At 46.7% G+C, this 72,089-nt stretch overlaps 1 protein-coding gene and 1 non-coding gene across 2 annotated transcripts; both read right to left on the bottom strand.

The window, feature by feature from the left end:
* Positions 1-26,248: 26,248 nt before the first annotated feature.
* On the bottom strand, positions 26,249-26,413 carry LOC148516684 (U1 spliceosomal RNA). Its single transcript, XR_015879397.1, has one exon. It is a non-coding gene; the product is annotated as a U1 spliceosomal RNA (small nuclear RNA).
* A 2,352-nt stretch (positions 26,414-28,765) lies between these two features.
* PSMD2 (proteasome 26S subunit ubiquitin receptor, non-ATPase 2) lies at positions 28,766-53,349 on the bottom strand. The gene is made up of 21 exons (XM_088479705.1): positions 53,140-53,349; positions 52,315-52,371; positions 51,887-52,051; positions 49,516-49,637; positions 47,500-47,724; positions 47,114-47,272; positions 44,742-44,886; positions 44,599-44,659; positions 44,363-44,509; positions 44,171-44,277; positions 43,755-43,882; positions 43,435-43,522; positions 43,054-43,216; positions 42,841-42,942; positions 31,074-31,207; positions 30,838-30,921; positions 30,060-30,228; positions 29,860-29,954; positions 29,444-29,570; positions 29,235-29,353; positions 28,766-29,038 (listed from the first exon to the last, which is right to left on the bottom strand). Exons 1-21 carry the CDS (start codon positions 53,245-53,247, stop codon positions 28,856-28,858), a joined length of 2,688 nt encoding a protein of 895 aa, XP_088335831.1. The 5' UTR covers positions 53,248-53,349; the 3' UTR covers positions 28,766-28,855.
* Between the last annotated feature and the right edge of the window lie 18,740 nt (positions 53,350-72,089).

Genomic DNA, 72,089 nt, shown 5'->3' with positions numbered 1-72,089 from the left:
GCTTAATACGTGGTTGCGACAAAAGAATGGAGTTTTCAAATGTCATGGTTGTGTGAACTGCCCGTTTCTTCAGACTGGAGCACAATTTATTAATCCAAGTACCAACATTTCATATGATATTGGATACCATCTGAACTGTGACAGCCGTTTCGTTATCTATCTCATCAGGTGCCCTTGTCTATTGCTCTATGTTGGTAAAACCATAAGGCTCCTTAAGGAGAGGATTGCCTTACACCGGTCGTCCATTAAGAAGGCTTTACGGGCTGTTGATGCTAATACACCTCCGGTAGCGAGACACTTTGCAGCATATGGTCACACTATGAAAGATTTTTTATTTTTTCCTATTGACCATGTTGCTCCATTAAGGAGAGGAGGAGATCGTAATAAATTGCTTTTACAACGTGAATGTTTCTGGATTAGTCGACTTAACACTGTGACCCCGCACGGACTTAATGAGGGGCTGTCATTGAGTTGTTTTTTATAGTTTTTTATAGTTTTTTGTATACTTTATTTAGTCTCTCTATATTGGTGGTTTCGCTGTTATGGAAATGTTGTTGTTGTTTTTTATTGTATTGTTATTGTTTTTGTATTATGGTTTTCTACTTTTTTTCTTTGGGTTTCTTTTGTAAATATCTTTTTGTCTATTATACACCCACCAATGATGTGGATCATGCTCGCTACGTTACATTACGTACCAATATGCTGGAGTAACCAACCTTTTGGAGTACATGGCGCTTTTATACTGGTGCTCTCTTTGTAGACAGTGTTTATTTGAGCTATTACCTAAGGAGTTATTTATTATTAATGTAGTTTACACTGTTCATTGAGTTGCGTTGCCCTGGTTACTGGTGACTCGATCCGTTTTTCGGATCGTCACTTCCGGTGCTCGCGTTGTTGTTAGGTTGTCTTGGTTACCTGTGACCAGTTCCGGTCCAGGAGCGTCACTTCCGGCATATCCGGCGTGTGTCTGAGCTATGGTCTCATGACCCGCCGCTGTGCGTTTATGTACAGGTGAGTATGCTTTACTTTGATTGTTGGGTGTATATGTAGGCAGGGGTTGTGGTTTGTATGATATGCCCTTGATGAAGGTGTCGGATTGACACCGAAACGGCTGTCGGGCGCTACTCTCTGGAGGGAGGACTTGTGATGAGTATTTTCATGATTGCCTGCTGTTTGTGCCATGATGAACTATTGCTATGACTTTGCTCACAAGCCCCTCAAATAACCTCGACATTTGTTCTCTACTGGATTAATACATTTTCTATGGATTGATATGGATGTGCTGACTCCTTCTTTCTTTATTACATATCATATTATGTGTTTGCACTCCTCATTGTTGCTGCTACCAAGAGTGTGCTGCTGGTCTCATTTGCACTACTATATATATATATATATATATATATATATATATAATTTAAACTAGATAGAGACACTACATTACAGTGTATACATTCTAACCAATAATTTCCTAAATTCCATAACCATCGAACGCAAGATGCGACTCCCTCGCTGATTCAGATATCTAGAAATAAACAGTGTGTCAGTTTAGTACCAAACATGCCATGTCTATCATGTTGTATACCATTAATATCAAATGCATACATTTTACATCATAATTAATAACTTTAGTATAAACCGTAATGTGCAGGAACCTTTTTATGAGTGCGTGTATAATTATGGTTATATGTAAGTATGCGTTGTGTGTCTACATGCAGTGTAAAAAGGTGCGCTGTATGTTTCTATTTACAATAGCAACTGTATATATGTGTGCACGCATTGTGGATACTCATGCAATCGTTTAAGTGTATATATATTAATATATATATACAGCTTCAAACAGTCACTGGCTACTATCAATATTACTTTGGTCTGAGCTAAAAAATGACAGACAGTGGAGTTTGTCCTGTTCATAGATGGAGCAAGCTTTGGCAAACAGTCTGATAATTGTAACAAAAGGCTTTCCTATGTTTATCCAGAATACAACTGTTAGTTCTACTTAACCACATCAGCATTTGACACAAGGCCTACAATTGTTAACGATAGCTAAACGTCTGCCCATTGTTTCCAAATCCACATTCAGAACTCTCCTTCTGGGCATATCAGTTTCTGTGTTATACTTCAATTGTCACAGACACACTATCTGTATGCGGAGCAAACACTCACAATATCTTTGTGTATAATTAATTAATTTGTCACAAACATGTCCACAAGACTTGTCTGTCATCACTGAATATATGAAGTCTTTAAAAATATATATTTGTATTTGTGCGCATTTGTTATATAAAGACTTTAACAGTGTGTAGTAACACGGCAGATGTACACATCGCTAAAATAGCGCCGTGCACAATGATATACCGACTACGCAAGATGGCGTCATGCAGACAATGCAAACATGGTGTCTTCAGATATTAATTTTACAATTTAGGTCTCAGCCAACCATCCGGCTTCGACATAGGTTACCCGTAATTCATGGCCAGGGGCATAGCGAGGGCAGAACCAATGGAGCTTGTGCTCCAGGTGCCTGCCCTGTCCTGGGCGCCGTAGCTGCAGTCACCCCATCAGTGTTGCTTCTGTGTGTAGTGCACTGGACTTTGGTGGGCAAAAGCCGCCAGGCACTAGGACCCCACGTGACCACCATGTGCCTTCTGTGCCTGTGCAGCACACCCACAGCCACGTCTCTATCCACTCTGCACCAAGGAGCATGAAGAGGGGCGTGCAGACTGAAGAGAAGGTAGGAAGGGATTGGCTGGAGTGATAGGGGGCTGAAGAGAAAGGGAGCTGGAGTGACGGCATTGGAGGCTGGAGAGACACTGGGCAGAAGGCTGTAGGGGACATGGGGCAGGTAGTGAAATGGGACACAAGTCTGGTTGAACCTCTGTTGTATTGCTTATATTCCTACATAAACCAGCTTCTTCCGGACCAAATGATCTCCTACATGAATAGTGGATACCGACTGAAGGCTGTCTGCCCACGGAGGATCAATTTCTTTAGAGGTTACCCACAGAGCCGTAACTAGACATTTTGGTGCCCTGTGCCAGAAAGAGCATTGGTGCCCCCCTCCCCATATTGTAAACAGGAATATATTGTAAACAGGAATAGTGCGCATTGCAGGCCACACTATAGTGCCTCCAATTCACATTTTGAGTTTCAGTAATGCCCCTTATTCACATTACACTACATAGCACCGTAGTGTCTTATACACATTACACTACAGAATAGTAATGAATACGATTACACATTAGTAATTCATCTTACAGATTATGCCACACAGTAGTAATGCCCCTTCAGATTATGACACACAGTAGTAATGCCCATTACACAGTATGACCGTAATGCTCCTTACAGATTACACCACAGTAGTAATGCTCCATACACATGCCTACAGTAAAAATGCTCCATACACTGGCATCACTAGGGGGGAGCAGGCCGCTCTGGGTGACACCATCCGAGCAGGTGACACCAAAATCGAGCTGCTCTGCTATTTTGGTGTCACCCCATCGGATGGTGTCACTGAGCAGCTGCAATGCAAAGAGAGGCTGTGGGCTGCTCCAGCAGCTGCTGGAACGCTAGATAAGCGAACTATGCCAAGAATGGGGGGGCGTGAAATGCAAAGATTGGCACATATTAGGGGATGTGGCTCCATGAAGCCACACCCCCTTGCACGAAAGAAGTATTACCAGCCGCACTGGGTGTCACCCAAGTAAGTAACACCGCTGGCTCCATACACATGCCACACAGTGTGAATAGCCCCCCATTACACGTCACACAGTACAATTACCCCCTTCCTCCCTCCCAAAAAATGATCGCGATCATCAAATCGGGGACATTTAACATGAATATTTCTGCAATCCTGTGACGGAACGCTGAATATCGATGCTGGTCAGCCGGCGTTTCCACCTGGCAGATCGGCATTTCCGATCGCGTCGCAGGATCGCGGAAATACCGGTCAGTTGTATGGGCACCTTAAGCTTTTAGTTATGAATCATCAATGTTGGAGGAAGTGCAGCTCTGTGTTATGGTTAACTGGTTATTTGTAGTAATTCACTGAGGAGTCAGGAGTAAGTGAATAATGTGATGTTTATTTCAGCACAAACACAGTGACAAGGAATAGTGGAGTCCTCGGGCTGGATGTGCAGTACAGCAAAACAATATAGTATTTAGTCCAGAATACACTAAAGCATTGCAGAAAATGTATTAAACTGTTTCTTCTACAAGTCTCTGTAAATACACAGAATACCACGCTAAATACAGAAGCAGAGAATTTACTAAGTCACAGGCTCTCAAACTCGGTCCTCAGGACCCCAAACAGTGCATGTTTTCCAGGTCTCACCGAATCGCAAGTGAAATAATTAGCGCCACCTGTGGATCTTTCAAAATGTGTCAGTGAGTAATGATTACACCTGTGCACCTGCCAGGTGACCTGCAAAATGTAAACTGTTTGGGGTCCTTGGGACTGAGTTTGAGAACCACTGTACTAAGCAAAGGTTTAGCAGACACAGGTTGTTTATGTAGAAAATCAATGCTGGGAGATGTCGACAAACTGTGAGCTTTGATAATGGTAACAGCCAAAACAGGAGCTGAAGACAATGGTTTGCAGGATTAGTTAGTATTAGTCATAGTTAGGATAAACTGGAACAGAAATACTGGTTTGCAGATTTAAATGAAAATCACAGCTAGCTCCAAGGCGAACAGGAATAGGGAGGGAATGATTAATTACTCATTGATGGTTTATGGCCGATATCGAATGCTTTCTACATCCATGCCTAAGCATAACCGAATGTTGTTTTTTACATGGTGTCGGGACACTGACCATAGCTAAGCCCCACCCCCATGTTCTGAATGGCCCATGAGCCAGTCAGTCACAAAAAAGGATGACCATTGGTTTGTGAAACCATTTATGGTCATCCATTGCATAGTTGGTAACCATTGATGGTTACTTGCTATTATGCCATCGATGGTAACCACACCGATTGCCATCCCTAAACAGGAATAGAAGTCAGGTTGTAGAATATCCACACATATGCAGGGGGGCATGTTGTGTGTGTCAAGTGGGTAGTGTGGGGGACTGGCACTACACTTTATTATCATGGCCCAGCCACCGCCAAGATTACTGGTATTGTAAAGTGCAGGGAGTGGGGTAATTCATGATGATGCAATTCAGCACTAATCCATACTTGCCTACTCTCCCAGGATGGTCGAGAGCCTCTCGAAATATGGGTGGCTCCCAGCCCCTCGGAAGAGTGAACAAGTCTCCCGGCCGACGCCATGTACCTGCACCCCCTTGCCGCTCGCTCCCCCTTGTAATTGACCAGTACTTAGGGAGCCGATGCATGATTCATGCTGAATCACATCACCGTGGCCCAGCCGCCGGCTGCACAATGCCTGTAATCTGCATTTGTGTAGTTGGAGCATGGCCCCCGTCCACTCCACAAATTTACATCATGCCCCCTGCTCTGACGATCTGGCTGCCTCCCAGAAGAGGCAGCCAGATTGTCGGCAACCCTGCGCTAATCGCACCCTCAAACCACTGCGGGCAGCCTCCGTGAGACTTGTTTTACGTGTGCCTAGGAGAGCCACCCTAGTATCCTGGATGTTACAGGAGAGTAGGCAAGTTGCTTTGCCAGAAATGATGTCCATGTTTAAGCTATCAATGACCAGTAAGGGGGATATATATAAAGTCAGTGAAGCAGGTGCAGGAAATCAAGGCTGGGAAGATCACAAGGTTTAATGACCAAGGTACACAAGAGCAACACCTCTGGTGAAACAGAGGTACAGCAGCTTAATTCAAATTTACAGAGTCCTGAAATTAAGAGAAGCTGGTAGAACAGTGATTTAACATTACACCTAGACTTGGATTACAGCATTGGCTGGCAGGTGAACAATATTCTGCTCCACAAAGTTTTCACCAATCCTCCACAGTTGAATCATCAGAGCCAGTGCCTCCACCATCGCTCCCCCATCTAAGCCTTTCTTTTGATCATCTCCACAGACTCCTTGGCAGCATCTGCCACCAAATTTTATTTTATGTATCCACTTTCAACCATACATGCCTACCCTCCCAGAAGTTGCGGGAGGCTCCCAATTTTTCAGGTAACCCCCTGTTCCCCCGGAAGGGTAGGCACTACTCCCACATAAGGAAAATTTCTTGCGGACTGGCGCATCCGCGAGTAGGGGGCGTGACCTAATGACGCGATTTTATGAGAATTGCATAATTTTCACCCCCACCCCTTATTTAAATATACACCGTTCGTGGCAAATTGCAGTGAGGGGTGGGGTTTAATGCATGACCCATCTGGCCCCGCCCCCAACACCTCCCATCTGCTTCTCCTTCCCGGGCTTCTCCCAGGGAGGAAAACTCCAATGTCGGCAAGTATGCTTTAAACCAGTGGTTCCCAAACTGCGCCATGGCTCCCTGGAGTGCCTCGGGACACTTGCAAGGGTGCCTCAGGTTGGTGGTCCAGCACTAAATGAAATTATTTAAGGTCAGTTTGATGTAAATATATGGGCAAACAAAAGTGGAAACCTGTCCACCACCACATAACTGAACCTAAGGATGACAGGTAAGCACAATTTAATTCACTTAATGAAAAAAAATTCTAAATCTCTCAATAACAAACTTAAACAAGGGGTGCCGTGACAACAATGCTGATACTCTAGGGTGCCGTGATTCTAAAAAGTTTGGGAATCACTGCTTTAAACTATTTCCTTATTCCAACCCCATGCATGCTATTATTCTATCAATTTTTGCATAATATTGTGTATTATTATCACTACTACTATTATTGCAACCTGTTTTCACTCATTTTGCAGTGTGCCAACATTGTTATTAATCTATTGTTACCATGTACTTCAACCTACAATAAGCTGACTGCTTTCCCTATCTCTGTAAACTGCCCACCTGTCCCCTTCTGGGTGTCTCCCTGTGTTCTGTGATACACCACTTTGGCTGCTATGACAGCCATAATTTTGGTAAAGACCCTTGGAGTCATGGATAGGCCAAAGGGCAGTGCCCGAAACTGGAAGTGTTGTTGCAGAATAGCAAACCATAGATAACACTGGAGAGAAGGCGCTTATGGGGACATGCAGGTAAGCATCCTGAATGTCCAGGGATACCATGTAAATCCCCAGGTTCCATAGCCAGTATGATGGATCGTAAAGTTTCCATCCTGAACCTGGGCACCCTGAGGAACTTGTTCAGATATTTGAGGTTGAGTATAGGCCGATGAGACTCATTCGGCTTCTGAACCGGAAACAGAGTAGAATAATAATCAGTCCCTCGTTGAGATAGTGGAACTGGTACAATTACCCCTGCTTTCAGCAAGGACTCGATGGCTTCTTGCATCTGCAAGGTCCTGTTCTTGTCTGAAGGAGGGCTTGTGCAGAAAAACTGGTAGGGAGGTCTTCGAAGGAATGAGAGCAAATACCCTTGAGAGACCACTTCTTTTACCCAAGCGTCCCTGGTGGTGTGACACCAGGACTGGGCGAACTGAAGAAGTCGGCTTCCCACTCTGGGATCCCCCAGAGGGAGGCCCATCCTATCAGGCTGATGGTTTATCCTCTGGCTTGGAAGTAGGCCGTCTGGCGCTCCAGGCCTGTTTCTTAGGCTTGGTGGTCGATTTGTCAGCTGACTGCCTAGGAAAACTGTCCTTTGGGCTTTCCTGGGAACGAAAGGAAGAATTTCTAGGTTTTGAAGGCACAGATGCTGATGTTAGAAACACAGATGTAGATTTTGCCAATGTGTCAATCTTATCCAGGTCCTGTCCAAACAATATGTCCTCATTGTAGAGTAAGGCCTCCAGGCCCTTCTTAGAATCAGCATCCGCCCTCCAGGAGCGCAGCCACAGAGAGCGGCAAGCAGACATGGCTGTGACTCTGGAGGTCAGTAAACTGGCATCCAACACAACCTCACCAATATACTGTAAGCAGCCGCATCTCTAATGTGGCCCACCATAAACCTCTGATCCTCGGGAGCCTCCACGGGGAAAGAGTGCTCCAGAACATTGGCCCAGCTCTCTATCGCTTTGTCCACTCATGAAATAGCCATGGACGGATGGGCAACAGCTCCTGAGTGAGTAAATCGATTTTAGGCATATCCGTAGAATCCTTTAACGAAGAAATGGAAGGCATTGGTAGTGTAGCACTTTTTATCAAGCGTGTAACATGAGAATCCACTGCAGGAGGTGATTCCCATTTCTTGCAATGAACCTCAGGGAATAGATAACATTAGGCCAAACGCTTTTGCGGCTGATACCTCTTACCAGGCGATTTCCAGGCCTCAGCCATGTGGTCTACCAGCTGGTCAGAGAGAGGTAAATCTGCGTGTTACCTTTACCTGTTTAAACTGAGGGCGTTTTGATTTAGGGGCAGGTTCATCATCCTCTATTACCAATATGGATCTGACCACCCGCACCAAAGCTAGGACATTAATACTTGATTTAGGCTCCACCTCTTGTAGAGGGGATCAGTTAGATGCCTCATCCAACTCCCCTTTGTCTGACAACGTATCAGACTCTGATAGTTGTGTAGACTGGGATGACAACACAGGGCGCTTAGATGCCTTCTTAGGCCTTTCACTCTGCAACATGGTTTGAAAGGTCGTAGAGGAAGCTGCCAAGCTGTGTACTGAATTAGATATAACATACACCCAGGGTGGCTGTATAGCCTGTGGTACCGGTGGGGATTGCATGTACTCCTGTAATCCCTAGGGGTAGACTGCAAAAATTGCTGGATACCCTGAGAGGAAAGGATGGCCTGCTGAGGTAACCACATATGGAGAAAAACGGCCGGGACCACCAAGCAACCAGCAAGATGCCAGTACCTGAGAGATCGCTCAAGGGGGATCCTGTCCCATTGTTGGGGGGTTTGAGGGGCCTGGTAACTGATAGCACCTCACACATAACCCATTCAGAGTTAAATCCTCCTTACTCACACCTGCAGCACATAACCTGCAGAATAGCAGAGTGGGTACAGCGCTGTGCTCGATAGCCTGGTCAGACATGTCAGACTGACATTATATATATATTCCATAGACAAAAAACCTTACGGTTTCACATGTCCCATTAAGGCTGCTTAGACATGATCTGAAAATTCACAAAACCTACTGATTTTCTGCCACTCAAACTTCAAAAAGCAATGAAATTACTATCATTAAAGCTGTCGTCATATGGTGCATATGAATATATAAATATTGTCTTTTGCAGTAGTACTAGAAGTCCCAGCAGGCATCCCCCGCATACTGGCACTTGGAGAACCACAAGTACCAGCAGGCGGGGTACTAAGGGCCTGCTGGTACCCCTGCAAAAGAGCTATTAAAATAAAACGGACACTGTTTTTTAAAAATATTTTATTTATCGGGACCTTCACCTGGGGGCGGCAGGCTTAAGCTCTTTTACATGGCTGTCGCTCTCCCAGGACTTCTATGGCGTCTTCACCTGGAGGGCTACTGTCTTCTGCCATCCTCTGTCTTCGGCAGCTCTTGACGTTGCAAGCCGTGATTGGCTCGCGGCGGCCATCTTTGAATTTCAAAAATAGCACCAGTTTTGAAAAGGACACGCTCGGTTCTCACCATTGAATTCAATGGTGAGAACCGCTCATTGGCTGAGAGGCGGAAGGCTCGCCTCTCAGTCAATGAGCACTCCGCACCGGGATTTCTGGACTGAAATCCCGCAGCAGAGCTGTCATTTGGGTAGTAGTGTCCTTAGAGGACACTACAAATGTCCGTGGGCTCAGGTAATTTGTGTTTTTTTTTTTGCCAAGACCCAGGATTTGCCTACTTTGGAACGAAGAGGACAGATCCACGCATAGGAGGAGGAAAGTATGACATTTTTTTATTACAGGTACACCATTGGATTACCTACTGGAGAAGAGGACAGATTGGCTTCAGGGATACATTGGTTAGTATGTGAGATATTGTGTATTCATGTGTGTGTGCATGTACGTTTTAATAAAATTAAACTTTTCTACGGTGTGTTTTTTTAATATTGCTTTTATTGTGGAACTACAGCTACCAGCACAACCGTAATGCCACGCATGCTGATACTTGAGGTTCTCCAAGTACCAGCCTGCGGGGAGGCTTGCTGGGAACTGTAGTTCCACAGCAAAAGACAATATTTTAAATGTAATTGCACCACACTTTACATAATCAACCCGGCACCCACCGCCCAGGGGTGCCGGGCTATCAGCCTGGGCCGCCCTGGAGAGGGGGACCCCTTTATTGGGGGGGTCCCCAACTCCCCAGGGATCCCCAGCCTGGGCTGACTAGCGGTCAGGGGTGATGCTGCGGCTGGGGTATCAACCCCCCGCTAGAAAGAGTCATGTGCTGGTTCTGGGAAATACAGTGGGGCCCTATGCATTTTTTGCCCCTGTATTTCAAGAACCAGCTCAGAGCCCAGTGCTGGTTGCGCTAAATACGGGGGACCTATACATCATTTGTCTCCCGTATTTTGGCAACCAGGACTGGTTCTGAAAAGCCTGGTGCTGGTTGTGCTTCATAAGGGGGACCCCTACGTCGTTTGTCCCCAAGCCCGGGGCTGGTTGGTTTTTTGGGGAGGGGGGCCACAACATTTTTTTTTACGGTTTTTATTTTTAAACACAGAAGCACAGATGGGTCACTGACCCGTCCGTGCTTCTGTGTTTGTTTGTTTTTTAAACACAGATGCAGGTATCACGGAATTTTTAGATCCGAGCCTGCATCTGTGTGCTATTACCTCCCCCGGATCCTAACACCTGCACCACCACCGCCACTAATGCCCGCTACTATCCCTGGTTCCCGGCCGCAGCTAATGCCCACTAGCGCCTACCCCCTCTCCCCCGCATCCCGGCCACAGCAAACACCGGCTTCCTGCCCCCTGCTACCGTCCGCAAACGACGGCGATCTTGCTGCACCCAAATGAAGCCACTATGACTACACCTGCTGGAGGCTCCTACTGAGGCTGCGCAACAAGTTGAAAACTCCTATCTCTACAATGGCGCATTCTTGAGGTAATAGTTTAAAAACTGTAACTTTCTAATTCACCTGAACCCCAAAAGCTCGTACCCTAGCACAATAGCAAACCCAAAGTCTAAATTCCACCCTTATCCTGAGTTATGCCTTCCCAAAAACCCTTCATAGACTATAGCAGAAAAGGGTTCCTAATTGAGAATGTCAGAAAAAAGTGACAGTTGGAGCTTTAAATTACTCCCATGTCCTAATTTTTTATGTTTTTGCCCTGAAATATGGCATGCAGCACCCAGTGACAGTTCTACCCGGCCATGCCATTTCCGTACCTCTAATAGCTTTTGAGGTGTAGCCCCTTGAACACCCTGCCCCCCTTCTATGGATAAATTTGTTTTTTTTTTAGATGCAGCCTTAATATAAGGGCACAACTGTGCCCTTATAATTTATATATATATATATACATACATACATACATACATACACACACACACACACACACACATATATATATTTTTTTTTTCTGCATTGTATGTGGATTATGCTAGTGCTGTCTTTTTACCCAACTGTCAGTTTATATCTATCCCTTTCCTATCCGCCCTGCTACAGGTGTAGGGTGGTTCTTGGACCTCACAGATAGGGGTGTGATTGAAATGTTTTGCCGACAGGTTTTTTTTTTTTTTTCTAAGCGCAACCTAAATAGAATTTTAGACGGGTTTATCCGTTTTACACGGCTAAACCTGGTCTCATAGGGGGCAAAGAGGGCAATAATTAATGAGCGCCCAGAACAATTGAATAGCAAAACTGGGCGCTCATTAATTATCACGGCTTACAAAAAAAACAACTGAACCGCCCTCATATAGTTGATATTTGTGAAATCTGTCGCATACAGTTCTGTGCTACACGGTACCATATTCTGTTTGGACCAGTGAGTTGCATACATTGACAGTGGGTTCCTGCTGCTAATCCTAGCATCAGTCCAGACCAAGGTAGCACTATCTGATATATATATATATATCAGTATATAACAATCTATCACACATATATACACACACAAATAAACAACAGCAGCAGCGGCCGACACTCCAATGTAAAAGAATGTATGGTCCAGGTGCAAACCCTGGCAGCCCAAACTGACCCCTCACACAAGGAATAGTATAGGCAGCACTCCAGGGACTTGAAGAAGAAATGATCACAGCACACGGCTGAATAGACGTTTACTATATCTTTTTTCAAAAAAACACACACGCTATACATACATTGTGTGTGTGTGTGTGTGTATATATATATATATATATATATATATATATATATATATATATATATATATACACACACACACACACACACTGCAAATTGGTACTACATTCAACTGCCCAGAATCAGTGTCTCGGAAGGCTATGGTGCTGCATACACTAACCCAAGGGAGAGGTATGCAGGGGGACTGGACCACGCGCTGTCCTGGGAGATCTGTGATGCACCATCCAAGAAAATGGCTGTCGGAGACCTCAGAGGGGCGTGGCCACAGGAGGAAACAGCTCATCAAAGCCAGACCTCAGAGGAAAGGCGCTCTGAGCTGAGAAGCCGCTAAAACCGGAAAGCCCTCTCCCCTGGCTGACGATTAACCCCTGGGAAGCTGGTTCCCACACCAATAATGTCCCTGGTGGACTAGTGGAGCGCAGGGTATGGAGGCTGCATCCACACTCAGCACCTCCGGTCTGTCCCGAGACCGGAGGTATGACTGCCAATACGTGGGTCACTGCAAGGAGGGACCAGGCTTACCTGTTCCTGTTCGTCGGGCGGCAGTCAGGGCTATCTCACTGGGCCCGGCTGGCACAGACCCCAGGGGCCCACCGACATCCCCAGATCAGGACTGGCGTTGTGGCGCCGGCAGTGTGAAGGAGCTGCAGCGCAGACGCCCTATGGACAGTCTGTTGCTGCGCGGCACGCTCTGAAGATAGTAAAAACAAAACTAATAAAATCATAAAATAAAAGTAGCCCGCTGCATTAACAGTGACCCGACTCTGGCCGGACACCAACTAAAACTGAAGTGTCTCTGGCTCGGGGTATAGGGAGGATGGGCCGGTGCATCCTGGGAGCTAAAAGCTTTAACTGCGTGATGCCCAGGATCCAGATCCATCACCTACACCCCAAGGTCTACCTGTGGAGCCTATGGATACTGAAGAAAGCAGTATTTACACAGCATATATGCAGGGAAAATATATAAATGTCTGAAAAGAAATAAGCAAACTCCACAGCAGTCAACTGATCATTCTTCAGTGTTGGATTGTACCATCTGGTACATCTACTCTGGGTTACTTGATGGTCACTCTTATCCAGTGACGTGCGGTGAGGTAAATGGCTGGGAAGGCACACATGTATATAAACAGTTTTTATATCAAAACTCTGGAGCATGACAGAGTATGATAGGGGAGGGAGTATAACAGAAGAGGCTCTGCCTCCCCTGACCACACGTCCCTGGTCGTACCTAAATGGACTAACCCACATGTTCTCAAACAGTGCATGTTTTCCTGATAAAGTGAAATAATTAGCTCCACCTGTTTTTTTTGTGTTTTGTTTTTTAAATGTGCCAGTGAGTGATTAATACACCTGTGCACCTGGCAGGAGACCTGGAAAATGTGAACTGTGTGGGGTCCTGAGGAGCAAGTTTGAGAACCACCGGACTAACCGTTTTGGTTAAGGGTAGGCCACGGGTACATCCGCTCACTACTATGACCCTTTCAGTAGGGTGAGAGAGGAGCCAATGCTACTGTAGATCCTGCCACCCCCCTATCACTAGCAGAGTTGCCTTGTCCGGATGAATTTCCTGCTGCCGTCCGAAAATCTGTTATGGCCAGTGCTGCTCTCTGCACGTCCTGAGAAGCAGGTGCAGGCGTGCACTGCCCCACCACTGAACGCAGCCTCTACCACCGGACCGCCATTACCCGGGCACCACGTCTCAGCCTGCTCTCGTTTTGGGAGACCTCAGCCCTGCCACAACCTCCTTCGCTGCAGTAACCAAATAGAACTGTTCCGCCCGGCGTCCACAGGTAAAGAGGCGAACAGGTGAGAGGAGCAAGGATGGGGGAAAAAAAAAGTGCAGGGAAAAGTTAAATTATACTAGCTAACCTACTCTTTCAGCACTAAATTTTAAGCTTTTTTCAGCTTTTTTTTTTACTAAAAAGTTAACCAGTACCCTGCTAGCTCCCTAACCCTCATAACACCATGGTGAAGTAGCGTCCGCCCCCAGACAGAGGAAGGAGATATTTTGCATATAATGGTGCTCCTCAGGTATGACCCAGAATATAGGGCCATTCTTAATCAGAAAATGCCCTGAAGTCCCACTCATATTTTTTCCATAGAAAGGCTGTTAAGACTTCTACTATTGCTCTCCAGGAATACAGATTTACCGAAACCCAGATACCTGCAAAACATTGTGTATAGGATCATCTATAAAAATGCTGTTCACAAAGTGGGCCCCAAAAGCATACTTTACCAGTCTCACTTATTTTACATCCAAGGGGAACATTTTATATTTTTTGGTTTTGCCTAGTAGCCCTTTTACATCACTTTTAAGTAGAGTGGTGAAATTTAAGTTGAAAAGCCCAAATGTTTTAAATGGGATGTAGTTATGAGACCGGTGGCCGCGATGACGCCGGTCTCAATACTGACAGTGAGATCCCAACAAGGGACTTAAGATAGGCGTCGGGTATTTCGAAGCCTATCTTAATCCTGACGCCTGAACTCCAAAGAAAGTCAGCCCTAACAAGGTAAGTGTAGGGGCGCCCTTAGCCGCAGGGGGGTGGAGGAGGGTTAGGTCTAGGGACCGTAGCAGGGTTAGGTTTTGGGGGAAGTTAGGCACCCCTAAGGGGGAGGATTAGGTTAAGGCACTAACGGGGAGGGTTAGGGTGCAGCTACAAGAAGGGAGGGGAGGGTAAGTATTCTTACCTGACCATCGGGATGCCGCTGTGAGTATTCTGACAGGAGGAATCCCTACAACCGGCATTACTTACCATTCCGTTTTAATTATGTTCCCTGCCTTTCACTAGCGTGTCTGGCATCTCTGATCCACGCTCTCTTATAGCTTAACTAAATCACACACCTGTGAATTTTTCTGCTATTTACAGAATATTTAATATTTGCAGATGAATGTGAAATAATTCTCAGGTATTTGTCACTTACAGTGCTAGCATTAAGCAGTACAAACACATGAGAAAGTACTGTTCACATTTTTAGCATAAAGCACCTTAGTTATTAGGAGGTCACCATATGATGTCCTCCACTCCTGCAGGTCAGGATCTGCCATACCATACCAAGACTCTTCTATTTAGAATTATAAGATGCCCAGGAAAAATAAAGTCCTCATTCCTATGTTTGCTCTGAAACTTTCCTGGATTTGCCTCATTTATAGATTTTGTATTGAGGGGACTGAGGTTTTGATGTAGCACTCTACTTCATCCGTCAACAATCTTAATAAACAATGGGGTAGATTTATTATAGCGGCACTTACCGTGCCGCTATAACGCTTCCCCTCTTTACCGAGGTGAAGCAGGAAGCACTACCGATGAGATGTATAAACATCTCATCGGCCAGAGAGGGGGAGCGTTAACTCCCGCCGCCGCGCGCTACCCGCTAGAGACAGCAGCGCATCAGCCTAGTGCTGATGCGCTGTCTCTCTCTCCCGGCCAGCTCCACTGAGCATGCGCGGGATCTCGCAAGTATCGCGAGATCCCCGCGTGCAGCCTGGAGCCGACAGCAGGGACAGCGCTGTCCCTGCTGTGGAGATAGGGCAGCGCCAGGTTGTAGCTGTCGATAACGACAGCTACAGCCGGCCAAACGGTCATACGTTATGACCGTTCATACATAGCCCTGCCGTCGGCGCTGCTATCTTGTAGATAGCGCCCCTGTCATTTACCGCCCAGACCCCCGATCATACATCGGGGAGAAGCGGTATCAGCACACATAACGTGCGCTGATACCGCTTCTGGGCTTCATGCATCTCCCCCAATATCTTGGAATGGTTTCTTCAGCTGTATTTTTTTTAAACAAGACACCAATTACGAGGGTGGTTCAATAAGTAGGGTAACAAGAACAGTCATGTGTGTAATGTTCTCTATTTCATTCTAATTTCCCACCAGGCTAGAGAATCCCACAACAGTCATACTGTCCCACCATCAGTTGATAGATGGCGGTGTTGGTAGAAACATGGTCATGCGTAGTGTGATCAGAGTTCTGTGTCTAAAGGGCACTTCAGCAGCTGAAATTCCAACTTGTTGAGGTATACGGTGGTCACGTCATGTAACAGAAACAGGTTTGATGCACAGCCTTTGATAACGGCAGGACAGGCGTTCCAAGATACTGTGAAGGCTGTCCACTATTGTCACACATTGAGCTGGTTGGGAGGTACTGGACCATCCTCCCTACAGCCCTGACCTGGCACTGAGTGATTTCCATCCTTTAGCACCATTGAAGAAGCACCTGGGTGGAAGGCGATTTGCAACAGACAATGAAGTTCAGCAAGCCGTCATGTCCTGGCTTCAGGCGCTTAACACTAATAACTTCTATGCTGGGATAGATGCCTTGGTGTACTGGTGGAACAAATGCTGAGACAAGTATGGCTACTAAGTGGAAAAATAATCTTTACCAAGGTCATACTATTAACTATACATATATGTACGGGTTGCATAAATTTACGCAATGAGGTCTTGTTCCCTTATTTATTGAATTACCCTCGTATAAAAAAACACATTAAAATACATGAAAATTTACACAAGTTATCCATGTACATCTACATTTCTACCTGGTTTTTGCATTAAAAAAAAAAGAAGAAGTAATGATGATTTTATATTGTGTAGTAGGATTTGAAAAAATAAATAAAATAACAGGATTTTGGTACTTACCGATAAATCCCTTTCTCCGATTCCACAGGGGACACTGGAGTTCAAGACAGTGGGGTATAGACGGTGGTAGAGTAGAGCCTGGCACTTTAAATAATTCAGAAGTGTGACTGGCTCCTCCCCCTCTATGCCCCATCAGCCCCAGTTTAAGAACTGAGCCCGAGAGGAGACGGAGGACCATAGGAAAACGAGGAGAAGGAGGAGACCACAGAACGGAACAAGACCGAATGAGGGAGAACAGAGGAACAAACTGCAGGGAACACATGCAGTCACACAACCTTATAAGAAACCAAACAAAATGGCAGGTACGCAGTGCTGGGCGGGCGTCCAGTGTCCCCTGTGGAATCGGAGAAAGGGATTTATCGGTAAGTACCAAAATCCTGTTTTCTCCTTCATCCACTAGGGGACACTGGAGTTCAAGACAGTGGGGACGTCCCAAAGCCAACCTCCCGGGTGGGAAGCGCGGAGAACTTGCCGAACCCTTGGCAAAACCAAAAACCGGGATCACCAAGAACCGTAGGCCTAATGGAAAGGCAAGAGCTGAAGATCAAGTGTTGTAGAGCAGAGGAGACAATCAAGGCTCCTTGCTAAACAGCCATAGAAAATCCACACCTTACAGCGTAAATCGAATGGAATACTGCTAGCAAGAGAACAACCGCAGATGAAAGCTGAACACCGTAAGCTCAGCCGAAACAGACCAAGCACGAACAGAGTTGAACATGAGAAGCTGTATAATTTGGAGACAGCAGAATCCCAGCACTGCTGGACATAACTCATATAGTTATACATATAACAATACCAATCTACAGATACAGAGTTGATCCTGTCCACAGACTCCTAACAAGAGTATACAGGGAGCAAAAGACAAGACCGAACAGTCGCCCTGGACCATTCTTGAGGTCCAAGTACTACAAGGTTGGCAACCAGAGTGAAACCATAGAAGTCTCCAATAAGGATAGAGATCCCAATGAGGCAGAGGCAGCTCTGAAAGAATCGAGACCACAATTCCTTTCAGAGCATCAGACAGCAGTACAATCAACTCAGAAACAGAGGGAAAAACAGCAACTGAAACCTTGCAGCTGTAAATCCCCATACCAGACCACTGGCAGAATGTCTGGCAGCCCATCAGTTGTCTGCCTATTGAGTGGTTACTACTGCCTGTGGTGGGTCTCGAATTAGTGTATGGGGCATCCCAGGTGGAGACCTTACAGCCCAAGCCACTGTGCCGACCTGAAAAGAAACCCACAGCAACAAACTCCAAACAACATCCAACATGATGGAAGTGCGTAGGCAGTATCAACTGCTGTCCTGAACATAGTATAAAAACAACCCAGTTACCCTAGCAGTTAAAGAGCACGGATGCAACAGTCACCCAGTGAGAGCTACCAATATAGGGAAGCAACCATACAGCAAGGCTACAGAACTAGGACAACCATAGAGGTACCCATCAGGTACCTGTCAGTGTGATGAAAATATTCACAGTACTGAACAGGAAAACCAACCAGGCCCCCTGCGTGGAACATAATGACTGTCACGCTTTAATATAAAGAAGTGCATAACCCCCAAGGCGCTACAGTCACAGTCCATTATAACCCCAACAGAAGAATAAAGTGACTTGCTATGCACGCCAGGAAAGCTCTAAAGTGTAGAGCCTACTGCTAAAAAGAGTGGATGGCTACTAAGTCTGCAGCTAGGATGCATAAGGGAGAATAACGGCTATGTCGTGTCAGGTTGCATGAAATCGAAGCATCTTACAAGGCAATAGTGGGGTACCGCTTACCTGTGAGCAATCAGAAGCCCTCTAGAAACTATGTAGAATGTCACTGACCTTCTCCATCTCACAGCAACCCGTCACATCGGGAATAGAGAGTAGCTTCAGTGGGCTAAAAACCAATGCTCCATAGCACACTCTTCAGTCTGGCGATGTTGCCGTAGGAGAGACTGTAGAAAACTAGCAAAATGTTAGTGGTAACAAGAAGGTCGTACTACAGGACTCTATACCTGAGCTTGTTCCATTAGGGATGTGTATCCTTATATAGATTATACATATACCCCAAGCACGGTCTGCTAGAGTAAGTATTAGTACATTAACACTTATAATGGTTAAGTGCGTATTAGTCAAGAGGCGGGATAGTGAAAGAATTAAATAAGACCCTGTACTGGTCAAGATACACATAGCAATATTACATATTTGATGATGGATCCCACCAGTGACCCTTGACAATCATAGTGTTCACAATGAGGGATTAAACTTGAACCGCAGGGCCCATGATTTACTGGATACCCACCAATCTAATCAAGCCAGGCCTGACCCTGCCTATTCGGCGGGTGGCCCTAGACCTTCAGGCACAGGAGCAGAAGTGTGGTCTGTTGTCATTTAACCAAGTAAGCCCTGAGGATGGAATAGAATCTGGATTTTTATGTACTGATAGGAATGTACCCAGGGGCCACTTTATAGCCTCATTTTATTGAGATATGCGACTAAACAATAATATGGAGTACAGGAACCTATACAGAGAAAGGTACCTGTACATAGACATAGAATGCAATAATTATCCCAAGTAAGAAGGGATACATCTGTAAAGAAAACCCCAGTTAGGGCTATAAAAAAAACCAGGTGTTTCCCAATTATTAGGAAGTAGTCATACGAGGAACATGAATATATTGGTATACATACACACGTACACTTAGACAAATAGTTGCATGAGAAGTCAACATAGTAAGTATACTTGTCAGACTCCTGCACCAGGAGATCATTATGCTCTATATAATATATAAATATATACATAGTAGGAACCACAAATAGCGGCACTCCGAGACTTAAATAGTGATCAAAAAGGTATATCTAAACTATGTTGAAACAAACAGGCCGACGTTTCGGGGGATACGTGCCCCTTTGTCAAAGCGAGTATATATACATACACCTATATACACATACATTGTAATAATAATAACTCCCCCGAAAACAGGATTTTGGTACTTACCGATAAATCCCTTTCTCCTTCATCCACTAGGGGACACTGGAGTTCAAGACAGTGGGGTATAGACGGTGGTAGAGTAGAGCCTGGCACTTTAAATAATTTAGAAGTGTGACTGGCTCCTCCCCCTCTATGCCCCATCAGCCCCAGTTTAAGAACTGAGCCCGAGAGGAGACGGAGGACAACAGGAAAACGAGGAGAAGGAGAAGACCACAGAACGGAACAATACCGACTGAAGGAAAACAGAGGAAACCACTGCAGGGAACACATGCAGTCACACAACTATATAAAGACCCACAACAGGCAGGTACGCCGCGCCGGGCGGGCGTCCAGTGTCCCCTGTGGAATCGGAGAAAGGGATTTATCGGTAAGTACCAAAATCCTGTTTTCTCCTTCATCCACTAGGGGACACTGGAGTTCAAGACAGTGGGGACGTCCCAAAGCCAACCTCCCGGGTGGGAAGCGCGGAGAACATGCCGACCCTTCGGCCAACCGAACAGGGACCGCATAGAACCGGAGGTTCAACGGAAGGCAAGAGCTGAGAATCAAGTGTCGTGAGCCAGGAGACAAACAGAACTCCGTGCGGAACAGACACAGAATACCACAACGTACAGTAGTCGAATGGAATAAGCGGCTAGCGAGAAAACACCCTCAGATGAGAAGCATCAGAACACTGTAAACTCAGCTGAAAACAGACCAAGCCATACTGTTGGGAGAAGAGAACTCCTACCCGAATCCATAGGAGAAGGGCAGTAACCCGAGAAGAAACCTCAAGGAAACCGTACCAGAGTCGGAAACAGGAAGCTGCCACATTTTGCAGATAGCAGAATACCAGCACTGCTGGACATAACTCATATAGATAGAAGTATAACGATACCAATCTACAAAAACAGAGAGTCCACAGACTCCTCACAAAGAGTATACAGGGAGGTAAAAGTCAAGGCCGCACAGTCGCCCTGAACCCTTCTGGAAGTCCAAGTACTACAAAGTTGTTAACCAGCGGAAGGATGAGACCATAGAAATCTCCAAAGAGAGGAGATCACCCTGGCCATGAGGCGGCTTCGAGAGGATTGAGATTACAATACCTTTCAGAGGGTCAGACCGCAGTACAACCCATGCTGAGAACAGGAATAAACCAGCAACTGAAACCCTGACGCTAAAGAGAAACAACGGACAACTTCCAACATGATGGAAGTGCATAGGCAGTAGTAACTGCTGGCCTGAACATAGCATGAGAAAAACCAGGAAGATACCAGTCAGGTACCTGTCAGTATGATAAAAATATCAACAGCTACTGAACAGGAAACCACCAGGTCCCCTGAGTGGAACATAGTGACTGTCACACTTCTATGTAAAGATGTGCAGTAGCCCAGAGATGTGCTTTGGTCCATAACGCCAACAGATTCTAGTAGAATTGGTTCTCAATGTTGTAACTATGCACCCACACTCCAGGAAAATTCTAAAGTGTAGAGCCAACTGATTAAAAGAGCGGATGGCTGCTAGGAGGCAGTAAGGGAGAAGAACTCTATGTATGTCAGTTTACATGAAATAGGAGCCTCTACCGAGGCATTAGTGGGTAAGCTCTCACCTGTGAGCGACCAGAAGCCCTCTGGCCGAAATGTAGAATGTCACTGACCTGTTCTATCGCAAAGCAACCCGCCACATTAGGAATAGAGAGTAGCTTCAGTGGGCTAAGACCAATGGTCTACAGCACATACTTCAGTCTGGAGATGTGCAGTAGAAAATACTGTGGAAACTAGTAAAATGTTAGTGGAGACAAGAAGGTCGTAAAACAGGACTCTATACCTGAGCCTGTTCCATTAGAGACGTGTATCTGTAGATTATACTTATACCCCAAAAACGGTCTGCTAGTTTAAGTATCCTTACACCAATATTTACAATGTGTATTATGCCCACCAATCTAATATAACCCAGGTCTGTCCCTGCCTAAATCGGTAGGTGGCCCTAGGCCTTCAAGATATGAATTGTACCTAAGGGCCCTTTAGACTCATTCTATTGAGATATGCGACAATAATATGGAGTACCGGAATCGATACTGAGAAGGGTACCTGTACTTAGACATAGAACTCGTTAGTTATCCCAAGCAAAGAAGGGAGTGATAACCCCAGTAGGGTTAAACAGAAAACAGGTTTTTGTTTCCCAATTATTAGGAAATATACAAAGAATGGGCGTCTTACAAGCTTGCTACCAAGTGCATCACTGTAATGATAATAGGTCCCCCGAAACGGGGCGCCATAGATATAGACTGACATGAACCGAGCTATATAAGTATATATCCTTATATACATGTGACATGTCTAGGGTCCATGCTAGAAGCAATGCCTTAGGGAATTGTGACTATCACGATGTAAGCTGCAGCACATGACTTTAGATTATAGAGCCACCATATAATATGTATGGATATAGCCTACAGCTTCTGGTAATCCCAGGCGGCTTCCCATGCGTGGTATTATAGGTAACCTAATGCTTGTGGAAGTATAGGCCTCCTACACATATACATGTATATACACACACAACCCAATCCCCCGGGAGAGATTGTGTTAAGCGGAGTTATTGTACCAACTTCCGCATCAGGAGTCCAGCCTCCAATCGCAGCCTTCTATCAATATGCTAGGTATCCGACATAAAACTGATAAGAACAGATCCTACCCCTGCTCTTATGGGAAGGATAAGAAGCGATATCCATATAGGCATACTCATACCTACATACAAATTTAGTAGGTGACGATAATATTGTAAAACTAGAACATGAGCAAAAATTAAAGCCATGGAAGGAACTCCAAGGACAAATTTCATTCTAGCATGTATATGTTTCTACTACAGGGCTAGTATAAAATACAATATACATTATATATATATATATATATATATATATACACACATACACACACACATATATATACATACCATACCCGTGGCTTACCCCCCCGCAGGGGGACTGCTCATGTACCGCGTGTGGCCGTCACTCAGCTACTGCTCAGGGGCAGGATATGGTAGCTGCGTGCTGTCCCAGACTGGTTTCGATCCTGGGACCCTTCTGTTACAGGTGTACTCGCCTTAGCAGGTGAGCCCTTTTAGCGCCAGATTAACCCACTTTTCGAAGTGGGAATCAAAAAGACTACCTCAGTGCTGTGAGGCAGTAATGCCAACAACTACACCAGCCGCACGTTACTAACCTCTTCCTGTATGTGCTGCCGAAGGGAACACATGAGATATAAATAGATGCACATATGCATACCTTCTAAGGTAAGCACAGAAAACTGGTGAAAGGTTTTAAGACCAGCCTATAATGTAGTATATGTGCTGCCACATATATGCATGGGAAGTCTCTTTAAGGCGAGCCCATGTGAGGCATAAGCCTGGGGATGGGACGCCAAAGTGTGCTAACCCTGGGTGAAGGGTATGCTATAACCATAAGTTCTGGCAGCAGCACCAGAACAGTAGAGCTAGTACACCATGAGGCTATGATACTTCACAGGCTGAGATATCAAGCCATTAGATTAAGCTAGGCGCCCTTTGTTAAAGAACGAAGGGAAGCCTGCCAAGCGGCGCTGCATTGGCGGGACTGTCTCGCCAACCCCTCGCTTCTAGCTGTGATGCATCGATTGAACTGGCCTCTTTCAGAACCGCCTAACGTGGTGTTATGCGCAAAAGGGAATTGGGCTAGTGCCCATACAGCTAGCAACCAGCTATCCACTGTAGCTAGCACTAAACTCCTATTATACAAGGACAGGGCCTCCCCTACCTTTTGCGCTGAAGCACTCCCAGTGTGGTAGTCGTAAGAGACCCACACTAAAGCACTCCCTGCTGCAGGTAGTGCACTGAGCTATACTGCTTGTGTGCAGGCAGTAACTACAGTCCTTAAAAGGGAAGCAGGGGGGCTGTTTTTTCATGAATACCGCGCTGTGCGTGTGCAAACTGCTACACTCCAGTTAGCACAGCGCTGCTAGCCCCCTTATAGTATAAAGCGGTGATGCTGTCCTGCTGTGACAGGAGTGTGATGGTCGTACAGCGCTGCATCGTGGAGCCGCATTGTGCTGGTATAACGTAAGGCTATTAGCCCTATGTTATAGCTAACAGGGAAGCCTGCTCAGCCCAGCCAGGAGCTGCGGGACGCGGCATCTCCTCCTGAGATTTAGATGAGGAGCGTTGCTAATTGTTAAGATGAGCCTAAGCAAAAACAGTGCTGCCTGCACCGGGAGAACATACAAACTCCACACAGCAAGAGCCGTGGAGAGATCCGAGCCCTGCGCTGATACTTATTTGTAGCTAGCACTTAAAAGCACTCCCTCCTACTTCTACTTTTGTGCTAGCAGCACTCCCAGCGTGGGAGGGGGAGGGAGTCGCATTAATTAACCCTGTTGCAGGAGTTAGGAGGCAGCCGCGCTCATTCAGGCGCTGGTCTCCACTGCACCTTTAACCAGCGGTAGGCAGTGGTGGCTGCCCCGCTGGTTGGGCTGTTGCGTGCTCGCAATTAGGGCCGCGAAGGGGGCGTGGCTTTGCCCCGAGTGCGGCCGCCATTTTAATACTGGGGGGCTACTGCTGCCTGCTTTAGACGCGGCAGGATGCCCTCCCAGGTACCTCTGAGGTCCCTTCACAGGGGGACTAATACCGAGTATGTCTGCGCAGCCGCGCTAACGGACCGGCAGACCGCGCTGCTCTCAGATGAGGGCTTAGAGCACGAGCCCGACTACAGATGGCGCGGCTCTTATTAGATGCGGCAGGATGTATGACGCCCTATCAGTGTGTGCGCGCGCGTGCACTGTAAGGCTCGCCTCTGCCCACTTACTAGGAAAAAGTGGGCTGGGCGTAATGTAGGGAAGACATCCTTCCTCCCGGCCCTTCTGAGCGGGGTACGGGAGCATCAGCAGACACATCTATAAGGCTGGGCCCTTGTCTCAATAAGGGAAGCCTCTATACGCGGGTACTCCTACACCAAGGATCGTGCTGCTTGTCAGCGCTGCCTCATGTAGAGGGACTCGTCTGGTCTCCTGAAGCCCGCCATTACACTACCAATGGCAGATGGCAGGACCTCCCCTGTGCTACACTATTTAGTGAGCAGCGGTGCGGCGTCTGTCATTTGTGTGATCTTACTCACACCGCCCAGCGTTTCTACTCTCATATAGAGAAGGGAGGAACAGGCGTCTCAGTGACAGTCACGGAATCACTGCCGCTTAACACGCACTTGCAGGGGCCCGCGCTAGGTATAAGCCAGAGACCCGGACGCTGACTGTGAGTGCAGCGGCAGGTCTCGTCAGCAGCTCCGACACTACCACTTTCACTGGCAGGGGGAAGGAGCCGTGTGTGACAGCCATGCAGTGTGCGCTGTCCCTGAGCCCAGCGTTTTGGCCCACCACTCCAGCTAGTCAGGAGTAGTGGGATATACTTACGGACTGCTGCGGCCGGGTTGCTGGGCAGGGGGGCAAATGAGGAAACCCGGACACGAACCGGTTTCAGTTGTGGCGGGTCCTCATGGAGTCCGATGACTCTGTTTAAAGTCCCCCCTCAGGGTCACCGGACACAGACTGCAGTAGCCGTGTGGTGCCCTCCCGGCGGCTCCCACGTAGCAGGCAGACTGCCACAGTAAGCAGCCTGCCTGTCCTCAGCTTGCGAACCGGTTTCTTAAATAAAAATAAAAATTAAAAATTATATGAGAAAGGCTGGAGACAGCCTCATGTGCGACCGGCTCTCTCGGGCACATTCTAAAAACTGGGGCTGATGGGGCATAGAGGGGGAGGAGCCAGTCACACTTCTAAATTATTTAAAGTGCCAGGCTCTACTCTACCACCGTCTATACCCCACTGTCTTGAACTCCAGTGTCCCCTAGTGGATGAAGGAGAAAAGGGGGCGCCGTAGATATAAACTGACAGGAACAAAACTGTAAACCCAGAAGGGTGTAAGTGCCTATCTTATATACATGTGTGGACTACCAGAAGGCTCCCAGACAAGTATATGGTCCATATTAGAAGCCATGCCTTAGGGAATTGTGACTATCACAATGTAAACTGCAGAACATGACTCTAGTCTATAGAGCCAATATAATATATTATAGCCTACAGCTTCTAGTAATCCCAGCTGGCTTCCCATCTGTGGAATTAGAGGTAACCTAATGATTGCGGAAGCATAGGCATACCCACACATATAACAAATACATTCATACATAGTAGGTGTAAATAGAAGTTGTTGTACCAACCCACCGCAGCAGGAGAGTCCAGCCTCCAATTGCAGTATCTTTCTTTTTAAAATATGCAAGGTATCAGATATAAAACTGATAAGAACAAATCCTACCCCTGCCTTTATGGCAAGGATAAGAAGCGATACATACATACATATATATATATATATATATATATATATATACACATACATACATACATACATGTACCCTCATACAAGGTCACAGGTAACGATAATTTATCCAGGAGAAAGCGTGAACGCAGTCCCCCACTTCCACAAATTATGCAGTCGAGATTTCCGCATTTTGAGAAATCATCGGGGGTCAGCACACCCAGAGTGCAATGGATGCGCCTCGCCCTGGGAGAATCACCTTTGTAATCATGGTATCTCCCCTGCCAGGTAAGTATGAACTGTGGCTTACCTCCACGCAGGGAGACTGCTGATGTGCCGTGTGTCCATCCTCTGTAGGCCTGATATTTTAGCAGCGCGCTGTCCCAGACTGGTATAGATCCTGGGAGCCTTCTGCCCTTGCCTTATCAGGTGAGCCATTTGAGCTCCAGTTGAACCCACCTTTTCAAAGTGGGGATCAAAAGGACAACCTCAGATCAATGAAGTATACTGCATTATATTTAACGTATACAGGCATATTTGTCATGCGGAGGGCAAAGTGACATGGACACAGCCTCTGTATTAGGCTGCGGCATGTTCCTCCCTGAGCTAGTGTCAGGGGTCCAGACACTCACTCTATAATAGTGGCGGCAGGTCCCATGATATGTAGAGGTACTGCTTCAATAACATCTGACATTAGTGAGTACTGATTAATTTCCTAATCAAACAGACTCCAGCAGCCATCTTGAGATAGACAATTGTAAAATAGTCGCAACTATCTCTACACAGTGACATCACAATGACGTAGAGCAGCAGTTAGGATAGTTGTGGGGTCGACAGTTTTGAAGTGCTCTCCCCTACAGAATAGAAGTACATTACTGCTAGATAAAGTACTAACAAGTTCATTGCTGGAATCTGACCACCATATAGGAACTACAGAGATGAGCCAAGTTCTATATGGACCATTCCGCTGCGTGACTAAGTAAGCAGGAAGACTGCTACACTGCGTGCATAATTTGTAATCAGCTCAGTATGCCTCAGCATTGTACTATAATAGAGACCAAACTAGGTTCTATCTAGATTCTACAGCTATGCACAGGGGAGACTATACACATAGGTCCTCTTCATCTATATATTTATTAACAGTTCTTATATATCGCAGCGTATTCCGCCGCGCTTTATCATTGGAAACATCAATAGAACAAAACTGGTTTTAACAGACAGTATATATAAGCAGGAAAGCCCCATATATATACACATATATACTCATACATACACTTAACTCATGTAGGCATGTATACAAAGCTACCCATATTGCATTATGTCATAGGTAGACAAATGTGCTTGGAACTAACTCCAGCAGCGGTACAGTGAGTGCAGCGTCTTCAGGCACAAACTTCTACCCTCTCCCTGCACTGCAAGCAGCTGCCTCTGCAAAGTTACAGACTGCCTGTATTCTGTACAGTGACAGTCTCTGCATATGCCTGCGCTGTAGTGCGCGCCAACTGAGAGGCTAGAAAAAATATGCGGTGCCTGCTCCCCGGGAGCAGTAACAGCTGCCGGACCTAAGCCACGCCCCCTCACTGCCGGGAGTAGAGCCCCGGCGCTAACTGCATCCGGTCTTAACCGGCAATAAACTAACCCCTGCTGCTCACCACTATGGCATAGAGCAGAGGGAGGAGGAGATCACATCGGCAGCAGTCACACAGCGCTGTCAGACTCTTTTAAGTGAGCCAGCGCTGACTCAGCAGTGCAGGGATGTTAAGAGATGCGCCAGCAGCTCGTAGCAGGGCAGTGCACAGCGCACCTATGTAATTACAGACTGTCTGAACAGTCTCCCTTGATGGGTATCCGCGCTATATGCGCGGTAGCTCCGCCCCTTGTAATAACGCTAGCGGCGTTATAACAGGAATCCAGGACTGTATGAGCCTGGGAGGGGGCGGAGGGGCCGCAGATCTAACTCAGTCCCCCGCTAGTCAGGGGAACAGAGCTATACTTACCAGCTGCTGGCATCAGGACTGCGGCTAGGCATAGGGAAGCACGGACACAGCTTCTATATTAAGCTGTGGCGTGTCCCTCCCTGAGCTACTGCCAGGGTGCCTGGGACCCGGACACGCACTCTTTATTAGTGGTGGCGGGTCCTCCTGATGCCTCCATGTAGCAGGCTGACAGACGCAGCACTCTGTCAGCCTGTCCTCAATGCTTGTTGAAGCTATGAAAATAAATAAAGTTAAAATAAAAGTAAAATTACTAAGTGTGGGCTGGAGCTCAGCCCTATGTGACCGGCTCTTCTCGGGCACATTTCTAAAACTGGGGCTGATGGGGCATAGAGGGGGAGGAGCCAGTCACACTTCTGAATTATTTAAAGTGCCAGGCTCTACTCTACCACCGTCTATACCCCACTGTCTTGAACTCCAGTGTCCCCTAGTGGATGAAGGAGAAATATAGCTTTATATACAGAGCAATGCAGTGCAATGATGCAACCACACCAATGCTAGCATTGTAACTAATTGGATTTTCCTAAATTATGAGAGAAAGAAAAAAAAAAAAACACATTGAGCTAGCATTAATATCCGTATGCAGGATTCAAAGCCCAGGCATATTGTTTGTAAGAAGAGGTTGAAGGGAGACATTATTAACCCATCTCACAGTATGGTTCTCAATTATTTAATAAGATATAGTTACAAATAGAAAAAAAAAAACACAACTAGACCCCTTCAACCCATGTGGTCTTCTGATCACTACACATCATAATTAGGATTCTTTCGAAGAATAACAAATCCCTCGAGAATGGCAGTTACAGGCAGATATTCTTCCGTGGCCAACTCTGCCCGCTCACCATGTGCCAGCAACACTGGTGTAGTGTGCGTCTGGAATCCAGTGATGGTCTTGGGCTTGCCAGCTTGGCCCACAACATCCACAGCCTGCAGATGAAAATGAAGATTATATGGTAGCAGTCAGTCAAACATTATTTTTTTGTACAGTCTATGAGAAAATCCCATTGGTCTTAAGTGAAATTGAAGTCTAGCTAATAAAAGCCATGTTACCTGGAATGCTAGGTCATTATGTACTAAGCATAGCAAAGTTATAAAGGTATAATACTGAAAAGGTCTCACTTACTTGTCCTACTCTCACAGATACTGGAAGTGGCCGTAGCTCCTCGTCAAAGGTGACCAACATTCGTGGCTGCATTGCAGCTACTAAACCATACAGGACATAATGTGACTTGCCCAAAACAACTAAAAAGAAATAAAGATTAAAGAAAATACAGGTTAGAAAATTGTGATGGATCACAACAGCACAGAAAATAAACTGACAGCACTACTTACTGTTCCTAACATCCAGGAAGGACAAGAGAACAGTTAATAACCCAGCCACTGCCACTTGACTCATGAGCTGCCTATCACTATGATACGGGCAAAGAGTGAGTGTACCTTTCCCCAGATGAGTGAGACCCTGAGAATAAAGAGGAGAGTATTCAATAAAATCGGAACACAAACTAGCACAAACACTGTAGTGTTAATTACTTGAGTAACTGCCATGTTTAGCTAAGTTTATCTGAAAAATACTATTCTACTACTACTGATTAGCAATAACCTAATGCAACAGGGTTTATTATAATTGGAAGCGGTTTACATACTTGTCTATGTGTTTAACCAAAGCCTTGATTCTGGTACATGACTGTATTAAAGCATTGCGCACTGCACATAAAAATAGCACGAAAAGATACAGGAGAATTTTCTACCTGTGCCAGTCGCACCATAAACAGATTGTTTGGATCCTTTGCATGATACTGGGCTAACTGTCTCAGCATGGCGGCAAGACGAGCGTTGTTGGTGCCTACAGAAATATGGAAGAAATGTTTTTTTTGTTTTTTTTTCAAGTTCTGCCCACAGAACCGACGCGGGGTCTGGAAAATTCAAGGCTGTACAGGGAATATCTTACCACTGCCCACCATGCCCATAGCAAAGATGGAATTATAGGATACTTCTGGGTCAGCATCATGGGAGAACTTGCTCAACGTGTCCAGGATATTCAGTCTTGGATTGGATACAGAAATGAGAGCCAAAGCCAGAGGGACAGCCCTGCGGAGTGTGGGCTCTCCATACCTTAGCTGCAGGAAAGGAGCATAAAACACTGCTGTATAGAGATGTGTGGTTAAAGCACATATATAAAAAGCTATCCTTCACACACTTATTGAGGATACAGTTCTGTCATTCCGTATAAGCATTAGGCTAGTTACACAACACCCAAAAGGTGAAGGTGACTTCTTACCATCTATAACAGGCACATAATAAAATACATAACCCTACGTAATGAAGAAAGAAACGCTGTAACATTTGTTCGTTTATGCTAGGTTTTCAATTCCTAAAATAGGTTTTAAATTTCCTAAAGTGCTTTAAAAAAGGTAGCCAACTCTTCTCTCAGAACCAAACCAGGAGCAATCACCTCTGTCCTGCTGCATTCAGAACAGAAAGGAACAGACAACACTCCCTGCAATATCAGCAAAGTTGTTAGGGTACAGCAATACTAAGAATAGTTGATCATTAGAGCAATGCAGGCAGATATTTTAAATTGACGACCTGTCAGCAACAATGTAAGGATGAAGGGATTTGAATATAAAACATAATACAGCAGCGATTATGTTCACTGAAGAACATATTATACCAACAAAACCATTTGATGACAGGAAGGTAACAAAGATTCCAAACATGGATATTACCAGATGTCCAAAGGTACGAAGTGCCATTTCTGACCCAATTTCTTCGCCCATTGCAATGAGAGCAATTCCAAGGACTGCAACACCCTGGAAGAAAACAGTCAGTGGTAAGATAAGCTGTGGCTGATTTACACTTTGTATGAATTAATCACATCAAAGTGGCTTCTTGATGATAATTATATATGATCAAGGAAATAAAAGTTATATATCTACATGCATAAGCAAGAGTAGGACATCACCTGGTGGGATCCCATGTCAGCAGCACTCTCTTTCTTCTCTTTCTTGTCTTTCTTTTCCTCTTCCTTCTCCTTGGAATCAAAATGCTCACTACAGATATGAAGAAGCTGCTGCACCTTCAGCACATTTCCAGAACCTGGTAAGATCAAAAACAAAACCAAAAAAAGGTTCTGAAGCCCAATCTTAGGAATATCCTTAAAATGGGATGTTTTATTTTAATCACCTAATTCAATAAAAGGTTATGCTGTAGTGAAGAGAATCTCCTCCAGATCAGTCTCACTGAACATAAAGGGATGCCAATGTAATGAGAGTGATCCACTGGACAAATAGGAAAACAATACAACCAGAAGCTGCAGTGCTAGTCACTAGAGGCAGGGCCTGCTGGGTTGGTAAGAATGCTAGCAGCAACAATAGTTTAGTGTATTTTTTTTCTCTTCAAACCACCAAGAAACACTTTTTGGCTCTGGATTCAGCATTAACCCACCTTTCAAAAACAGTAAAAAAAAAAAAAAAAAAAAAAACCTGGATTTTTGTACTTCCACGTAAAAGTCCATTTCACCGACTGGCCTTTTGCAACTTCCAACGGAAGCACCAGTACAAGATCTTTGTTTGGAGAGGGATTAAGAGGACGGTAGAAAGGAACTCTTACCGCCTGTGCCTAGAACGATTATTTTTGTCAAGCTCCGGTAAAAAAAAAAGTCCTCTCCCGAAAACAGGAGAGCCTCTAAGGAAAGCTTAGATTCAATGCCCGCCTACCAGGTTCAAAGCCATAGAGTTTACAAAAAAGAGAAGAAAAGGGTATTGTCTCTTTGTTGGCGCACATAGAGGATAATTGTATATAAAATATAACTTTTATTAAATAAATTATTTAAAAAATGTTTCGCCTTATTAGTGAAATATTCCAAGAAAAAAATATAATAAAAACATTTAATATCAATTGATGACACACATTTGTTTCAATTATTAATAATTCATTTGTCTCTGTGTCCCTTTCAGTTATGTTTCTGAGTAAAGATTCTATTAAATGTTGTTTTCTCCAGTGTCATTAATCATAACATATATTTATATAGTTGAAATCAATTTGCCCTGCATGTACTACCCACAATTGTAATTAGATATACTGTGTTGAAACTAAACCAAGATATAAATTCCATTGGTGATATTATGCTGCCATCTATTGGTTATGGTATGCCATTACACCTTTAGAACCAGGTTGATTTAATGGGTGCTATATTATGCACAATGTCCTCTATAAGGGCCACCTATTTGTATTCATGGAATATTGTCACATGGGAACATGTATACAGTTCCTGATACAAATCTTTGTGTCGCCTATTGGGTTAAGAAATAAACAATCAACTGCAGCAATCATATAAAACTAATTAATATGTGGACATCTTAATGCCCTAGTTGATATTAATGCTTAACCCAAATATAAGGATTCCCTTGTATAGCTATAGGGTTTATTCGTGCAGTATGGTACTGTATTTGGTTTATGCTCAGAATGTGGCACCCCCTGTTGGTTTTAATTATACCTAATACAATACAGTGCTATTGTTATAGCTCCCTCTATAGGGCTGCAAAATTGTTTAATAAACTGTTACTCACTCAGACTAACATTACTGAGTGTTTAATGTGGGTTCCTCATGCCCAGCTGCAAGGTTTAATCACAAGTAGTAGTATTGGAGTAGATTATATATATTCACACTACTTGCTCAGAGTAACACTATAACATAGTCTGAGTACTAGGAAAGCATGTTAATGCATGCCATTTTCTTCACTGTGATAATCACATTTGCTTATACACACAGTGGATGCAGTGCTAATAACACAGCATAGGATTATCAGCAGCAGGAGCTACAGAATGCCAATAAACTATTACTCACTCAGACTGACATTACTGAGTGTCTAATGTGGGTTCCTCATGCAAGGTTTAATCACAAGTAGTAGTATTGGAGTAGATTATATATTTTCACACTATTTACTCAGAGTAACACTATAACATAGTGTTACCGACGTACGTTTCACAAAAGTTATGTTTTTTCAAGGCCTTGGAAAAACATAACTTTTGTGAAACGTACGTCGGTTTTTTGCAGCTCCTGCTGCTGACAGTGTCCTATGTTGTGTTATTAGCACTTGAAAGCACTGCATCCACTGTGTGTATAAGCAAATGTGATTATCACAGTGAAGAAAATGGCATGCATTAACAAGCTTTCCTAGTACTCAGACTATGTTATAGTGTTACTCTGAGCAAGTAGTGTGAATATATATAACCTACTCCAATACTACTACTTGTGATTAAACCTTGCATGAGGAACCCACATTAGACACTCAGTAATGTCAGTCTGAGTGAGTAATAGTTTATTGGCATTCTGTAGCTCCTGCTGCTGATAATCCTATGCTGTGTTATTAGCACTGCATCCACTGTGTGTATAAGCAAATGTGATTATCACAGTGAAGAAAAATATGAGATATGGTAAGAACTTACCCTTGTTATCTCTATTTCTACGAAGTCCATAGGGTTCCACAGGATACCTTGGGGTATAGGTGTGACGTCAGTCGCAGGGCACCAAAGAGTTAAGCTTTCAGCCTCCCAGGATGCACTAGGTCCCCCTCCTATACCCCGCCCCCAGGCCAAGGCACCTCAGTTAGTTACCAAGCCATAGGCCGGAGGAGGAGAAGGAAGAGAGAGAACAAAGATCTGGACACATACAAGAATCACATTCTCACCAGAGGGAGACGGAAAACCGGTGACCAGAGCAAAGCCCATCTGCAGCACAGGTGCGACAGGGCGGGAGTCCTGTGGAACCCTATGGACTTCGTAGAAATAGAGATAACAAGGGTAAGTTCTTACCATATCTCATATTTTCTACTTCAGGGTCCATAGGGTATCCACAGGATACCTTGGGGATGTCCCAAAGCAGTATCCTTTAAGGGTGGGGACGCTCCTGTGCAGAAAGGAGAATCCGCCGCCCGAAGGAAGCATCCTGAGAGGCGAAGGTGTCAAACCTGTAATACCTCACGAAGGTATGGACAGAAGACCACGTAGCAGCCTTGCAGATCTGAACTGCCGAGGCACCACGTCGAGCTGCCCACGAAGGACCCACAGACCTAGTGGAATGAGCCTTCAGAGAAGGAGGGACCGGTAGGCCTTCATGAAGATAAGCTTCAGAAATAGCCATACGGATCCAGGCTGCCAAAGTTTGCTTTGAAGCAGGCCAACCCTTTTTACGGAAGCCAAAGAGGACAAACAAAGCGTCCGACTTCCTAAACGAAGAAGTGCGGTCAACATAAGTCCTTAAGGCCCGCACAACATCCAAAGAGGCCTCACCCACGGAAAGACCCGGTGAGTTAAAGGCCGGAACAACTATTTCCTCGTTAATATGAAACTGGGAAACAACTTTGGGAAGAAACTCGGGCCGAGTGCGGAGCACTGCCCTGTTCCCATAAAAAACCAAGAAAGGGGGTCTACAAGAAAGAGCCCCTAACTCAGAAACACGTCTGGCCGAAACAATGGCCAGAAGGAAAACAGTCTTAGCTGTTAGCCATTTAAGATCCACTGAGCCCAGTGGTTCAAACGGCGGTCCTTGGAGAGCCCTCAGGACCACAGCCAAATCCCAAGGCGCCACAGGTGGAACAAAGGGCGGCTGAATGCGGAGAACACCCTGCATAAAGGTGCGCACATCCGGGATTGTAGCAATCCTACGGTGAAACCAGACAGATAGGGCCGAAACCTGTACCTTCAAAGAAGCAAGGCGAAGCCCATGATCTAGTCCCGCTTGCAGGAAGGCGAGAATCCGAGACAGACGAAACTCCCGCGGTGCATAACCTCTCGGTCGACACCACTGGAAGAACGTATGCCACACGCGATGGTATATCCTCGCGGAAGACGGTTTCCGAGCTCGCAACATGGTACGCACCACAGAGCTGGAAAACCCCCGGGACCTCAGCATGGCCGTCTCAACAGCCACGCCGTCAAAGACAGCCGAGTCAGGTCCGGGTGAAGGCAAGGACCCTGAGACAGAAGGTCCGGTCGTAGCGGCAACCGCAGAGGAATGTCCACGGACAGACCCTGAAGGTCTGAGAACCAGTGCCGTCTGGGCCACGCGGGAGCTATCAACAGGAGCGTCCCTCCTTCCTGTTTGAATTTCCGGATTACCCGTGGAAGAAGGGAGACCGGAGGGAACAGGTATGCGAACCGGAACGTCCACCGGACGGACAGAGCATCCACCAGAGACGCCCCTTCGTCTCTTGTGCGAGACCCGTACACCGGCAACTTGTTGTTGTGCCGGGACGCCATGAGGTCGATTTCTGGAAGACCCCACCTGTCCACCAGTAGTTGAAAAACGTCCGGGTGCAGGGACCATTCCCCCGGATGAACGTCCTGGCGACTTAGAAAGTCCGCCTCCCAATTGAGCACTCCCGGGATGAAGACCGCTGATATGGCCGGAAGATTGCGCTCCGCCCAAACCAGGATCCGAGAGACCTCTACGAGAGCCGCCCGACTGCGAGTTCCTCCTTGCCTGTTTATGTAGGCCACGGTGGTAGCGTTGTCCGACTGGACCTGCACCGGGCGACCCTGGAGAAACCGCTGTGCCTGCTGGAGAGCATTGAAGACCGCACGGAGTTCCAAGATATTTATTGGAAGCTCCGCTTCTGTCGGCGTCCACCTGCCCTGGAACAAGTGTGGACCCGAAACTGCTCCCCAGCCCCGAAGACTGGCGTCCGTTGTCAACAGGACCCAATTTGGAACCCAGAACGGACGTCCCTTGTTGAGGTGGGTCGTCTGTAACCACCACGTAAGGGACAGGCGAACCTCCTGGGTGAGCACAATCGTCTGGGACTTCAGAGACTGAGTCAGCCCGTTCCACTTGGACAGGATCAGGTGCTGCAGAGGTCTGGAGTGAAACTGGGCGTATTCCACCATGTCGAACACCGACACCATGGAGCCCAGTAACCTCATCGCCGAGTGTAAGGACACCCGGCGGCTGTGCAGACAACTGCGCACCCTTGACTGTAAAGCAGAGATCTTGTCCTCCGTCACGAAGATCCTTTGCTGTCCCGAGTCCAATAAGGCTCCAAGATGCAGAATCCTCCGAGATGGGATTAGAGTGGACTTCTGCCAGTTGATTAGCCAGCCGTGCCGTTGCAGCAGTGCAATGGTCAGGTCCAAGTGGCGTAACAGGAGCTCTGGAGATCCTGCCACCAATAACAGGTCGTCCAAATACGGCAACATGCGGACTCCCTGCAGCCGCAGAGAAGCCGCCATGACCGCCATCACCTTGGTGAAAACACGTGGTGCTGTTGCCAGGCCAAAAGGTAACGCCCGAAACTGGAAGTGGTCGCTGCTGATTGCGAACCTGAGGAACTGTTGATGGCGCCAAAGAATAGGGACATGCAGGTAAGCGTCCTGTATGTCCAATGACACCAAGTAGTCCCCAGGTTCCAGCGCCAGAATGATGGACCGTAGGGTCTCCATCCGAAACTTCGGGACCCGCAAAGACTTGTTGAGTGCTTTGAGGTTGAGAATCGGACGATATGACCCATTGGGTTTCTGTACCAAAAATAGATTTGAATAGAAACCCTGGCCCCTCTGGGAGAATGGAACCGCCACTATAACTCCAGCCTGGAGCATAGTGTGCAATACCTTCCGCAGCTCCGTAGCCTTGTTCCGGTCTGATGGGAGACCCGTGGTGAAGAAGCGAGCCGGGGGTCTGTGCCGGAAGGAGAGGGCGTATCCGTGAGAAACCACCTCCAGAACCCAAGTGTCTGTCGTAGTGGTCGACCAACACTGGGCGAACTGTAGCAGGCGGCCTCCCACCCTGGGATCCCCCAAAGGGAGGCCCGGACCGTCAGGCCGCAGGCTTGTCATCTGGCTTGGGGGCCGGACGTCTGGTACTCCATGCCTGCTTCCGGGGCTTGACCGATTTCTTAGGGCCAGCCTGTCGAGGAAACGACTGTGGTTTGGGCCTGCCCTGGGCCCTAGATGACCGAAAGGACGATGGTCCCGAACCAGAAGGAGCAGCGGCCGACGGGAGACAGGCAGATTTGGCTGCCGCCAGCGTGGCCACAATCTTATCCAGATCCGGACCGAAGAGAACTTCTCCGGTAAACGGTAACGCTTCCAGACCTTTCTTGGAATCTGCGTCCGCCTTCCAGGATCGCAGCCACAAGGTGCGACGAGCAGCTACCGCTGCTGAAGAAATTCTAGACACCAGAGTACTAATGTCTAGAGCCGCCTCGTTGATGTAGGTGGCCGAATCACGGAGATTGCCAATCAACTCCGCCTGATCGGCCGGACAGTCGGATTCAAAAGAAGCCTCTAATGAATCCGCCCAGTGCTCCATCGCTCTGGCAACCCAGCAAATGGCCATAGCCGGCCGTGCTGCCCCCCCTGCAAGGGAATAAGCGGACTTCAGGCAGATTTCTACCTTGCGGTCCGTAGCATCCTTAAGGGAGGACATGGATGGCATCGGCAATGTGGCACTACGGACAAGACGGGTCACGTGAGAATCCACCTGTGGAGGGGATTCCCACTTCGCAAAATAATTATCCGCGAACGGATAAGCCACCGCCAGGCGTCTCTGCGGCTGGTATCTTTTGCCAGGTTGTTTCCACGCCTCCTCTAAATGGTCCACCAACTGACCCGAAAGAGGAAAGACTGTGGCATCGCCCTTCACATCTTTGAAAAAGGCATACTTAGATTTAGCCGCTGGGGGAACTTCGTCCTCAATCACCAAGGCTGTGCGGACCGCCCGAATAAGTCCAGGAATATATACTTTGGACTTAGCATCAGCGTCCTTAGTATGGAGAGGTTCCTGATCGTAAGGATCTAGAATCTCCCCATCATCAGACGTCCCTTCGTCATCCTCATAAGGAGCGGACAGAGACGCCACCGGCCTTTTATGAGACCGCATCACAGACTCCCCTTGCAACACATCCGACAAGTGCTGTACAGAACTCGTCAGGGAGTTAACCCACGCTGGCTCCTGAGAACCCGGGAGCGGGGAAATAGGGAGACTGTGGGGTACCACCAATTGTCGTGGGAACCCCTGCATGGGTGACGACACCACAGACTGCTGGGACAAACCCATCGGAGTAAACGCGGGCTGCGGAGCTAACTGGCCCACTAAAGCTGTTAACGCCTGAGCGAAACAAGCCCATGGCGGCTCCTGTACCGGTGCTGTAACCGTAATAGGCCGCGCCATGGACAAACACTGCCGGCAAAGGCCCTCCGCGCTACCCTCCCCCTCCGCTAACGGTACTTTGCACGTGGTACACTGTAGCCGGAGGGGAAAATCACTTTCAGACATGATGGCACCACGTATGTGACCTCTCTCACCAATTAAGTATTAAATAGGCGAGAGACCACCCTGCAGCACCGCACCGCAAGGGCTTTAGCAGAAGGAACAGGGACAGTAATAAAGCTGACAGTTTAGATGAAGAAAAGATTACAGGCAGCAGCGCTAGCACAGTCACATACAATGCAGAGAAATAACAATTCCTGCACTAACAGCGCTGATCACTCAACTACACAGACACAGGGCCTGGTAGGACACAGCGCTGCATACACAGACCTGACCACAGCGGAGGAGAGGTATGCGGGGGGACCAGGACCACGATGCTTCCTTCCAGCGCTTCCAGCAGCGTTCACCATGCGTTCTGGAGAAGATGGCCGCCGAGGAGCAGAGAGGAGGCTGGCCTGGGGGAGGAGCGCTGCCACAGGACCAGTCGGCAGCATGCAGAGAGGGCTGTGTGCAGCGGGGGAGGCGCCGGCTGTGAGACAGGGAAGGCGCGCTCCCCTGGCATGCATTTAACCCCTGGGACGCCGCAGCGCTACCGCTCTGCTGCGGTCCGCTGTCCCAGGGGGTAGTGGAAGCGCAGGTTGGTCGCCTGGCTCCACGCTGCAGCCAGTCCCCAGGGAGCCCCCTGCCTGGGGACTTAGGACCATGTGATCAGCGGGGACCCACCGCGGGACCCCGCTGCTTACCTCTGTCCCCCTTGAATCCGGCCATGGTCCGGAGCATCTGGGGTCACCGCTAGCTGTGACCCCAGACGCCCACCAGCATCCCCGGATCAGTACCGGCGTTCTGGTACCGGCGGGGTGTAGGGAAGACAGCATGGACGTCAGGACTGACTGTCCATGCTGTACATCCAGTTGTGCAGCCACAGCTGCATGAAGAATAAGCTTCAGGGGCTCTTCTAGCCCCCACTCCAACAGGTGCACCCGACTCCGGCCGGGCACCAAACTAAACTGAGGTGCCTTGGCCTGGGGGCGGGGTATAGGAGGGGGACCTAGTGCATCCTGGGAGGCTGAAAGCTTAACTCTTTGGTGCCCTGCGACTGACGTCACACCTATACCCCAAGGTATCCTGTGGATACCCTATGGACCCTGAAGTAGAAAATGGCATGCATTAACAAGCTTTCCTAGTACTCAGACTATGTTATAGTGTTACTCTGAGCAAGTAGTGTGAATATATATAATCTACTCCAATACTACTACTTGTGATTAAACCTTGCAGCTGGGCATGAGGAACCCACATTAAACACTCAGTAATGTTAGTCTGAGTGAGTAACAGTTTATTAAACAATTTTGCAGCCCTATAGAGGGAGCTATAACAATAGCACTGTATTGTATTAGGTATAATTAAAACCAACAGGGGGTGCCACATTCTGAGCATAAACCAAATACAGTACCATACTGCACGAATAAACCCTATAGCTATACAAGGGAATCCTTATATTTGGGTTAAGCATTAATATCAACTAGGGCATTAAGATGTCCACATATTAATTAGTTTTATATGATTGCTGCAGTTGATTGTTTATTTCTTAACCCAATAGGCGACACAAAGATTTGTATCAGGAACTGTATACATGTTCCCATGTGACAATATTCCATGAATACAAATAGGTGGCCCTTATAGAGGACATTGTGCATAATATAGCACCCATTAAATCAACCTGGTTCTAAAGGTGTAATGGCATACCATAACCAATAGATGGCAGCATATCATCACCAATGGAATTTATATCTTGGTTTAGTTTCAACACAGTATATCTAATTACAATTGTGGGTAGTACATGCAGGGCCAATTGATTTCAACTATATAAATATATGTTATGATTAATGACACTGGAGAAAACAACATTTAATAGAATCTTTACTCAGAAACATAACTGAAAGGGACACAGAGACAAATGAATTATTAATAATTTAATATCAATTTATGACACACATTTGTTTCAATGTTTTTATTATATTTTTTTCTTGGAATATTTCACTAATAAGGCGAAACATTTTTTAAATAATTTATTTAATAAAAGTTATATTTTATATACAATTATCCTCTATGTGCGCCAACAAAGAGACAATACCCTTTTCTTCTCTTTTTTGTAAACTCCTACTTATTGTCCTTGGCAGCACCCCCATAGAATGATTTCATATGTACCACAAATTGTCTAATTGGGGCCGTTACACAAGTATATATACCTTCTTAAACCTAAACCTAGTGCAGAAGTGCTTTCCCAGCCCCTTATCCCTGATTTAATAATCAAAGCCATAGAGCCCAGCAAACTGCAATTGTTGAAGCGGAAATATTGGAGTAAACCAGGCCTGCATCTAAGCAGCCTCCCCCAAATACACCTTTTCATTTTTTTTATAGTAAAAATAATATTGATAAATAGGCCCCAAAGAGATACCTCCTGAGTCCACATCAGATGTTTAGTAAGTGGGATACTACTTAAATTAAGGCTCCTACAACCTTGAGCGTCAATTGTGTCATCATCTGGTACCGAAGAAAGAGGGAGAAAAATATATTACACTGGAATGTGTGTATATATTTTTAGATTCACAAATCCCCTATTTATCTCAATTTCTTCCTATGTACTGAAAAGCAGGGGTTGCTACCACAGGCCAAATAGACAATATTAAAATCTTTTATCTAAGAAAGATCCAAGAGGCTCTAGATGGGCCATCTAAGTTAGATTCTTCCCCTGACTGGAGAATAATTTCTGAGGAGCAATCCACTTGGTTAACACGTCTGTAGGAGGAATTCAGAAGGATCGAGAGATAGAGGATGAAACCTGTACCAACCCTTGGACTGAATGGGCCAAATTTTGGGTCCAGGGTGGCTTAAGTAACTGAGAAGATTGAGATGTCAATTGAATGAGAAGCCACTTCAGAAGGTGGACCACTTGAGAGAATGGGCTGGTCTCACTTGTTGGAAGCCACCAGTTGTTACAACAATTATGACAGGTGATGTACTCGCGGGTGCTTCCACAGTCTGAGCTTCCGCTGCACAACAGTCAAACAGCCTGCCAGTCTGAACGTGCATGTGAAAATTATTTTACACTTGGCACTAGTGAAATTTTTTTGGACAGTTCCGCCCTTTTCAGGGACCGCTCCCACAGCATTGCACTTCCCAGTCATATTGTAAAAGGGTAGAGGCAATATAGGATAATAAGTTCAACAATCACAATCCACACGGTTTTCAGTGGTTATAAATACAGCAGACAATTATCAATGCTGCAATTACATACAAAGTGACAAGCGCACCAGTGGCAGCTACGGAATACCTAATTAAGAGACAGATATGAGTGTGACTAAGATGCTATATATGCATCAGGAACCCCGTCCAATGTACTCACAGACCCTCACACCGTATAGGAGGAGTGGAGGACAGAGGAGGAGGAGCAGCGGACTGGCACAGTGGCTCTGTGATGAAGCCCCGTGCAGTCAGGGCTGAACTACAATGTAGCTGCTTGCTGCTGTTGCGGGACGATGGCGGGTTGTCTGCATGCAGGTACAAGCTTCGGATGGGAGGGTGGACCAAGCCCTCTCCCTTCAGGCTAATAGACAGGCTGGGATCCAAGGGGAGCCTCTCCATCTCTGAGGCGGCACGCTGCACAGAACCTGTGCAAGGGCAACCTTGGAGGAATGCGAAGCGCCGCATCCCATCCCTCTGCGGCAGCTGCTCAAACTTAACGGGTGCTGCTTTACCACAGCTGGCACAAAAGGATCGCATGTACATGCTAGTGGGATGAGGGCACAACCACAACTTCAGCACTGGGGACCTGTCCGCAACTAATTGGAGAATTGGTACTACTTACTGCCGCCGTTCCCTTCTGGTGCCTGGTGGAGCAGACACTGCGCTCCGGGACCCGGACACTGACCTGTGTCGGCCGTGGAGTATTCATCCGGAGGCTCCCTTTGTGCAGGCAGGACCTACTCTGCCCATCTGCATAGGGAAAACAGATGTGTGGCTCCAACGGGCATGTAAACTAAACTGAAGTCAGGTGGGATATAACGAGGAGGGAGGAGCCAAGAACAAGGTTTTTGTTTTTTTTTAATCTGAGAAAGCGGACTCCCCTCATTCAGTCTAGGGTGACCCTGAAGGTGTAAAGTACCCGGATGAGGGAAATTGGTTATTTATAGCGCATCATCCATCTCCTGGCTTTAGGCAATAACCACTTTGGATACACATAAGATTAATTGAAGGCAGAACTAGGTGAAATCTAGAATTAATGGCGCTGAAAGGTGTTAAACTTTGGGCATTCTACGGTGCATCTATGGGTCAGTTTTACCTTAATGGTGTATTTAGAGTTTGCATGCGCTGTATATATCTTTTTACACATTTGCTACTATATTTTCAAGTATTGCTGCAGTAAGGTGCCCACTGCCATTTGTCTGACATATGCCTTGCGAAAATACCCAATAACAAATTGTCAAATAAAAATAAAGAAAACGCACAACTTCTGTGAACTTACCCGCATATGCACAGATATCAACTAGAGTATTGGCAAAGCTTCGGAAGGGCTCAGATACGACCTCCAATGCAGCAAGGATTGCCTCAATAGCTTCACCTTTCCCTGTAGAAGAAAAACAACCAATCAGGAGAGCAGCACCCAGTTTCATAGTATAGTACTCTAAGACATATTTCACTAGCTTCCCCAACATTGCACCAACCCACTAACACTCACCCAGATGATTCAGTCCTAAGCCAAGAGGAAGCCAACGTGCAAAAGTGTCCTTCAGCTCCTGTTCAGACTTCTCCATAATTGTCTGAAGGATTGTGGATGTTACATCCCCATTACATGATCCTACAGCGATCATACCGCAAGCAAGAGCAGTTACTCCCACCACCTGAAAGAGAATTTAAAGTGCTCCTAAATCTAATTTTAAAACTGAGAATATTTAATAAAAATTTACTTCAAAATCTCAGTATTTGAAAACAGTAATCATGTTAAACTAATTTCCAAATTCACTTAATCTTGACAAACCTACACAAGATGAAAATGGCTGCAACTACTGGAAGTGGTCAGACGACTGATAGCAATTAAAGCAGTGTCTTAATATCTCACCTCCATGCTGGACTTTGAATCCCCCATTACGGGAAGCAGAAGTGTCAGAACATCCTCGCGATTTGAACCAGCATAAGCAAGTCCCAGCCTTCAAGTGAGAGAACTTTAAAATTAGTATAATACAATGTTTTTTAGGTGGATCAATGATCTATATGATAAATATGTATCATCACAGCTCAGCCATTCTAGGCCCATCCACTCCGTGAAGAACGCAGCCAACTGAGCCTCAGGTACCACCCCAGTTGTTTACTGAACGTAATTAATCTTTCAGACACCCTTAAAATTATCAGTGATCAAAGTATGGTCCTCACAATACTCACCCAAAGATGGCACCAAGACGCATTGTGTTGCTATTATGCAGGACATAGTCTGATAGAAGAGCCAAAGCTGGGTCACACTCATTTCTCACTCCAGAATTCACTATCCCACAGGCCAGGAGAGCTCCGGACTATGCAAGAAGAATATAGGCAGAAGAAAGAACTAGGTATCATATATTAAGATTAAACAAATTAATAAAACCAAGAAACAAAAGACAAAAAATAATATACAAAAATTGTAAATAAATATGTACAATTAGTTTTGTTACAAACCTAGAGGCATTGACACTAAAAGTAAGGAAAAAAAAACAAAAAGACTGTCTTTCATGAGGAGAAAAACATTTGACTGTAGCAGGTGGCACTACACATTTCTGCATGTAGACACCAAAGGGAGAGTTTGGTTGCAAAAGTAATCTCACCTTGATATAGTCTTCAGAGGAATATAAGTATTTGTCTATCTGAGTCAGACCTCCATCCACATCCCACAGAAGGATCATTCCCAATGAAGCAGCAGCACTTAGCATTCCTAATACAAATGATTAAGTGATATAAATACACAACATAAACTGGGAAATTGAGACAGCAATAACTTACACTACGCAAACTCTTACCATGATCCTTGTTCTTATACAGCCATTTGTTGCCATCATCAGTCAGCAGCTTGTCTTGACCAAATGCTGCATTAACAAATCCATTCACGAATGATGAAGCCAAATTCATTCTTGCTGAATCCACTTGTGATCCACTGCCTCCAAATCCTTTTGATGAAATGACATCTTATAAGAGACAGCTGCACAACACATGATCACTTCCCTCCATATTGGAGCAACCATCCCCTTTAACTCACGGTTATTCTCCAGATGCGTTTTGTAAATGTCATCTGGCACTTTGGGCTCCATGATATCCAGCTATAGAGAAGAAACAGGATATCATGAGGCATGTTTACAGCTATAGGGACCACTGAAGAGACATTAAATTAATGTTACTCACTTCACGGGCCAGAGCTAGAAAGTTACTGTTGAGCTGGACATTGGACATAATTTCTGTTAAATCTTCATACTCCTCCACATCCTCATTCAGACTGAGGTAGACTCCATGGCGGCCTAGCATAAATGCCATTTGTTTCTGTATAACCCTGCAAAAATAAAAAATAAATGTGAAAATGTTAACAGAGAAGTCGCAATTAAAATGATTTACAATGAGTCCCATTTTAGGACTAGTAACATATACACATATGGGGATGGGGTAACAATTGTTTTAACATAGCAGCAGCTCTCGCCTAAAGTGACAGGAGCTATTAAATTGTTTATGTCGCTTGGCGCAGGTGCCCATTATTTCTGCACCCTCCTGTTTTGAAGAACAGAAATCCACCCAAAGTTGAGCTGGTGGGTGCCCAAACCTCTCACCCAGTAGTTTGCGCAGATTTAGCCACTTTACCCATTTAAACTCTGTGCATTTGGGAGTGTCATGTGCAATAAGTAACGGGCACTTGCGCCCACCCAACGAACTATTGAATATTGACTAGATGCCTATTACTTATATTGCCCGGACGCACACCCCCAGGTAAGCCATGACAGCAAATATTTTTCACTATACTAAAAAGGATGATGCATAATACAGCTGTGTCTTCATACAATATTGCAGCAGTCACACCAAGAAGGGCTTCTTGGCACACCAGATCCCATGCGACTAGTTTTGGGTATCTTTTTCGCTTAAATGTGCACTGTGATGTGACAAAACTGATTCATGATACTGCACTGATTTGTCCGAGTCTGAATCTGCATGCGAAGTGCTACAATGTGGCGGCCACAGCTTTTTTTTTTCCCACGCCAAGTTCTGTGGCACAGATTAAGCAGTTCGGTCTCATGAAGTGTTTTTGTCACATCACGCACATTTCAGTGAAAGACAAAAAATGCTGCACCGCTCAGCTTCCTCGTGCCAGGAGTATTGCACCGCATGGTGTATTGAGGACACATCTGTATGCAGATAAGCCACTGTTCACAATAATGAATGAAGACAGAGCAAAATGTTTTACTCGTACTGGATTGAGAACATAATCCTTTCCATTAAGCGACTCAAAAAGCACGTGGCCCACTGCATTTTCTGATATGTTTAAGCCAAATGACATCAGGGTCAGTTAACAATACATCTTGTGTTTCCCAGGTAGGAAAATACACTGCATATAAGGCACATGAAGATCTGCTGTATGCACTTCTGTAACAAGTTTATTTCTATGTTGCCGTATCAGATATCTACATTTACCATAAATGTGTAGGGGTCTTATTGGTTTGTTAGCGGTAAACTGTAATATTCAGACTTAGGCCCGTATTCAATTTGAGCTGAGCCGCGATACTTTTCCGCCTCCCGGACTTTTCGCCTACTTCGCCTGTTTTGCAAGCGGAAAAGTATCGCGTGCGTGCCCATGTATTGCCATATTCAATTTGAAAGTACGCGAAAACGGACCCGGCGAAACATAAACAAGCGTAAAGTCCTGTCAGATTTGGGGAAATCAGCCTGACACCCCAAAAAGATGCTTTGACATGAGAGTTAGCTATGGAACCCCCCGATTTGGCTTGCTGAAGGTATTTGGTGTCTTTAAATAGGCTCAATAGCTGCTATATAGTGTTTTTGTATAAGTGGTAAAGAAATAGTATTCTGGAGTTTTTGCAGAAAATAACTTACCCCAGCAATTTTGGGGTACTTTAAAATGGGGGCCAGCATATTTAAAAGTTACTGTAGTTAACTTGAAAAAAATCTTGAAACCTGCCGCAAGCTCGTGCAATGAAAAAAACACCTGGGGCATACTTGGGTCAAGTTCGCTAGTTTTTAACTTTGTCCCCCCCAAAAACATTTTTTTTAGCCCCCATGATTTTTTGGGTTGTTCTTAAGTCTTTTAAAAAAAAAATTTGACACAGTTTACCTTTGGGGGACTATCTGAACGCTACACGGGGGTTCCCGCAACGTTGCACCCCAAAACTCCAATTCTGCACTTTTTTCCGCCTGCTATTCACAGGCGAAACTTTTCCGCCTATTACATTGCATTGACTTTCCGCCTAGGCGAAAAGTCGTCCAAATGGAATACGGAGTAAAAGCAAAACAGGCTAAAATGACGTAATCGGTGAAAAGTTTCCGCCAAAAACACGCGAAAACGGCTTTTCGCTCCAAATTGAAAACGGGCCTTAATAATGCTCAAATCATCAATAAATACTGTCAGATACTTTTGTGATGATCAATCAGCTACTGGACAATACAATTCCCAGATAAAGCAATTCAACAAATGTAGCTCCACGAGTATAATGACCCATAATATGTTATAATATATGCATAGGACTGTAACAATAAAGCAGGACAATGCAACTTACACATCCTTGCAGGAAGTGAAGATGTCCTCCACAAGCTCCATGTCATTGAGGATCAGAGCAAGGCGCAGAGCCTCTGGATAGCGGTTGAACTTGCGGAAGATAGCAAGTGCACAGCGCAAGAGGGCAGAGTTCTCAGGCTCAGGAACATAACTCACACAACTGTATGGAAGCATAAGCATCATATTAACCACATTGCAAACAAATTGTTGAACTGCAGGTTTACAGTGTACAAGATAAATAAAATACACACTAATATAGATAGTGATTGATAGATATCCTTAAGCAAACCTAGTTATTATAGACAAAAAAAAATAAAAAAAAATTAAATGTCAGGCAGACAAACCAAACATTATCCTCAATTGAACTTGACGGTACATGAGACTCACCTTGTCAAATAGAGGCAAACTTTAGAATAGGCATTATCATCAATGTACTTTTCTAGCATGTCCATCTGCTCTATCTCCATCAGCAGGTCACAGGCCTCATGCTCAGCATTGTGTGCCATATTATATGGCACAATCTCCTTCACCAATGTCAGTAGAGTGTCCCGTTGAGATTTATCAGCCTCTTCCACCTCTTGCCATTCTTTAGCTACCTCCCCAGCCAAGTGCCTATCACACAAACATATAGGGCAGTGAGAAGGCTCTAGTGCAGACTTATACAACAAAGGTTCTAAAAAACTCAAACAGTAGAAAGGATTAGAGCAAGAAAAAAAAAAAAGTATTAAAATGATGCTAAGCATTAAAGTGAGTAAATATATATGTTCAATTCTATGAAAATAACCTGTTAGTCTTTGCAGGACCTTTTGCTAAAAATGTAACCAGTCGCTGTGTACAGGTGTAGTTCTCAGTGATTGGAGACTGGCAAATCCAGTTCCACTACACAAAAAAGGCAACAGGGAAACATGTCCCTAACATGTCAATGTTAGGAAAATAAATGTAATTAAATTAAAAAAGTTAAATACTTTACTTTAAAGGCAGCATATATTTGAAATGATTTTGGTGTTCAGGTGTTTTCATACAGGTATGTTACAAAAAAATAAAAATAATGTAATTTTATTCAAAGATACGGGAACGAATAAAAGGTATGGGATAATATTGTGAGCAATCGTGTAAGACCAGAGGTTGGGCTGGTACCCACTAAAAAACTGCATATCAGTCCTGCGTCAAGTTTTGCCAAGGGTATGCAGTCAGAATGTCAACATGACAATGTCCACAGTCAGCATCCGATGTTAGGGTTAGGTTGAGGTCAGGATTAGAGTTTCATGAAAAGTCAATGTAAAATTGCAATGTCGATATGCTGACATCCTGAAAATGTCAACATTAGGTCAGTGTCGACATTCTGTATTTCAACTTAATATACCACACCCTTGCCCACTGATATTTTTGTTTTCACATTAGCATAAAACAGCAGGAAAAACAAAATCTCCATCAGACCATGTGGCAATAACAATTTTCTAAGGTTAGCAGAATGCAACTATGCACTTTGTTTTTACACCAACAGAAATGGAACTTTGTCGGACCATGCGCTGCTATTCGACATTCCTGACAAGTTGTGCATTTCAGCACCAGTTGTACTAAGCTGGGACTTTACCTACTGTTGTCCTCTGTACAAGTTGTGTAGCCATTTCATTTCTTTACTGCTTACAACCACAAGGTTGGGGACCCATTTTCTAAATACCAATGTCAAGCCATAGGGCTTGTGCAAATGTCAATAGTGCCCTGATGGAAGCATGTAAAGCATCACCAGTGGCATTATAACATACAGACATGCCGAAAGTGGGCACAGAGTGGTGCTATTATGTAATGTAAGACCACCAGAGAAGAACGCCTTCACGTGGCTGACCATGTGTTTGCAAATGTATGTAACATAGTCCTCTGCATTTTGCTATATAGGATGCAAGTTTCTTTTGTTGGCCCATTGGGGAAAACAATAGTGAAATAGAGAACGCTACTAAAATGGTTCAGCACAAGCTGCATAACCGAATTTCAGGAATGACTTGAAGAGCTGGATATGTACAGCTTAGAGGAGAGAACGGATGATCTGACATGTCTTAATGTTTCAATTAGAAAGATATTAATAGAGTGAAGGATTGCAGCAATTTCAACAATAGAGCATTTTTAATACAAAGGGGACACCCTATGAAAATAATGGGAAGATGAAAAGGTAAAACAAGGATGAGTTTTGCTACAGAAAGTTAATCCATGTAATGATCTACCTGCAATTGTATTGGGGCTCACAGCAAAATAATTAAAAAATGCATTTTGCTATTTGGTAGACTTAAAAGAATATTAGCTACAATAAACAAAACAAAAAAAAAAAAGACATTAAAAAAAAAAAAAAAAAAGGATGATAGCGTGAACGTGAATTGCCTTTAGACACTAAATGGTACACTGCCTTACCTTACATACTCATGACCCCATGATGCCAGCTCTTCCTGCGAGCCTAAAAGTCTGTATTTCAGGCACTCTCTCTCTCCACTCATGGTCATAGCAAGAACAGAAATTATATCAGCAGCAAACCGCTGAGGAAACACGAGAAGATACAATTCTCAACTTTAATAAATGTCGAATAAGACTGATGCACCCCTAATTACTCTACATAGACACCAATTCACTATTGTAATGCTTACACAGATGTAATAGTGAATTAGTCAACAATATACCCTAAGAAGTGCCTGATTCTGCCAAGGAACAATGCAACGAGCTGTCAGTGAGACAGAAGAGGTCTACTCCAAACATTTTGACCAATCTCATCCACAGTTTTTTTTATGGATTGAGATCTTGGGGGGGGGGGGGGGGGGGGGGGGGGGGGGAGATATTGTGCCCCTATGGCTCTTGCTGCCTTACCTTTTATCGAGTAGAAGGAATAACATTTCAGCCGCTGGAATGAGGGGAGAGAACTCCCCCCTCCAGCGGCCTGTGCAAGTCCCGCAGTGCGTCAGTCTAGTGCTCATGCGCTCGTCTTGCTTCTTGGCCGACCCCACTGTGAGTGGGTGACTTCTCACAAACATTGCAAGATCATATTATTTTTTAACAACATCTGAATGATTTTCTGTTGCCATACAATAGTATTGAAATCATTAGAGACTTGGAGATAAGAGAAAAGTGATTTTCTCAAGTTAAGTATCTGCTTTCCCACATGCTATTCATCTCATAATATTAAAGGAACCCAAGTGTGTCAAAACACCATAATTAAGCACAGTTGACCTTGCAGGATGAACCCATCAATTGTATTTATCTTTGTTTTGCCATCAGCTTAAAACAAGAGAAACTAAAATGTATCAAATTGGGCTGTAGAGAGCCTGGGAAGGCCTGGGCAATAGCAAGGCCTAATGTAAAGAGGTGTGGCCATGGCCTGACAAACTACAACAACTATTACCTGCAAAACGCTGCGTGCTCCACAGGGGATAGCTCTACCCCTTCTATCTGGTGCGGGCATAGGAGACCGCTGCTGCGCTCAGCGGGAGCAGCAGTCTCCCTGTACTCACTGCAGCCAACTACACAGCAGTGTGTGCTGGGCGCTGCTGCTGACAGGTGGGGGGAGTGGCAGACACAGGCCCCCCAGCAAGCCCAGACTATCAGTACCCGCTCCCCCTCTATCGGCATCCCTGCATACCATATGTTTGCAAATGTATGAGTCCTCTGCATTGTATTATTATGTATGGCCCTTACTGTGCGGAGATTGTATATTCTCCCTAGCTTGTGTGGGTTTCCTCTGGGTACTCCAATTTTCTCCCACACTCCAAAAATATACTGGAAGGTTAATATCCTCCCAACACAAAAATGAACCCTAGTGTGAGCATGTGGTAGGGAATATTGATTGTAAGCTCCGCTGGGCAGGACTAATGTGAATGGCCAAATATTCTCTGTAAAGCGCTACGGAATATGTGAGCGCTATATAAATAACTGGTAATAAATAATGTAGGATGAAAGTCTTTTTTGGTGGCTCGCTGCAGTGTGCTGTGGGAATTTTTTTTGTTTTTTTCTTGTCTAGAATAACCTCTCCCTTACACGCACTTGTGATGGGCCAATAAATTGATTGAGCAACTGTCACTTTGTGCATCACTTTCCTCAGAGGCATGTACGGGACCAGTAGCTGGAGGATATGCAGATCCTTGTAGTGGAAAATTGGAGGATCCTGGGGTGCCACCGGGTGAGTTGGCTATAAATTTAGAAATGCATGAACATAGGACACAAAGTGGTGCTATTATTATGTAGTGTAAGACCACCTTGATGTGGCTGGTGGCTTATCATATGTTTATCAATGTATGTAACAGAGTCCTCTGCATCTTATTATATAGGATACAAGTCTCTTGTTATCCCATTGCAGTGCGCTGGGGAAGGTTTGTTTCTTTCTTGTCACCCTTGTTTTCCAACACAAATGGAACCATCTTTGGGCATTTGCTGCTATTCCACATGCTTTAAATGGCACTGTTTGTACAAATGATGTTTACAGTATGAAACAGGTATATAAGAATGTAACATATCCATTTATCCAGTGGGGAAAAAAAACACAGCCCATTCTGTTATAGGCCGTAAGCGCATGTAGATAATGAACATACAAATAAACACTACATAGAAAAACATAGACCAGGACGGCTTTGCACGTACTTCAGATACAAACTCTCTAACGTATTCATTTTTCTTTCATTCCATAGAACAATTCTACATCTAGGTATGTGCTCACCCATCTTTATATCATATACATTCCCTCACCTATAAGTATTATTTATCTACAAAGATCAGTTTCTCTTCTTGCTGTAACACTCACTTTATTTTCTCCAGGTGCCATACTCTCATAAATCTCCTTAAGTTTGCCAAAGTGTGGTCGCAAAAACTTGAGAGGTTTGGGAACAGAGGTCATGGAGGTGGTAGAGGAGCGAATCTGCCTGCGCAGCTCCTCCAGAGCTGGTCTGTAGAGTGAGCTGTCTTTCTCCTGAAACAAAGCACAGAACACCAGCATACAAATCAGTCAGACCAATAATGTACGGGCGATATCTATATAGCAGTAATATTCAGCTTTACCAAGATGAATGACCAAACATGTCACAAATGTACTTAAAGCCTGCACAACCCATCTTCCAATAAGTGACGAGCACAGTGTGCCACAAAAGGCCATGTCACAAGAATACACAAAGTAAGGATACACTGACACTTGTGGGTTTTATTTTTTTTTAAACATACTAACAGGATACTGACCCCCAGGCGCTCCACAAGCATTTCAAGCTCATCTTGCAGTTGTTTGTCTTCTTCGGACTGTAAAAGACAAAAGCAGTATATGAAGTATCACAATTTTCTGAGTCTTTGTGTGTAGATCAGTAAGGTTCCCTCAGAACCTCTGCTGCACTATGTTCATCATTCCAGCACCTATATAGCACTAAGGGGTTAATTAAATTATACTACTCGGGAGTCCACATAAGTAGAGCTATATGCCGCACTCACGCTAGCACCGGATTCGTTGAGGCAACCTGCCCCCCTTGCAGTTGATTGATTCAACCCAATTATGAAACAGACTGAAAGCATTGCCTGCTACCTACCAATATAAATGTACTTAATGCTAAAATGTGTTATATAGAACTGTGTAACGAGACGTACACACAGCAATAATAACAGTCACCACAGCAAAACGTGCAAGTCACCTGCAGCGCCCCCGGCCTGTGTGACCCGCACCCACAGCGGCTGCTGCTTTGTGCAAATCGGTTCCTTCCGATTCTAGCTCCTGCAGTCAGCCCCAATGCCCTTACTAACCCGCTCTCACCCCAGAGCACTGGCTGCAGATAGGGAGCCAGTGTCCGGCTTGGGCCTAGCTCTTCTCTCCCTACGATCGCTATACCTGTTCCAGACCCCACAGAGACGGGACCCCTTATAGGCCATGTTATATGTGGCCCCTATCTATGTGAGCCGGCGATGCAGCAGCCCCCTCCTCTGAGCCGGCGATGTGTGTATGAGCGCCGGTGACTCAGCTCTCTCAGGTCTAGGCCGCTCTTTGCACCCTGAGAGCCAGGGCATCAGTGCGTCTCTCACCAGCTCCTGCTCCTCTTTCTTATCCTTCACCGGTTCGGAGTTATCCCCGCCGGCCTCCTTGCCTTTGCCGGCCTGGGCTGTCTGCTGGTTCCGACTCTGTTCCTCCATGTCTTCGGCAGATGAGTCTCTTAGTGTAGGCGCACACAGGATGGCCAATCCGCGCAGGCGCCGTGTCTACACACTAAAACGTCAGACGCAGCGGATCACATGACCACACCACGTTGGGGAGAGAAATCACGTACAGTAAGTTCGCCATCTTGCTACACCTCCTGTATACTGTGGGATTCACGGTTGTGATGTTTTACAGAGTAGCCACTGACAACTGCATACACATAATCTAAACGTCCCTGCAATGGTATATAGGAGGTCATTTATGTTTTACGTTAATGTAATGAATGCATCTTCTATGAATTACATAGCTTTTATGAAAGAGGACAATTTACATTATTATTTTGAATGAAAATGTAAAGTTTATTGAATTAGGTTGCATCAAAAATATAATTCTCTAATTTCCTTGAACAGTGTCAGATTTTATGAACGACCTTTTAGTTTTCTGGAAATGCCCCTATTTTTCAATTTTCACTGCCCAAAAAAAGTATTTTTTTTCTCTTACATGAAATTATTATAATTTATTGTTATTTTTCTGAGCTATAAAAGTAAAGTTTAATAATTATGGATATTAAAATGAAAAAAAAAAACAGTATCATAGACAAATATAGGATACCTGTGGTGGATACGGATTGGGTGGCGACTGCACACTATATAGATGTGCCTAGAGGTGAGAGGCTAGGAAAGAATCCTGCCTGTCTGTTACAATTGTGCTTTAATCATAATTTGCTTTAAATTATGCCAACTATTGGTTACAAATTTCATAGCAGGCCTATATTGCTTACCCAGACAACAAACTGATGGAAAATCTTATTTGAAATTCCTATAATCCATGACATCACAGCCTCTTCTAAAAACCAATATACAATACATAGAGCATTTTAGTGACTGGTATACAATACAAAGAGTATTCTAGTGCAGGGGAGCTCCCTATAACATAAAGCTTGTCCTCACTGAAACCTTCAGGTTATACAGCATGGCAGGGAGCAGCCAGAGCCAGATTAAGGACCCAAAAGAAAAAAAATTTTGGCATTGAAAAAAATGTGCGCTGCATTATCACCTCCCCTTAGGTCAGTCAGCATGTCATCTGCATTGCTGTCATAATCAGGGCTAGCTCTGGCAAAAGAAGGGCTAGCTCCACTGGTACTGTTCTTCATAGTGCCACCAATGGGCTGCATGGAAGATGTTCTGCTGACTTCTCTTCCTTAGACTCCACCACTTCTCCATGAATCTCTGTCCCTTCCTCTCCTCTACCCTGTCTGTGAGTGTTAGGCTAGGTACACAGTAGACAACCGGCAATCTTGCCGATGGTTGGGGCGATTTACCTTCACCCGGGACCATGCAAGATTGCCGGTACACATTACGATACCTCATTCCACCCTTCATTATACTGCACAGCCCCGTATACGATATTGTGTGATTGGCCGGACAGCATGGCCAATCACACGATATCGCATGTGACCCACAGCAGTGGTCAATCGCGGGTACACATTACATGATGTGCCCAATATATTGTTCCGATCTGCCTCAAAAAGATTTTTCGGTCGATATATCATTTAATGTGTACTTATCCTTTTCCTCCTGAGCTCGGCAGTGGCAGACACCAGATAGCGATATATGAATGTAATCTGGGAGTGGGTGGATTCATGTTATTTGGAGTGGAGGTGTATATTAATATTAACGGGTGTGATGGGGTGTATTACTAGTAAGGGGGTTATTGTTATTAGTTAATAGTCATACCTTGCTTACTAAATTTATTATCTTCTAACTTGACATTTAAATTAAGAGAGTTACGACATTGCAAAATAGCACTGTTCTGTAATTGTTGGTCTCTCTGATGTCCTGTTGATAGTGTCATGCCCCCTCCCAAAAGCGTGGAAAAAACTGAACATTGGCCAAAAATAATGAATATCTAGCTAAAATCGTTTGTGTGTATGTATGTTTCTGATAAACTTGAGAACTACTGAACCGATTTTAATTGGGTTTTCACTGAAATGTTCCTTGAGATTCTCCGAGTAACATAGGCTATACACACACCAATCCTTTTTCCTCATCAGGAAGCCATTAAAGCGATAACTTACTGCAGCAGACAGCAGTTCCTCGTGTAATCTGGGCAGGGTGGACATAGGCAAATGCATGGGGGGTTTCCGTTTGCCTGGAAACCCCCTTCCCCAGCCCACACCATGACCACGATAGAAATAGTAATGTAATAGAATTTTACTAGTGCTGCATGTTCTTCTCAGTATCACAAATGAAATAATTAGCACCACCTGTAGATCTTTAAACAGTCAGTAATAAATAACCTGTGCACCAACTAGGAGATCTGGAAAACATGCACTGTTAGGGATGTGCTGCTATAGAGCCCAATATGTACATATATGTCCAGGGCAGTGCTAGGTTCTTCTGCTACTCCCAGACTCCCGGACTTGCTCCCATGCTCTGGAATGGTGCCCACATCTAAAATAAAAACATTCAGCTCAGACAGGATGGCCCTACTGCCGCATCTAATGGATTACTGTGATCGCTGATCCTGTATATGCTGGAATTATGACACACAATATACTGTGTATGTAACATATTAAAGCTGGTTAAGTGCTAATGCTACCCTCCTAATGGACTGGCCACACTCTAAAATCAAGCATTTGGAAACCCCCCTCTAGAAATCCTGCATTTGCCACTGGTGGAGCCTCATGGCCCCACGTTACTTTCAGTGACAGCAGCCAAGCAGCTATTACTCTCTCTCGCCCTCCCCTCTCTGGTGCCAGATGGCCCTTCTCATGCAACATCCTCTTTGGCAGGCTGCCAAGCAGCTCGGGTGGAAGGGAGGGTGACGATTGGCTCCTGCATCTAGCGACATGATGACACCACATTGTCAGCGGCACAGCGATTGGCTGTAACGCGCCTTGCCTGGCATGGCCGGGGTGTGGCCAGGCTCTGGTTAGCTGAAGGAGTGTGAAACTGCATGTTAATGTTACCAGTTGTGGAGAAACAAGGGCGGCCTGAGAGATGTTTGTGTCCCGCACAGCCGCTACAAGCTGACAGTTCCTGCCAAGGCCCAGAGACCCGTCACACCGAGCACCCCGTACAGTGATGCCTGCATGGTGTGCTGGGGAAGTTTGCATGGCGGGTCTGTGCTCCCTAGCTCAGGTTCTCTGTGCCCGGGGAGGTGGAGGAGGGGCCGTCCGGAGCTTAGCGCTGTTGTTGTGTTTCTCAGTGCCGGCCGCGCAAGATCCATGTCCCCCATTAGCTTCTTCCATCTGGATGTTTACAGACAATTACTGGGGCTGCATCCATATAGAGGGCTTCCTAATATACAGTATATAGCCACTTTAAAGAGGACTAACTCTGGATTTAATATGAACTTGCATGAATCATAAAGTTTGCTCAGACTGTAAGGTTACAAGGATACTTTTGTAGCTTTCCCACAGGTTTTTGGCAGACTGCCAATTTCCACTCAAGCCAGCCCCAGAACATGTGTAATTTAAGAGTGTCCCCATTTTTGGGGATTGTATGATAGTGTTTGGCCTTGACGAAGTACAACCTAGGCAGAAACCTAATCCTGGTGAAACTACACCACCATGCCAAATTTGGTGGAGCTAGGTCCAAAACTCTGTCCGAGTATAAAGGACAAACAGACAGATACGCTTTCTCGCTTATTATATAGATATGTATACTCACACACAGGTCCCGATTCAGACCCGCTCTCTAGGAAGCATTTGCACGCAGACTGCCGATGTGTGCATTGTGCGTTTGCATACGCATCGCAGTGCGCAAACCAGTCCGAGCGACCTGGAAGCGTTCGCTCGCTGCGCATAGACTGCCCAGCTAAGTGAGTTACAGGAGAAGCCGTTTGTGGGTGGTGACAGAGGTTAGTCTTTGAAAACGAGTGGAGGTGCGAACGCAGGCGTGCCTGAGCGTCTCAATGCCGTTTCAGAGGCATGCATAATTAAAACGCAGCATCATAGTACACGTCACCTGGATGAATTTTACACTGAAGTGCTCGCAGTGCTTGCGGTAGGGTATGGTCAACCACAAGCTCTGCATTCGCTTCCGATGGTACTTGATGTTACCAATGGTTGCATACACTTCGTATAGATGACGTGCATAAGTGGGTGTCTTAAGACAGACTGGTGGGCGCCTGCATACACAGAGCGATCGCATGGCGAAGACATAGTGGGCGTGCTTATGCCTTGCCATGCGATCGCCTGCCTTGCTGTTAGCTGAATTTGCATATGTATCTAGCGAGCGTACGCATATAGGGAGCGGGTCTGAATCGAGCCCACAGTCCTCAACAAGCAGACGGCATTTGTAGAAAAAAAATAAAACATAAGGCAAAGGATGAAAAATATTTTTTTAATGCAGCTCAGTACATTTTTGTCAGGGTGCTCAGACATGCAATAACAAACAATTAAATACCTGTACACCGGGCCAGCCTGCCGCATCCTCTTCCGGTCACTAACAGAGACTACGGATGAGGTCTTGTGAGACCCTGCGTCGTGCGCAGCAGCCGCTGCTAATTACCATAAAACAACATCATGTGAATACACTAAAAAAATACACAAATATTTTGCATATATAGCTAAATGTAAAAAATTGAATACGGCCATTTTAGTGTAACATTTTAGACTTTTTGTCTGTGCATGCGTCTGAGTCGCACCGTGCACGAGGATTTAGTACGTACAGTGGCCCTGATTCAGAGCCGGACGCTCCGACAGAGTGCTCACTCTGAAGCAGGTCCGTCCTTATTTTTCAGAGCGGCCTCCTTACTCAACATCGACAACACGCCCCCTTTGGTACGAGACCCGGAGCGACGGATTGCTCGTCGCAATCCGGGTCTCGCGCATGCGCACGACGGAGCCGGCTCCGTCTTGCACATGCGAACTGGGCCACCATCGACCCGCTTGCGAGCGCATAGCGCTCACGAGCGGGTCTGAATCAGGCCCAGAGGCCCTGATTCAGAGCTGGACACTCTGACAGAGCGCTCGCTCTGAATCAGGGCGTCTTTTTTTTTTTTTTTATGGAGCGGCCACCCACAGCTAATGCGAGCGGCCAGGAAGATGATCGCGATGGTCAAGACCATCGCGACCATCGGGCTTGTGACGAGACCCTTGTGGTAGGGAAACATGGCCGCAAGCCCCAAAGAGCTTTCGGCTCAAACAAAGCCGAAAGCTCTCCCACTGACATCACTTGTGATGTCAGTGGGACCGCCCCCAAACGGTAGGCGTTCTCATGGGTGCGCCTCCATCTGGGCAGCCACTCCCCCGGCCCGCCCACCAAAGGGGGCGTGCTGTCACTCAACATCGACAGCACGCCCCCTTTGGTGCGAGACCCGGAGCGACGGATTGCCCGTCGTACGCATGCGCTCTGGGCCACCATCGACCTGATTGCGAGCGCTCAGCGCTTGCGACCGGGTCTGAATCAGGCCCAGAGTCGTAGTACAGATTTGGATGCACGGTAGCAGAAATTTGATGATTGTTCTTGGACAATGACTGGGAGGTAATGGGGAGTGGCTAAAAGGATGCACAGAGATGTTGCGTCTTATAGTAGTGCTGGAGGCCTGCGCAGGCATGTTGTGGAAAGTGGTTGCGTATAAAGACGCTGAATTGCTCACATAGGAGGCCATACTCAGACAGAGAAGCTGCACCTGCTATAAAGCTGATGCAAGTTTTGATTGATGCGACCGATGTTATGTCTAAAAATGCAGTAGTTTTATTTCTGCGTCTACGGACGCTGACAGTTGGCGTCTCGCTCCTTGCAAATTCAGACACACGGATCTACACCAGGGAAGGACTCTGTAGCGCAGTGGCGTATCTATAATGGGTGCAGTGTGTGCAGGGCACACGGTCCCCCAGGTCCAGGGGGGCCCCGCAGCGCACACACTGCACCCATATTATTTTAAACTTACCTGTCCGTGGTCCCGCGGCGGGTGTCAGCGCTGCTTAGAACACCGGAAAAATGGCAGCCAGGCCAATTTTCTGGTGTTCTGCGCATGCGCAGTAGACTCCAGGCACACTCTAGTGCCCGGAGTCTACTAATGCTCCGGTGGCTGGCCAGCCGCGTCAGTCGGCTACCGGCCACCGGGGGGAGAGGAGGGGGCCCCGCACAGGGAGTGCACATTCTTAAGACGCCCCTGCTGTAGCGGCATTAGCAAGAAACAGACGGACTGCGGCAAAAGATCAGCCCAAATAGCACATTTTGCTACACAACATATCTATTTTTTGAAACTGGGCATGGTCTTCATTAGTTCATAGTTACAGTCAGGGCTACCATCAAGGGGGGACTGCCGGGCCTCCAGTCCCGGGCCCGGAGAGAGAGGGGGCCCGGTTGGCAGCAGCGAGCCGGCAAGGAAAATCATCAGCGCTGCGGCATGTAAACTATGGAGCTGGCCGTGAGCCAATCATAGCTCGCAGAACGGCAACCTATCAGAGCAGCCTCTCCTGATTGGCTGCTGTTCCGCGAGCTGTGATTGGCTCGCGGTCGGCTCCAATTACAGCTCATGGAACGGCAGCTAATCAGAAGCGGCTGCTCTGATTGGCTGCCGTTCTCCGAGCTATGATTGGCTCATGGCCAGCTCCATAGTTCACATGCCGCAGCGCTGATGCTCTCTTTCCCGCCCAGTGCATTCCTCTCCCCTCTCTCTCAGGACAGGAAGTACGATGAAAAGAGCAGGTATGTTGATCCTGCTTTGTGCCCCCCGTGAGTCCAGCAAGCCTACCTGCACTGCCCTCTTAGTCCAGCCAGCCTTCCCACTCCCCAGTCCAGCCAGCCTTCCCTGCACTGTCCCCCCAGTCTAGCCAGACTTCCCTGCACTGCCCTAGTCCTGCCAGCCTGCCCACCCCGTAGTCCAGCCAGCCACCCTGCCTTCTCTGCACTGTCCCCCCCAGTCTAGCCAGACTTCCCTGCCTCCCCCCCCAGTCCAGCCTGCCTTCCCTGCGCCTCAGTCCAGCCAGCCATCCTGCCTTCCCTGCACTGTGCCCCCCAGTCTAGCCAGCCTTCCCTGCACTGCCCCCCCCAGTCCAGCCAGCCTTCCCTGCCCTACCCCCATTCCAGCTAGCCTGCCTACTTTCTCTGCCCCTCCCCCAGTCTAGCCAGCGTCCCTAAGCCCCCTCCCCAGTCCAGCCAGCATTCATTCCCTGCCCACCGCACCCCAGTCCAGCCAGCCCTCTAGTTTAGCCAGCCTACCTTCCCTGCCCCTCCCTCAATCCAGCCATCCTTCCCTGCGCCCCCACCCCCTCCTGGTCCAGCCAGCCAGCCTGTCTTCCCTGCTCCAGTCCAGCCAGTCTTCCCTGCGGCCCCCCCCATCTCCAGCCTGCCTGCCTTCTCTCTCCTCTAGTCCAGCTGGCCTTCCCTGCCCTTTGCCCCCCCCCTCCCCCGAGACCGACCAGCCATCCCTGCTTTATGCCACCCCAGTTCACTCTTGCCGGCCCAGTGCCCCCACCTGTCCAGCCTTCCCTGCCCTGTGTCTCCCCAGAAATGTCCATCCTTCCTTGCCCTTTAACCCCCCCCCCCCCACCACCACCATGTTTAGCATTCCTGGTTTATGCACCAATTGATTACCATCGCCGAAGTAGCTCCACCCACATCCACAGCTCCACCCAAGTCTACCATATACCCCGGGGTGCCCTGCCTATTTTGTTAGTACCGGGCCCCACAATTTCTGATGGCAGCCCTGGTTACAGTATTGCTAAACTTCAGTCAGATAAATTTGCACAGAAGACTTGTAGCATAAAAGACCACTAGATGGTGCTGTGGTTTTTTTAAGCCATGATTTTTTTTTTTCATACTAAGTCATTGCAGAATTTATTTAATTACAAGCTGTTCTTACTGAAAAGAACATTTTGTAACATTTACAAATATGCATGTAAATATTATTGCTACTTGGCAGTATTAAAGTGTTATCATTTAATGTCTTAAATTTGTACGTACTCTGGGGCAGTACCAGCCAATAAAAGTTTACTTGTTATGGTAAACTAACCCTATTTGACTTAAAGGAGATTTCCACCATCAGAGAATGTTAATTTATTGACTTTTTACTGTAGTTTTTGTGTTAGCTCTTTATGTTAAATGTAGGTTATTTTAATTGTTTAGTAATTAGTAGTGGCTCCTGCCCTCTTACCTGAATCTGGCAGGTGCCGGGACCGGTGCATGTGCATAACACCGGCTTCTGGGGACTGCATTGCTTGCCCTGTAGGGCTGCCTGAAAGGTAGAGCCGCTCTCTGCTGCTGGCAGCCCGGACTGGCATTCCCAGGGGGAGGAGACACCACCTCCCTCTGGGGCAGCATTTGTGTGACTGGCAGGTGGTGCTTCCAATGGGGAGCCACGTCCAGTCACAGCGAAGCCAGTGCAGTCACGGACTGCAACTGGCTCACTGGAGTAGCGGATTTTACTGGGGAAAGGGGGGGGGGGCTGCAGGGCTGCAGCCCCTAGGTAAAATCCGCCATTGGTAGTAATACAGTTTTAATAGCTGTATTTATTTAGAATCAGGGAAATGAAACTACATAACTCTACATAATGAGATCAACACATGGCTGAAAAGCACAGAAAGAAGCAAAATTTATGAGTCATCAGAAGGTGGGCTAATCTGTTAGCATTTCACATGCCACTGGTATGCAAGTATAAGCGAGAGGGAGAAACCAGATTCAGGCTGCAAATCAACACAATACAGACACGCGCCCACCAGCAACACGTCATCTCCAGGAAGTGTATTAAAACATTGGTACATCGAGCACCATTGGATTTGAACGCAGTGCTTGAGGTAGGTTTACCCACCGTAAGCAGTGCGAGGAAATCAGTGTAAAAAAATTGCAGGTGACATGTACTATGACACTGCCTGTTAGTTATGCATGCCTCTAAAACGGCATTGAAACACCCAGGCATGCCTACATTCGCATCTCCAACCCCCCGTTATTAGTGTCCTGCCCCTGTTACCACCCACAAACGGGCTCTCCTGTCACTCATTACCCTGGGCTGCCTTTGCTGGGTGAGCGAGAGGGTTGCGAACGTAATGTGTAGTTCGCGCACGCGCAGAACGAAGCATGCGAACACACAGCGCGAGCGAGCGGCTCTGAATCAGGCCCATAGTGCCGAATTCAATTAGCAGCGAAAAGCCGAGGTCAGTTTTTGCCTGTTTTCAAAGTATCTCCGTATTCTGGGCCTGATTCAGAGCTGAACGCTCTGACCAGAGCGCTCGCTTTGAATCAGGGCCCTCCTACCTTTTTTTGGAGCGTCCTCATGGACGCTCGCATAGCTGAGGGTTGCCACCCACAGCTATAGCGAGCGTCCATGATGATGGTCGCGATGGTCTTGACCATCGCAACCATCGGGCTTGCGACGGAGACCCTGCGGTAGGGTCTCGCTGCCGCAAGCCCTGGAGTGATTTTGGCTCTATCAGAGCCAAAATCACTCCCACTGACATCACTACTGATGTCAGTGGGGCCGGCTTGAGACGGTAGGCGTTCCCATGGGAACGCCTCCATCTGGCAGGCACGCCCCCAGCACGCCCACCAAAGGGGGCGTGCTGTCAATCAACATCGACAGCACGCTCCCTTTGGTGCGAGACCCGGAGCGATGGAGAGCCCGTCGCTCGCTGGGTCTCGCGCATGCGCACGACGGAGCTCCCTCCGTCGTGCGCATGCGCAGTGGGGGAACATCGACCCGCTTGCGAGCGTACTGCCGCTCACGAGCGGGTCTGAATGACCCCCTCAATTCCAGGACGTTTTTCGCTAGGTGAAAACTCCATAGGCAAAAACAAGCAGAAAAGTATCTCCAGCAAAAGGGAGGAGAAAATAAGTTCATAATCCATATTTTGGGGTACAAATGTGGGGACTTGATTCAGATGCCTTTGGACACCCCCTAATGACTAATTAGGCAAAAAAAATTATCTTAATTCACCCCCCCCCCCAAAAAAAAAAAAAATGGGTAAAAGGTAGTGGGCCTGGTATTTTGGGGGGCTAAAAGGTAGAGACAGGTGTTTTTAGGATTGCAGGGGGCTGCAGCAGATATATTTTTTTGATTTTTTTAAATCTTCACTTTAGAGACACCAAAATATACTAGTACCCATTCACATGTACCCCAAATTTAACTATGGCACTTATTTTTCTCAAAACACATTGCTTTATATAATTTGTCAACACTTATGCAAATATGCATATAACAGCCCTTTGAATCAATATAAGATCCCTAATTACTTTTATTAGGGCTATTTATATTGATTCCCATGGTCAGTTAGGCTTTTTATGGGGTACAGACTGATTTCCCCCAAATATGCTGTCCTTTTCGCTAGTTTCGCTATTAGCTACATTCGCCTATCCGCGTTTTCGCCTGTTTTGGAATTGAATAGGACGAAAAGCGAGGAAGCGCATGGAGAAAACATCGCGTCCAAACAGGCGAATGAGGCGAAAACATCGCGCTTTTCGCGGCTAATTGAATTCGCCCTTTTGTATGAGATGTAAATATTATGTTTTTACATGCTGATGCTACCTACACGCCAATTACACTGATGTCATCATGCCTGGATCATTGTGCTCTGGATTTTAAATGTGCTCACGTGTAGCCTGTAACCCGTTGCAAATGTGTAAGCAAGATTTGCATATGCCCCTAATTCTTGTGGATGTGCATAAAAATGTCCTTGTTTGAACTCTCTTGTCGATGCTGATCTTATTTTCAGGTCCAGCTCTAGGCATATTTGACCAGTGCCGTCGAACAGGGGCGCCACGCCATAGATAGCGCACCCCTCCCAGCCATTCCCGATTTCAGCAAGACAGTCCCGTTTTTCGGGTACTGCCCCGCTGTTCCACCCATGGGACAAAGTGTACCGTGGATGGTTGGGCAGTGCGGCGGTGCCGGCCCCGGAGAAGAGGCATACATTCAGTGCAGGAGGAGGGACGTGGGCAGCCCAGCTACTGACGTAGTGCTGGGCTCATACGGGCACGCCCCCAAATAATGTCATTTAGGAATGTGGCCTATGGTAATTAGGCCACGCCCCCATTTCTGGCCACGCACAGCGAAGTAAGGGGCGACTTTTACCCGTCCTGCACAGGGCCCGGCTCCCTCTGGAGCTGGCCCTGCTTACTTCCCTACATGGGGGATAATGCCATCATATTTATTTACAGAAGTACTCTCACCATTTCCCAATTAAGCACACTCTCTCAGCACCTTTCTCATCTCCAGAAATGAGACACCACAACCAACATGCAGCAACAGCACATATAGAAGAGGAATAGAACAGCACATCCCTGACCAACTAACACTACAGAGGAATAAATACAAAAAAAATCCTAAATATGACCCTAACTTAAACCATTTGAGGCTGATGTAGAGTCAGAAAACCTCACTGTATAAATATAAGAAATTAGCAAAAAAAAGCATTGGGAGGTAATCATTAATATTCACCATCCATGGTGAGCCTAAGGGGCAGATTTATCAACCTTCTAAAGAGGATAAGTGGAGCCAGGGTCAGACTGGCCCACAGGGGTACATGTGAAATCTGCCACTACATGAGGGCCCCACCCCTTCCTCTAATGTCAGGTTCCAGACTGTACACATTGTTACTCTACAAGATGGTCAGTGACATGGAGGTCTATGTACTAAGCCTTGGAGAGAGAGATAAAGTGGATGGACATAAAGTACCTACCAATCAGCTCCTGTCATGTTACAGGCTGTGTTTGAAAAATGACAGTAAGGAGCTGATTGGTTGGTACTTTATCTCTCTCCAAGGCTTAGTACATAGACCCCTAGGTCTTTAATGGCTGGCTAATCCTCTGTAGGGGTTAGCCACACCGCCTATGGTATCTGACCACACTCCTTAACCACTTAACTGGCATGGTTGCATGTAATGCAACCGGAGCCAGAAGTGCTTCATCTGGCAAGATCACATTACATGCGACCACGCCAGCCCATTCCATCCCCCAGCTTTAGCAGAGGAGATCCAGTCTGCACAAGTGCAGAACTGGTCTTCTCTGTCTCCCCGGACCCCCCGGAAGTGCCATGACCGCTGACATCACTTCCAGAATCGCATACCAGAATGCCTTGCGAACGGCACTCTGGGGCGCATGCGCCGATAGTAAAAGTGCGAGGATCAGCATGTGCAGAGATCAGCAGCAGTTGAGGGGAACTGATGATCGGTTCGCCCTGCCTCACGCTCCACTGCTCTCTGCTAAGGTGAGGGGGCGGGGCAATGTTATATTTATTTATTTTTAAAAAATTTTGTGCGGTTTTGACAAAAAAAAATCAGTGGGCGCTTCATGTCCCAGTCTGACACTGAGCGGAGCTGTTGCCCACGGCAACAAATCAGATTGTACTTGTCATTTATCTAGTATATTCTATATTCTTGTCTCTATGTTGTGGGATTGAAGAAGTGAAGAAAAGTGAGCAAAAATCAAGGTCAAGTGTTCAGTAAGGCATGGTATACATATTTGTGTAAAAATTACTATATGTTTACACTAACTGTGACACAGCTGCACAGCGTGTGTAGCGCTGACCGCCAGCGCCAACAGCTGTGTGTTTGTTTTGATTAGCATCGGCTGCTGAGCCCACTGCCGGAGCCATCTTCCGGCTCCTGCAGTGGGTAATGGGAGAGACGTCATGATGTCTCTCCCATAAATGCAAAGCAACCCGGAAGGACGGACGGAGGAGCTGATAGCGGCGGCGGGAGCCGGAGCGGGGTTTCAGGTAAGTGGGTTTTTTTTATATTACATGTGTCTCTACTGGGGAGGGGGCTACTACTGGGGGCACTACAAGGGGGGACTACTACTGGGTACTGGGGGCACTACAAGGAGGGACTACTACTGGGGGCACTACAAGGGGGGCTACTACTGGTGGCACTACAAGGGGGACTACTTACTGGGAGCTCTACAAGGGGGGACTACTACTGGGGGCACTACAAGGCGGGACTACTACTGGGGGCACTACAAGGGGGGACTACTGGGGGAACTACAAGGGGGGACTACTACTGAGGGCACTACAAGGGGGGACTACTACTGGGGCCACTACAAGGGGGGCTACTACTGGGGGCACTACAAAGGGGGACTACTACTGGGGGCACTAGAAGGGGGACTACTACTGGGGGCACTACAAGGGGGGATACTACTGGGGGCACTACAAGGGGGGATACTACTGGGGGCACTACATAGGGGGTAAACCTCCACTGGGGGCACTACAAAGGGGGACTACTACTGGAGGCACTAGAAGGGGGGACTACTACTGGGGGCACTACAAGGGAGGGCTACTACTGGGGGCACTACAAGGGGGGATTACTACTGTGGGCACTACAAGGGGGGACTACTGGGGGCACTACAAGGGGGGCTACTACTGGGGGCACTACAAGGGGAGCTACTACTGGGGGCACTACAAGGGGGGACTACTACTTGGAGCATTACAAGGGGGGACTACTACTGGGGGCACTACAAGGGGGGACTACTGGGGGCACTACAAGGGGGGCTACTACTGGGGGCACTACAAGGGGGGACTACTACTTGGAGCATTACAAGGGGGGACTACTACTGGGGGCACTACAAGGGGGGACTACTGGGGGCACTACAAGGGGGGCTACTACTGGGGGCACTACAAGGGGAGCTACTACTGGGGGCACTACAAGGGGGGACTACTACTTGGAGCATTACAAGGGGGGACTACTACTGGGGGGACTACTACTGGGGGCACTACAAGGGGGGACTACTGGGGGAACTAAAAGGGGGGACTACTACTGAGGGCACTACAAGGGGGGACTACTACTGGGGCCACTACAAGGGGGGCTACTACTGGGGGCACTACAAAGGGGGACTACTACTGGGGGCACTACAAGGGGGGACTACTACGGGGCACTACAAGGGGGGACTACTACTGGGGGCACTACAAGGGGGAACTACTACTGGGGGCACTAGAAGGGGGACTACTACTGGGGGCACTACAAGGGGGGATACTACTGGGGGCACTGCATAGGGGGGTAAACCTCCACTGGGGGCACTACAAAGGGGGACTACTACTGGAGGCACTACAAGGGGGGACTACTACTGGGGGCACTACAAGGGAGGGCTACTACTGGGGGCACTACAAGGGGGGATTACTACTGTGGGCACTACAAGGGGGGACTACTGGGGGCACTACAAGGGGGGACTACTACAAGGGGGGCTACTACTGGGGGCACTACAAGGGGGACTACTACTGGGGGCACTACAAGGGGGACTACTACTGGGGTCACTACAAGGGGGGATACTACTGGGGACACTGCATAGGGGGGGTAAACCTCCATGGGGGGCACTATACAAGGGGGGGATACTACTGGGGGCACTGCATATGGGGGTAAACCTCCACTGGGGGCACAACAATGGGGGCACTACAAGAGGGGGGACTACTGGGGGCACTATATAAAGGGCAATACTGGGGGTACTGCATAGGGGGGGCAACTACAACTGGGGCCACTGTTTAAAGGGCACTGCATAAGGGGTATCACTATTGGAAGCACTGCATAGGGGGGACTACTACTGGGGGCACTATATAAGGGCCACTGCATAGGGGGACTACTACTGGGGGCACTATATAAGGAGCTTGCTACTGGGGGCACAAGGGGCACTGTACAGGGGGGGGACCACTACAGGCGGCACTATATAAGGGCCACTGCATAGGGGGTACCACTACTGGGGGCACTGCATAGGGGGGGAGTACTACTGGGGCACTATATAAGGGGCTTACTACTGGGGGCACAAGGGGCACTGTACGGGGGGGCACTACTGGGGGCACTATACAAGGGGTACCACTACTGGGGGAACTGCATAGGGGGACTACTACTGGGGGCACTATGTAAGGAGCTTGCTACTGGGGGCACAAGGGGCACTGTACAGGGGGGGGACCACTACAGGCGGCACTGTAAAAGGGGCACTTCATAGGGGGCGCCAAAAAATATACTCGCTTACCAAAAAATTTGGGCTAGGGCCGGCCCTGCCGGGTACGCATGCGTGACTCAAGGTCACGCATGCGCCCAGCCTCCGGGGAGGTAGTGAGGAGGCTGCGGAGGGATCCATAGGAAGGAGTGGGGCTACTACAGCAAGCGCCGTCTGAAGATGGCACTTGTTCTCGGCAGCAAACTCTGAAAACTTTCAGTTTTTGGAGTTTGCTGAATACCAAGGGATCCTATTGGACGCCTGATGATGTTTGGCCCAGTAACTTAAATATGCGGAAACTAGTGATACGCATGGTTACCAGGCAATTTATCATTTGATGAATAGGCCCTAGAGTCCTATGTCACACAACTGAGACAATTGCTGCATTCTCACTTCACTTTAACTTTTTAGGCAAGTGGCACACCTAGAAAACATGGGGCCTGATTCAGACCCACTCGCGAGCGGCTGTCCGCTCGCAAGTGGGTCGATGTTATGGACTGAGCATGCGCACGACAGAGGGAGCTCCGTCGTGCGCATGTGCCAGACGCGACGAGCGAAGGAAAGTCCTTCGCTCGTTGTGTCCGATCAAAGGGGGCGTGCTGTCAATGTTGATTGACAGCACGCCCCCTTTGGTGGGCGTGCCTCCCTGACGGGGGCGTTCCCACGGGAACGCCTCCCGTCAGAAGCCGGCCCACTGACATCACTAGTGATGTCAGTGGGAGTGATTTTGGCTCTGATAGAGCCAAAATCACTCCGGAGCTTGCGGTTGAAAACCTCAACCGCAGGCTCCGGCTCGCAAATTCGATGGTCGCGATGGTCTCGACCATCGCGACCATCACAATGCACGCTCGTATAGCCTGTGGGTGGTGACCCACAGCTATACGAGCGTCCAGGAGGACGCTCCATGAAAATGGAGGCCGGCCCTCATTCAGAGCGTGCGCTCTGCTCAGAGCGTACGGCTCTGAATGAGGGCCATGGTTTGTTGAGTTGACTCTTATCTGTTCTATTTGGATGGTTGATGTGTAATAGGCTCCACAGTTTCGGATGAGACTACAGTAATTATGAGTCTGGTGACTGGTCAAATACCAGCACAGAGGCCTGAACTGCTGAAGGGAACACTCCAATAACATTTAGGACTTTATATATAGAGAAAGATCAAATATAGTGACACTGTAAAAATGCAAATTCTTAGCTCTAATAAAACTCTGTCACTGTTTTCATTAAAGACCTGTGACTCTGGGGAGTGGTGCATCCTGGAGAGACTGCCATTATCAAGGTTTCCACTCACCAAAAAGAGAGTTATCATATGGTGATAGGGAAAATGCAGCAGATGAGGCAGGAAAGTTTGTGGCATGATCTGGTATCTTATATGTTCCCATTGATTAAAAAAATTTCATCCAGCAGTGATGCTATGCATTGATTAATTAAAAGGTCCAGTGTGTTTTGCTGAGGAACAGGCAAAGTTCTCCTTGTGACTCACGTCATCTCTCCCTTCATATGTTAAAGAAGTTAGGGCTCTATTTATCAACATTATTTTTTTCACACCCTTTTCACATTATTTTAGTATCACCTATAGTTATTACAGGGCAATTGGAGTAGAATTCGTAAAATTCTACTCCAACCCCTAAGCATCACTTATTTTTAGTAAAGCAGATCGCATTTCCCATAATTGTAATGGGAAATGTGATCCGACCAGAGTTACTAAAAATAAAATGTGAAAAAATACCGGGGGAAGCCCTGTGATAATAACGCCACCTGGAGGTGGCGTTATCCAGGGTCTCCCCCGGTTACCAGCCTCCTGCCCTGCTCTAACGGGGAGAGCAGAGCCCGGAGTCGGTCCCAGTAATCAGCTGTGTGGTCTAAACAGACCGCAAGCTGATTACTGTAAAAAAAAAAGAAAAAAAAAATAGTAAAAAAAAAAATGTACTTACCTGACTCCAGGGGCCGGTGATCGGGCCTCCGGAGATGACTCCCCTCCGGTCAGCTGGTCTCCCATAGTGCACTGCTGCCCGGTCATCAGGTGATCGGGCCCCAGTGCAGCATGGGAGATCACCTAACCGGAGGAAGGGAGAACATCACCAGAGGCCAGGACCATGCAGGTAAGTGCTATTAAGGGAGAGGGGGGTTGCAGGGGGGGTTGGAGGGGGGGTCGCGGTGGGGTCTGTGATCCCGGGGGCGGGGCTTAGTGCTGGGGGCAGGGCTTAGCGCCGGGGGGGTAGCAGCGGCGACCGGTCGGCGCATGCGCGGGCACTTAATCATGGTATTTTTTGCAAGGCGAATTCACTCTGTAATATCACACTACAATCTGCATTCAATATGCGGATTGTAGTAAATAGAGCCCTTAATAACAAATTACTACAATGGATAGAGAGCAGAGGCTGTCCCAGTAGTCTCCAGATACAGCTGACAAGGCTTAACCATTAGCTTTTAGACCAACCCAACTAGAATAAACTTCTCTCTCCTAATGACAAAATTATACTAGTAAGTTATTAAAGGTATGAGGTTGCACACTGCGCAGACATCTGGAGAGTCCAAACAGTGCCCCACAAAGGCACTTTCTAACATCAGCTCTAAGCTCTAGAAACAAGACACTCTTTCTTATGAGTATCTGTGCACAGACACACATACAGACTACACACATAAATCAATATGACTGTTACAGAGAATGTATTGAGATATTTATTTAAAGATGTTTACGAGCCTCTAAGGCATCATTTAACTGATATTGTGACAGAAATACTTTCTGATCTGAAAGCAACAGATACTAGAACTGAGGGATTGATTCAGAGATGAATGCAGATCACACAAGTACATTATACTGCACGCACTATAAATATTTATAAATGGGCCCAGGCCATGCACTGCAGTGGCCTTGTTATCTGCAGGCTGACTATGGACCTGATTCAGAGGCGCACGCTATTTGCGTGCGCTCGCTCTGAATCAGGGCGTCCCTGTTTTTTTAATTCCGGCCTCCAGGCCGCTCGCACAGCTGTGGTCGTGATTATCGCGAACATCAGCATTGTGAGGAGACCCTTGTGGTAGGGTCACAGCACTCACAATGCCAAGTGGACTTCCAGCTCTAATAGAGCCAGAAGTCCACTACTGACATCACTTGTGATGTCAGTAGGGCCGCCCACAAATGGCAGGCGTTCCTTCGGGAACGCCTCCGTTTGTTCAACCACCCCCCTTACCCGCCTACAAAACGGGGCGAGCTTTCAATCAACATTGACAGCTGCCCCATTTTGCTGCGAGCTCCGGAGCGAGTGAAGGTCTCACTTGCTCCAGGGCTCGCGCGTTGCACTGGGCCACCATCGACCCACTTACGAGCGCTATGCGCTCACGAGTGGGTCTGAATCAGACCCTTTGTTCTCTAAATTGATTGAATAAGCCTCTGTAGTCGCTAGGCACACACCCCCTCTGGTGGCTGACCACACACCTTAAGCATGGGCCCTTACCGCTGCATTCCCACGTTGGACCCTTCATTCCCTAGTCTAACACTTTTAGTACTTATGCCTGTTTGTATGTGTATCCATTTTTTTTCTCCTAACCTTCCATTCTTTTCTTTCTTCGGGTGCAATTAAAGCGAGTTTCAATTGTCCCAACTTTTGTTGCTGTATGAACTTGATTTGCAGTTCCTCTGATAGTGATAGGGTCACATTTGGTTAACTTGGTGAATCATTCCTCATTGCAGCTGAAATGCCTTGTTGTACCTGAATTGATAAACCAGTAAACCTTTCTACAGCTATCTGTAACACTCAGTGCGTTGTACGCTAGTTGGGTGTGGATCATTAGGTCTACATTGTCTAGATAAATGTTTAGGTAGACAATGGAAGATAGACAGGCAATAGGTCGACAGGGACTGAAGGTCGACTAGTAACAAGGTCGACAGGTACTGAAGGTTCACATGGACATTAGGTCGACAGTCATGGTCGACATGCAAATGGTCGACACATGTTTTGTTTTTT

The sequence above is a fragment of the Taudactylus pleione genome, unplaced genomic scaffold (genome assembly GCF_031769625.1).
Source record: "Taudactylus pleione unplaced genomic scaffold, aTauple2 ptg000244l, whole genome shotgun sequence".
Taxonomy (NCBI): domain Eukaryota; kingdom Metazoa; phylum Chordata; class Amphibia; order Anura; family Myobatrachidae; genus Taudactylus; species Taudactylus pleione.
This window is presented reverse-complemented; position numbering and strand designations above follow the sequence as displayed.

Coding starts and splice junctions, on each gene's coding strand:
- PSMD2 (XM_088479705.1), bottom strand. CDS start 53,247: ATGGAGGAACAGAGTCGGAACCAGCAGACAGCCCAGGCCGGCAAAGGC. Junction 43,883..44,170: donor CCTCTGAAGACTATATCAAG/GTGAGATTACTT, acceptor CTTCTTGCATAG/TCCGGAGCTCTCCTGGCCTG. Junction 30,922..31,073: donor CTGACATGGGATCCCACCAG/GTGATGTCCTAC, acceptor GTTTTCTTCCAG/GGTGTTGCAGTCCTTGGAAT.